The 72,089-nt window shown below is 33.9% G+C and overlaps 6 protein-coding genes across 14 annotated transcripts in view; all 6 read right to left on the bottom strand.

Moving 5' to 3' along the window:
• LOC113777415 (N-acetyltransferase 9-like protein) overlaps nucleotides 1-3,303 on the bottom strand; it is a 7,261-nt gene extending 3,958 nt beyond the window's left edge. For all 6 annotated transcript variants that reach the window (XM_027322475.1, XM_027322478.1, XM_027322479.1 and 3 more), the window contains exons 1-3: nucleotides 3,080-3,303; nucleotides 2,896-2,967; nucleotides 2,166-2,253 (exon numbers count right to left, since the gene is read on the bottom strand). In XM_027322475.1, the coding sequence (XP_027178276.1) occupies nucleotides 2,166-2,253; nucleotides 2,896-2,967; nucleotides 3,080-3,254 (335 nt within the window). In that variant the 5' untranslated portion in view covers nucleotides 3,255-3,303. The remainder of the gene's footprint in view (nucleotides 1-2,165; nucleotides 2,254-2,895; nucleotides 2,968-3,079) is intronic.
• Nucleotides 3,304-7,400: 4,097 nt separating this feature from the next.
• LOC113778773 (protein HESO1-like) lies at nucleotides 7,401-17,018 on the bottom strand. Of its 4 annotated transcripts, none has more exons than XM_027324264.1 (9): nucleotides 16,836-17,018; nucleotides 15,822-16,022; nucleotides 15,531-15,707; nucleotides 12,956-13,140; nucleotides 11,856-11,951; nucleotides 11,231-11,276; nucleotides 9,665-9,771; nucleotides 8,657-8,758; nucleotides 7,401-8,573 (listed from the first exon to the last, which is right to left on the bottom strand). In XM_027324264.1, the coding sequence occupies exons 1-9, from the start codon at nucleotides 16,852-16,854 to the stop codon at nucleotides 7,836-7,838; spliced, it is 1,671 nt and encodes a 556-aa protein (XP_027180065.1). In that variant the 5' UTR covers nucleotides 16,855-17,018; the 3' UTR covers nucleotides 7,401-7,835. The 4 variants fall into 4 exon arrangements, with proteins under 4 accessions (XP_027180065.1, XP_027180067.1, XP_027180068.1 ...); XM_027324266.1 differs by having other exon boundaries at nucleotides 15,822-16,010; XM_027324267.1 differs by lacking the exon at nucleotides 15,822-16,022.
• A 16,387-nt stretch (nucleotides 17,019-33,405) lies between these two features.
• On the bottom strand, nucleotides 33,406-35,466 carry LOC113778033 (tabersonine 16-hydroxylase 2-like). The gene is made up of 2 exons (XM_027323280.1): nucleotides 34,369-35,466; nucleotides 33,406-34,205 (listed from the first exon to the last, which is right to left on the bottom strand). The coding sequence occupies exons 1-2, from the start codon at nucleotides 35,245-35,247 to the stop codon at nucleotides 33,582-33,584; spliced, it is 1,503 nt and encodes a 500-aa protein (XP_027179081.1). The 5' UTR covers nucleotides 35,248-35,466; the 3' UTR covers nucleotides 33,406-33,581.
• A 17,300-nt stretch (nucleotides 35,467-52,766) lies between these two features.
• Nucleotides 52,767-54,438, bottom strand: LOC113778615 (zinc finger MYM-type protein 1-like). The gene is made up of 2 exons (XM_027324074.1): nucleotides 53,946-54,438; nucleotides 52,767-52,945 (listed from the first exon to the last, which is right to left on the bottom strand). The coding sequence occupies exons 1-2, from the start codon at nucleotides 54,240-54,242 to the stop codon at nucleotides 52,916-52,918; spliced, it is 327 nt and encodes a 108-aa protein (XP_027179875.1). The 5' UTR covers nucleotides 54,243-54,438; the 3' UTR covers nucleotides 52,767-52,915.
• Nucleotides 54,337-56,016, bottom strand: LOC113778614 (zinc finger MYM-type protein 1-like). Its single transcript, XM_027324072.1, has 2 exons — nucleotides 55,566-56,016; nucleotides 54,337-55,213 (listed from the first exon to the last, which is right to left on the bottom strand). Exon 2 carries the CDS (start codon nucleotides 55,182-55,184, stop codon nucleotides 54,339-54,341), a length of 846 nt encoding a protein of 281 aa, XP_027179873.1. The 5' UTR covers nucleotides 55,185-55,213; nucleotides 55,566-56,016; the 3' UTR covers nucleotides 54,337-54,338.
• Nucleotides 56,017-61,132: 5,116 nt separating this feature from the next.
• LOC113777467 (cytochrome P450 72A13-like) lies at nucleotides 61,133-63,356 on the bottom strand. Its single transcript, XM_027322558.1, has 5 exons — nucleotides 63,080-63,356; nucleotides 62,736-62,959; nucleotides 62,353-62,597; nucleotides 61,841-62,222; nucleotides 61,133-61,558 (listed from the first exon to the last, which is right to left on the bottom strand). Exons 1-5 carry the CDS (start codon nucleotides 63,354-63,356, stop codon nucleotides 61,133-61,135), a joined length of 1,554 nt encoding a protein of 517 aa, XP_027178359.1.
• Between the last annotated feature and the right edge of the window lie 8,733 nt (nucleotides 63,357-72,089).

Here is a 72,089-nt window from a genome sequence, read left to right as displayed (position 1 = left end):
AACCGTGAGTACAAAAGTTTCCAAAAGCCTTTCTTCTCTTTCAGAAATCAGAAGTTGTCAATCCCTGAGTATTGTCCAGAAAACCATTACCTTGGACTATATTACTTAAACCAACAGCTACATTTCTGGGGTTTTTAAGTTGTTCATCTTAAGCAAATAGATTTTGGATAAAATTTAAAGAAGGATTACTGACTTAAACATAATGACAAGAAGTCATAGACTTACCAACTTATGCAAACTGGAGTTGTTAATTACTTTGCACCAAAATTTGAAGTTTTCCTTACATAAATTTGACATCTGTCTTGACCTACAGCAAGTACAGTGCTAAACTATTGCACCTCTTGATAAGTTAAGTTGATATGGAATGTTAAAAAAAAAAAAAAGGTTAATGTGCAATCTGAAGATTACCGAGCAATGTCAACAACTAATGTAGAGTCATCTGATGGAAAATCCTTTAAGATTCAATTTATGTGCAATAGAAATACAAGTCACTATTTTGGTTTGATTCTTGATTCATAAGTTTCCCCGATTCCTAGTTGGTATATTGGTTTACCTCATATTCAAGTGAGACAGACAACTCCTTTGAGGAAATCAACACGGACAGAAAACTTCAACACTAGTTCTTACTTGTTCAAAGTGTTTCATGAATATGCATATGAGAAGAAAAAAGTGAAAGACAAAGAATCTTGTAAAATTTCAGTTTTAAAAAAGATCGCAGTAGGTTTAAGTAGATGGCAGACAAATCCCTACAAAGTCATTACTGCCTAGACAGTAATGTATAAAAGGTTGATTTGGTAAGTAAAAATCTGCAGTAATAATACATAAAAATAGGGTCAGAAAGTTGGTTCCTAGAGAAGGAGGCCAGTCAGATATTATCAACCAATATGGAGGAGATATCAGTGCCACTGTACAGCCCAACCATCTTGTTTGGACTAAGCCTTGTAATCTTCTTCCACAAGAGTAACAACAAAAGCAGTGCTCCCAGTATGGAAAATAATTTCTAGTTTTAAAAAGATTTCATAGCAGTCATGTCAACGATAGGAGCATGGACCAGACTCAGATTGGCCTTTTAGGACCAAAATTCAACTTGCTCCTGTGGGTTGGTAAAAGTATTTTATATGTTTTCTTGACATTAGCTCTATATCCTTAACATCAAACATCACTTTGGATGGAACAGAATAGAGGAGGAGGATTCATCTGAGGTTGAGATGATTAAGCTCTAGTTTCTAGAGGATATTATGTCCAAATTTGGGGTATGAAAGCATTAAAGCTCTCTTGCCTTAGTTCACTGATGAGTTTGAGGTGTTGGTATTGATTCATCCCCTGTCTAACTACAAAGATGTAAAGACACAGTACAATCTTAATAATTTAATCACATCAAGTTAGACAATGGCTTACTAGACTGATCCATTTAGTTACCATAAATAATCTGCACATCCATTGTGAAAGAATTATTAGTTGAGTAAAATGTATTAAGAAGAGAATATGCATCAAAAGGTAATCAAATTAAAAAACAGGGCATCCCTCCCAAATTTCCAATAGAGACAACTTGGCCACTGTAATTGCCAAAAGATAAGCTCTAGAGTTGGACAACAACTAGCCATTTCTGGCCGTGTAACATACTCCTAAATAAGTCAAATCAGTCAGAGTTTGCCCATGTACATGTAATTTATTAGTTGTAAAAATTGCACTGTAAAGGACATTTTGGAGGACACAAAGATGAGAATTTCGACTTTCCCCCAACCCCCCCCCCCCTCCCAAGTTACTAGCTTATGTTATTACTCAAGGCATGATATTCATCAAAATTAAGACCTCTGTTTATTACAAGATTAAGTTGATGCTACAAAAAACCTCAAAGACTGGAAATTTTCATTATAAACTTTAAGAACAACATTAGAATTTACAGAAATTTTAGTCTCTTATATAAAAATTAAAAAAATGTCCATGTCTTTGGCATTGCATAAAAAGAGTAAAGAGAAATACTGCAAACTTCCCATAATGGTGACAATTGACCCATAGATTAGTGGCCAACACACTGCTTTGTCCAACTTGATAAACACTCTCTCACATGTATGGTAACAAGAAGGGGATTTGGAACATCTAAAGTGCAAAAATGGCAATTTAGCTTGTAAAATAGAATTTGCAGAACATGAAAGATAAGGAACCTTTTTGTCTCGGCTATCATTATCTCAATCTCAGCCATTTCAGCATCATCCAAGTCATTCATGTATATGTTGACATCACCAACCATGGCTGAAGAAAAAAAAGTATTACATCAAAGATTTTAAAAAAAAAAAAAAGGCATTCCCATAAACGAGAAGAACACAGATCTTCAAGGGTTTCTCCCCAACTCTTCAAGAATTTTCCTACAAACAAACTAAAACTAGAACAACTCAAAGCTACTTGCTCATTATGCATACGTCAAACATTTATACTAAATTGTCATCCAGTACCAGAAATTGCTTTTTACTCTCCAAGAAAGAGTTAGCAAGCAAAGACATAAAACTGCAAGTGTCTTTCATATCCAACATCAAAAAGCAATTCAGAAGATTCTCAATGCCATCCAAAGTTTATCCTTCATGCATATTTTCTTGAACAGCAGGAAATGCCAACAGTCTTCCAAACAAGAAAATGGCCAGTGATGGATTCAAAATGGAATCAATTGGGGCCATTGCGACCACAAACCCTCATGGCATTTTCCCCAACTAGTTAAAGAAGTAATTTTTAGACTTTCCTAGCTTCTTTTTTTCTTCCCCCAATCTATCGTAGCTTAGATTTTCTTATACAGAATAGTCATGCTCATATAACAAGTGATTCTTCCCTTTCTAACACAAATAAGCTTATCAGCAAAAAAGCACTTAAACAAATTCAAATACTAACAATCAAATAGCCAACCTTCAACATGGGGATCTCCATGAACAAACTCTCCAACAACCAATTCCTTATCCAGGATTATAAAAGTTTGTTCTGCAAAATTCCAAAGTCCCATTTTTTTCAAAACCAGAATTAACTATACTATTCCAAAAAAAAAAAAAAGAACCCAAAAAAGTTAAAAAGATAGGAAGAAAGAAAGGAGTACTGAAGGGATCCTGGGTCCAAGACAGCTGCATATCATATTCTTCATCAAGAGTGAGGGGCTCAGAAGCTGTGGCCTCAAGAAGGGCTGGGTCTTGCATCCATTCATGGTACTTGTCTACGTGCTCTTTCATGTATGGTACTAAGATTACCTTCTTCCCTTCAAGGCTCACCTTCATTTTCACACAGCAAACACCCTCTGCTGTCTTCTCTGAAACCAAGAGGATCTTGATGAGGAGGAGGAGGAGGAGGAGAAGCAGGCTCTGAAAACGCTGCCGTTTCTATCCTTTTCGTCGCCATAAAATTTTGAGAAAAATGCAGTTTTGGTCCTCAAATTTTGGCACGAAAACTATTATAGTCCCCGCAGTTTGGGCCAAAGCAAATATGGTCCCTAATGTTTCTAGATTAAAGCACATCTAGGACAATTTTTTTTCAATTCTTATTAGGATGGAGTCATATGACCCTTGTCAGCAGAAATTGTGGTCTTGCATTTTCTTTTAGGGGAGAAGGGAGATGGAAAAAAAGTCGGGATCGAGATTAATTTTGGGATGCCTAAATGTATATCTTTGTATTTTTAATAATTTCCCTTTTTTTAGTTACACATGTGTGATTATCCAAGTGATTTTAATCCTTAGTATCCTAATTTATTTTTTTTAATTTTAGGCAAAGGTGACATGACTCCATTCTAATAAAAATTGAAAAAATTGATCACTTGTCCTAAATGTATTTCCAATTTCAAAGATTAAGGACTAGATTTGCTTTAACCCAAATTTTAGGGACTAAAATCACTCCTATACCAAACTTTAGGGACCAAAACTGGGTATTTTCCTTTAATGTTTGGAAAAAGTAGTGCTATAATGGTCCTTATGCTTAATTACACTAAAGTCCTCTTTGATTAGGGTCAATTACACTTTGGCCCACTAACTATTTTATCGATTTTGTCCCCATTTAGCAGTCAGGTCCAGGTACTTTTTTTTTTTTTTTTTTAAATTTCTATACACTGACAGTGTATGCATTTTCACTATTAAATGTATGACACATGATCTAAATTTAAATTTGAAACTCAAATTTTACATGTATGTCGTGAATCCAACCATAATAGTGTATAACACTATCAGTGTATACTCTCTTTTTTTTGGTTAAAAGGTCTAACTTCCATTTATAAGGGTTGTATAAAGAGAAATTTGAATCCAGTGGCGGATTTAAGGTGGGGGCACGGCCCCCACTGCCCCCTTGAATTCCTATAATACCCATAGAATTTTGATATAATTTCAAGTGTACCCCCAGAGTTTTCTTATGAAGGAAATAAAAGAATTACGTGATTCTCTAACTTAGCTCATGAACTAATATTCTAAAAGGATAAGTGGACCACAAAATTCCATTTGAAGTAAGTTAAAAAAAGGCTTTTCATTTCAACTTCTTGGTGAATATTTTTTTGTTTAAAAACTAAAAAAAGAGTAGGTAAAAAATTTTAGTGTTGCTTTTGCCTCCATTGAGAATTTTTTCTGGCTCCGCCACTGTTTGAATCCAAAAGTTTGTTTGAAACTGATCTATATTCAAACCGGTCCATTTGAATGTCCAAATTATCGAAATTTTGGAATGTCAAAAGCCTATAATGGTGGCCTTGGATGGTTCAAGGACATTTTGTGACCAAAAAAAATGTGGAGGTCAAACTTCAGCTTCAAGGGTTGATGAAACATCAACCCTTGTGTAAACTGGGCTGGTGGAATGCTCCTCGAGAAATATATAGTAGTATTCTAGGAAGAGTTTACATTGTATCTTGTTTGAATGCAGTCATAAGTATGCCCATATTGCAAATAATTGTCTTAAAAAATCTGGTTAAGATGCCATACAGGAACCACAAAGCAGATGATCTGGGTTATATAAGGTCAGGATCCTTTCCATTGGATGTCTCTCCATTAATCTCTCTATTTATTCATATCTAAATTACTATAATTTTTTTTAAATCATCCGATTGTGTCATTACTTTTCTTTTGATCTCTAGATTAACATGTTAAAAAATAATATTCAATTGAGAATATTTTGGCATTTAATTTATATGAAACATTTGAACTATGAAAAAATAGACCAAAATTGTAGTAAAATTTGGAACGATTAATCGGACAGCAAACTCAATCAAATTCATACCAAATTTTATGTATAACTAATACTAGTAATGAAATATATTACGAATGATGCTGATTTCTAAAAATAATTTTCAAATTAATTTTATTAGAGCGTAATAGAGAGAAATTCTCTCTAATGCAATGAATACGAGTTTAGTCCCGCTATAATTACAGTAAGGAAGAAGGTTCAATCCTTGGATGCTAGTGAATGAAAGGCATACGCGTGGAGATGGACAGGAGATTATTTAAAATATTATTTGCAATAATTATTGTAGTATTTTTTTGTGATGTGATGTATGTGAGATAAAAAATAATTAAAAAGATACAAAGATGCGTTAGAAATTGTGTTTGTGATGCAAGCAAATAACTTTTGGCCAAATTATTTTTGCCTCGGCAACCCAACAATGGAGCTGCATGGGACTGGAAAATAGGCTCATACTATTTAGAATCCACTTCCTAGACTTGACATTGAAGAGATTAAAGAATCTGAAGAAGCAAGCCATGTCCAGGATATGCAAAGAACCTAGAGAATCTCTAAAACTAGAATTAGAAACAATTCCTGCCCCACTTGAATATGTGGTCTTTAAGGGGTCTAAAAAGAAAAAAAAATCAGAAGAAGACTAAGCATGTTGGGATTAGAAGAACATTGTTGGATTGTAAATTATTTGGGATAATTTTGTGAAAAAAGTATTGTAGCACTTTTTTTATATGATGTAAGTGAGATAAAAAGGTGATTGGAAAATGTGTTGATAATGCAAGCAAATCAGTGTGTGTAAATAAGGTGTAAATAAAGTGTAATAACTTACAATCCAAACACAACCCAAAGTAGAGATCCAGATAGTGGTGATAAGAGGGGTTCAAGGCAAAATTTACCATTGTATGAGGTTACAAATACCAGTATAAAGCCAGAGCACCCTTTTGGTTATGGACAATAGAAGGCAAGAAGAAGTGTAGTTGCAATCTTGGGAATGATTCTTTCAACACTTGGAAGTTTGGTGGTTCCAATGGCTCTCATGGGTTTTCAGACCGCTACAGAGAAATTTTCATCTGATTCCAAAGTCCAAATTTTCATATCTCACATAATTCAGTGTTTATTATGCCCTTTTAATTCACCTGTATTTCATTCTTATTTTTTATTTTTTTTCTTCCCATTAGTTCAATAAACAACTAATAGAAAACAAATATACAATAATAAACTAAAGATATGGTGGAGGTGACTGAATCCTTTGGCAAAGCAAAATGTTTGAGACTAGAAGAAAAACTGATTATACTCATTGAATAATTTGATTTAGAACCAAAAAAACTATTTAAGGGTGATTTAAGATATCACTATGATTTTTTTTTTTCACACGCATCAGGCAAATGAAACCCAAAGCTACTATTCAAGGGAAGTATGGATAATTTTTAAAACATGGAGGGAGTTAGTAATAATTGTCATAAACCTTAAAGGAGGTTTGCAAAATTATCCCATCTTTTTATAAATGATTTTTCGCGAAAATCAACATTGAGTGTGTCTTATCAAAAGAACGAGTAATTTTGGTCTACTATTAATCGTGTATTTCATATATATATATATATATATATATATATATATATATATGTGTGTATTTCATCTTCTAAGAAAGAAAAGAAACAAGAAACAGCATTGCCCAAAAACAAAACAAAAAAAGCAGCTTTGCCAGATCGTAGCATCTTGTTTTCAAATTTGACCATACATAACCCAGATATCGACTTTTGAGGCTGATATAGCAAATTGATAATTTTCAAAATTCGAGCCAACGTCATAGTCAATGATACAAGGAGTGTGTTTGAATAAAGTATTATTTGAAATATTATTTAAAATAATTACTGTAATATGATATGACGTATGTGAAATAAAAAAATGATTGGAAACATAAAAAGATGAGTTAGAAAATGTATTTATAATACAAACGAAATATTCATTGAAAAAGTTTGCAATCCAAAAAGAGCCGTCCACACTTCTACAGTAAATATCTTATATTGAGACAAGAAGCCATTATGGGCTTCTCACAGGATTCTTTTCAAGCTATGTGATGCAATATGTTTCACAATTTCATTTCATACCAATAAGGGGGTGGAAAAGGGATTCAAACTTCAATGATGCTGCTAGACCGGATATCAGCATAGCCACACGTACAACTTACTACAGAATTTGAGGGTTATTCAGGAGTTTTGAGGTCTCAGAAAGTTGAAGATTAGCGCATAAGGGGGAAAAAAAATTCATGAACATGGAGTACTAGGTGATCAACAGAGGTGCATGGTTTCTTCTTAGGAGAAATCCTATGCCTTCTCAGTATCAAGTCTACAACACTAGGACCATATACAAGCTGAAGCACAGACATTCAACCCTTGGCATTTCATTTACACCTACCTGCCCCCACCTAATTGTAAAAAAAACACCCACAAAACAGGAGGGGGCTAAAGAAATTTAAACCCTGAATCACTTGAGGTAGACTGAAGTGCACGGATTCTTGCTCGAATCCTTCAATTTTGCCGTTGCTTTGTAAGAATAGATTATCTGTAACGTCTAACTCTAGATGATATACAAAATCCTGTTGCAGGAGAGAGCTAGGTAGAGATTCATTTCCATGACATCATTTACCAGGAAATGCGTTAATGTGACTGTTGGGTACCCTGAGGAGGTAAGTTTGTTCTGAAAGAGGGCCACGAAGTTCCAAAAGCGGATGGATTGGTCTGAACAGAATGAAGTCTCAATGAAGCAGGGAAAAGCTGGTTACTTGAACTCGAAGAATATGGTCCAGCATGATAAGATGGAGCTTGAGTCTGCCATGTTCCATTCCAACCTCCAGCATTAGGTTGCTGAGTACCTCCCCAGCCAGTGTTTGGCAATATTCTCCAATGTTCCAGATGTTTTTGTGCCTGTTCCATCTCAAAATGTGGAAGTTGCTGTCCTGCCACCCAATTTGCAGATGACGTTCCTCCCCAACTGCCAGGAAGAGTTCCACTCCAACCATCACTATACCGCATCTTTTTGGTCAGGGTGGAATCAGCAGGACTCTCATGCTCTCTCTTTTGGCAACGTATGTTATTTTGGGCCCCTTTTGCCTGGGCCGATTGAGTATTAGAAGGAGGCAGCACTCTGTTTGTGTTAACAGCACCGACTGAGGGTGTGACTACCTTCATCTTAGAATTAGCAACTCCAGCACTCACTAGCAGCTGTTTGGCAACCTGGCCAAATAAAAGTTCCCCCAACTTGAATCTGTCGATTTGGCCATCCATGAATGCAAAAAGATGCCGGATAGACTGATGAATGCATTCGTAAATAACTTTAACTTCTGGAGCCGCCACTGCCCTTGATACATTTTGAGACCGATCAGTAAAATCTTCAACCTGCAAGCTTGACTGTCAGAGTCCAGAACCTCTTAAACATAAAGAAAGAAGCAGCAAAAGTTTTATCATATGTGAGAAATTACACTAATGGCGCCAACTTTAGAAGCCCAAGTTTTTGATGTCCAAGAACCTTCATAGACACTAGCGCAGAGACCTTTGGGCCAAAGTTTTTCAACTGATGATAACTACAAAAGGGGAAAATGAAAACCGAGAACAATTAAAACATAAAAGATGAAGGTGATGCAAATATTTACCCCAATATTGTCCTTCTAATTTGAAATTAAAGAAATGCTGATCTTTTATTTTCCATAATAATAACGTTGAACTTCAGAACCTGACTACATAGTCAATTTTAGACAGATCAACTTTATGCTGTTACGCTGCCTGCTCCAATTACAATGAGGTTGATTCAATCAGAAAGCAATTTGTAGTCAAATTCTTAAAAAAAATAAAAATAAAAAACTACACAGACCTGAGCATTCTCTTCTCAGAGCTTCCCTTCTCAATCCTTACAAATGTTTTCCACTCTTCCCTCCACCATATCCGGTCCTAATCTCATTTGCCACCGTTATTCCAAACCAAAAAAACCCACACAAGTTGGGACTGTTGATCCCACAGTACTGCTGCTACCATCACCAAAGGTGTCACACTGCTGCCTGCCGTCGGAGTGGAGTCTCACAACTGCAGGAGGGTTTCCTTTTGTTTTTTCATTTTTGTCTCTAAGAAACTCACTGGTGGGGTTGTAAACAAGGATGGACCGCTCCTACAACTAAAGAAAAAGAAGGATGCGCCCTTCCATCACACATCCTCCCTCCCCCCCCCAAAAAAAAAAAAACCAAAGAAGTGTTGGGAATTTGACAAGAAGTCAATTTCTGAGAAGTCAGATAATCTGGCACAGTAACTGCTTCAGAGTTGATTGTAAAATTGACTTCAAAGTTAATTTCTGAAGTTCAACTTCATATTTTTAAAAAACAATGAAAAAGATCAGTATCTCTTCAAGTCCAATTACAAAGGACAGTATTCACTGTAAAAAGGACAGATAGCACTTTGTATAATTTAATTTAGCATCGAATGGAGATGAAAAGCATTACCTTCATCAGTAGAGAAACCAGGAGCTCAGCTACACTTTCTTTGTTACTTTTTCCATAGTTCACAAAGTTACTCAGCAGCTTGGCCACTGATGCAGGATCAGTACCATCTGAAAGATGTCATTATTCTTCAGCAATTAACAGTTACCAAGTAACAAAAGGCCTCAAGAGCAAATGAGTTATTCGAGGTTTCCCCTCAATCATCATCTAGTCAACAGGACAGAAATAAAGAGAAAGTACATCAACATACAATTAAAGCAGTGGAAAATAAAGCAGCAGATGTTCTCATCTACAGAGGTAAGATTGCCACTCTGGAACAATTATCAATGGTTTTGATTTTATTAAGTCAAGTAATTAAACCATGAATAATCTCATCTCAATTTTCAAACAAAGTCATTCTCCAAAGTCCTCTTCGCTTTTCAGATTGGAAAGATAGGCCTCTAGATCATAATATTTTCTCTGCTTAGCTTTAATATTTTTTATTTTGGTGGGGCCGGGGGGGATGGGTCGTGGGTATATGAAGAACTACTGACTTTGTTCTAGCCTTTTGGATCGTCTTTTTTCTTAACTGGTTTCCAATACTATATGTTGTTAATGAGACTGTTTTGGTGCATGATCTCTCTCTCTCTCTCTCTCTCTCTCTCTTAATGTCACGTCTTATAACGGCTGGTTGATTTTCAGCATTCTAAGATGGATTAGCTGGTGGGATGAAGAAATCCCATCTTTTGTTTTGGCCTTTTGGATAACCATTGCCGAAGTCGGTTTAGGACTACTGGTGACAAAGCCTCCTCTTACAAACATATCCCTGAGGATAATATCCTAACAAATAAATTTTTGAGCTTCACGACTCTGCAAGTTAACAGGGCCATGAAATGTTGAGCTATATGTATTTTCTAGAATGTTTGTAAAATGAACTACATATCTTTATCAACCTAAACTGCAAAAGAACAGCTCACAATAACAACAAAAACACCCCCCATGACATCCACAAAATATAACCTAGCTCTTAAACATTTATATGTATGACCACATAGTTTAGTATAACCAAGTTATCATGGCCTTCCTACTCTAGTTCAGAAAATTGAGTGAATCATCATCCAGAAAAACACCCTCTCTTACAGCAAAGAATTTTCCCTTTTAAGTTTCCAAAGTTTGACTTTATCATCTTTGAACAAGCCTAATGATGAAAACAGTTAACAAATATGCACACCACAAAAGAAAAAGGAAATCAATAAACATCACAGAAATAGCATAGATGAATGTGAAGGTCCAGTACTACTCCCTCCAATACATCATTGAAAAGGATGCAGCCTCCAAGCCATCAAGAGTCATTAATCTTTTTTATCTCAAGTTCTCTCCCATTTTAGATTTTCCATTCAGTTGCTTACTACTCTCCCATTTCATGTTTCATACATATCATCAAATACCACATCTAATCTTCTAATTCTGATAAACAGATTCATCATATTGCCGACTAAATTACCACATCCATTTTCTGTTCACATGCAATAGATGAACAGAACCATATTGTTAGAACATTATCCCACATTCTTAAAGGAGAACTGTTACCTTTAAATAAGGCAGAAAATGGAGGTAGTATAGGAGGATTCCGTGTCTGCGGAGACAGTAACAAGAGTAAAGCAGAACTTCATCAAAGATGATGCACACAGTATTGAGCAGGACAAAAGTATGTAAAACATGACAAACTCATTTCAAATGTCAACTGTTGAAACCTAGGTACAAAATGAAGGAAAAGAATCTAACAACTATACAGCAAGGAAATGTAATTCCTGTTACAAAATTCACTCTGAAATCAAGGAGCAAGAAGACTATCACAAATCTTTGAAATGAAAGCATTGTGGTTGAGTTGCCACTTGCCAAATGTCTACTATTGGTTAATTCTCTCGGTTCATCACCTAAACTACAGTTGTCATATCTTATCCCTCTGAAGGGTAGTTGATACCATAGCTATGAGATTTCAACTATAGTTTGACTGACATGCTATGGCTAGGAAAGGTGTAATAAATAAGTAAGGAGAATGAAAAATAAAGCATGGAGAATGTAATATTGCAAAGATTACATGATTATTACATGGATAGTGCTTGCCAAAAAAGTTTTTGCAAAGGTACAATTAAAGTGCTACAGATAATCCAATAAAAAGGCAGTAGAGATTAAATTGGAGTCACAATCATACCTGCAAATGAAAAGCAACCAACTGTATTATAGATAAAGAGTTTAATGTTCCATCTTTTGAGCTATTGATCTTTTGTGCCTTTGCCCATGTTTTCATCTGCAATGATATATCAGCTTTTCAGTGAGATCAGAAGCAAAAAAGTTCAAAAAAGTCCAGGTAACATGCAAGCAATGCAGTACAAATTCTAACATTGAGATTCACCAAAATAATTTTGGACCAAGCTGATGATAAGAAACAGCTAAGAGATACTCCAGCATGCTGTTTAAAATGACAAAGGAATTCTCAATGTCATTTGGATGCAGACTATATAGATTCATGCATTCCCTAAGACCAAAGTGAAAGTGGGACTTGTTAGTCAGTTCCAAAACTACTCCACTTTGCATCAAGTAACAGTTTAGTCCTTCCTAGAGATAATAGATAATCTAGTGTCCTCCAAATTTCACTTCCCATGTGTCATCTGTCTAACATCTATCCAAAACTATTTAATTTCCCTAATATCCCCTAATATTCCCTACTTAAAGTTTATATCTTAGCAAAAGGAACTATCAGTTCACCTCTAAAAAGTAGTTTGAAGCTATGTAATTGCTCAGCAGAGAACTACACTTGAGGCACTTAAAAGCCTCCATGTATTAATAACACAATTCTACTGTTTCGTACCGTAGCTTTTCATTATTCTATGTTTGTAGTAGCTGTACCTGTAATCAAGAATTATCATGTTTATGCAGAGAACTCCTAGAACAGACACCGGTACATCTAAAATGTTGGAACGTATCATCACTCTCTCCTCAGAGGCCCACATCCAACCTTCTATTCTCACACCAAACCTTCAAGTACAATATCAAAAATTACTTCCTAAACCTGTTCACTTGGATAAATTCAACTATGAAGTTTCAGTTCCACATAACAATTGAAGCATGATAATTAACTTGTTCCATAGGAAAATACAAATTCTGCTCATCAGTCCAAACAATAACTAGAAAACTATTACAATAGTAGAGAAGTAATATTAAAGGTTTTGTGGAACTGTAAAGCTGAGAATATGTAGCAAAAATTAGTGCCCAAATTGAATATAGTGATGAATTCAAGTATATAACAATTACCAAAAAACTTAGCTTCCGGAACCTTTCATCTATAGAACAAAATATACGAATTAACTGAGATTTCAAAATCCCATCTCTGTTTTCAATTGATATATCACACTCAACACCAGTTCCGCGGTCAACAACTTTAAGAATAGGAACTTTGGCAGTCGTAATTGGATGTACACCATAAACATGCCCGCCACCTAAAGCACAAAGATGCATATATCAGAAATATCCCAACTTGTGAAGCAAACATCCTCAAATAGAAACTCATTCCTATCTTTATCTAAACTTCAAAAACATATTTGGCTTCCAAACAAGAGTGCTTAACTTCATCCTAAACAACGGGGAAAAAAAATGAAAAGCAGCATAAAGTCTTCTTATTTTCTCCTTTGTACATATGTAAGAATAAATCCGGTAAGTCCAGAAGTGACACATTAGCCATCGCAATATCCTGAGTTTTATACGTTGCAAATTGCCACTTAAATGTATCAAGAAGTCCCAATAAGTAAGTTCAGCTAAATCACATTTACGCCTACTGTGGTAAAACTTTATGTTAGATGAACAAACAGCAGAATCAAATGATTCTTACAACAACAGCTTTGCCACTACAAGAGTGGCAGGAATGAGCTACACTTCTACACCCAAGTCATTCTTCCTTTTTTTTAGCAGGGGAGCCATAGGATTTAAGAAGTGGGGAGAGGAAAGGAGGGATTGAACCGAGGACCTCTAATTGTTGGAGCATCAACCTTAGCCACTAGGACAAGGCCTCCTCGGCTACACCTATGTCATTCAAAATAATCACATATGCTAGTAACAAACAAACACTTGCCTGGACAAGCATTCAGTTAGATTTTGGGTATCATGTTCGCAATCCTTTAAATTGTTTCTGTTTATTTTTTCCGAACTGTGGTCTATGCAGAACATTTGAACGCGTCTCCAGGAAATTTTACAGTAATATCCTGCAATTGCCTACTCACTCTTGCACTCATGGAGAGCAAAACAAAAATCAAAAAAGAACTGAAAGAAAAGGAGCAATAAGTTAGAAATCAAAATCTAATCAAGAACAAGCTGAAGCTCTCTTCTAACCCTCATGATCGGCATGCTTACACATTAACTCTTAGGTTATGCAGCTTATATCCTGAGATCCATGTCTTAATTAGGGTCCCATACATTTTTAATGACAAAGAGGGGCTTTCTTGCTTGTTGACTTGAACAGTATAATACGTAAATCTGATAACAAACTACAATTCTCCAAGTAACCCAATTTTTTTCCATAAGAAAATGAAGTGACATTTTTTCACCCCAATTAAATGTATAAGCAACAAAAATAGCTAAAAAAAGTCAGGAAAGTCCCTACGAGGCAAACTGATAAATAAAAATGTGCTTGTTACTGACACTGTCGTGTCCAACTGCATGCTTTGTGTGTGTGTGTGTGTAACAGAGAGAGATAAAGGAAATATTATTTCCATTCATTAACACACTAGACTGTCCACATGTAATCCATTTAAAATTCAAATGGCACGTGATAAAATTGCAAATATTGGCGTCATTTAAAATGGTGACAATGCTCTGTTGTTTCTTGTATTTCTAAAAAATTTTCTAACCACCAGGCCATTGATTGATGGAATAATGAATATTAAGTTACCCCTGTATTAGCAACCAAAACACAACTATGGACACTGAAATGTTGCAATTGATACAATAAATATACTCCCAACATAGGTCAAATTCCTAGGTCTTGGTAATTTCCTTGTCGAAATGGGAAAAAATTTCCGGCACTCATAAAGCACTTAATTGCATTATCTGTTAATAGCACATACAATATAACATATTTTACACAAATTTTCTGAACCTTCTTCTTACTGGTGTTTCTAATTGGCTTCATCATGCTAGAATATTCTGTAGAAAACCATTGACCTCTATAAGAATTTTAGCGGCTGCTGATACTCTGCAAGTGTTTAATGAGGTAAATGGGAAATATCCATGCATGAATTGAAATGACAGGCATTGGCAATAGTGTAGAGATGCCAAGATTAACTGGGATCTTTTCAAGTGAAGTAGTCTTAAGTAGAGAATTTTGATGGAGCAGCAACAGTAGAAGCATGGTCAGGAAAGCAGGGCAGTGATCACATAAAATGTTTGTCAAAATGAGAGAGAGAGAGAGAGGGGGGGGGTGGTCTACTCTCCTCTTTTCCAGAATTCTCATGATTTTTATGCATCCTTTCATCTTCATTAAATGGAAATTCATAACCTTTTTAGTTCTTTAAAATAATACCCTGCTCCTTACATACCGCCTTCAACCAAGTTTTTTCTCTATGAACAACAATCTACTCTTTCTCATGAAAAGAAGATTTTAGTTAAGATTCCTCTTTTTACTAACTACCAAGCTCAGATTGAAAAAATTTGCAGCTTATCCATTTCATCTCTAACAAAAACGGATGTTTTAACCACAACTCAGCAATGGCATTACTCAGAGGGAATTACAAGACAACTAGGTGGTTAAAAACACTTTTCTTTCATTTTTTATGAAGCTGGCAAAGATTAGGTCAGATTCCAGAAAAAATTAAATAGATGAGGTACACACACTTACTTTGCAAGGCATAAAACTTCTTTGCAAGCTTCCGAAGCGTTTGAATCTTCTTCTCCCGTGTAATCTGAACTCCACTTTGGGTAAAGTTGAAAGAAAGATCTAAATCGCTTTTTGCATTGAAAAGATCCATCACAAAAGAGCCAAATTCCTCCACAATAGGAATGTCAGTAGATTTGCCTGAAACAAACAGTAAACTGTGCATGGGTAAGAAATTCGCTGCATGAAACTACTTAAAGGTTCTAAAAACTAAAAACTTGTGCACATTGTAGAAAAACAACAGATAAAAATTACCAAAAATTTCCCTTGCGATTTCATTAAAAATCCGAACCAAGTCTTTCCGGACATCATAATCATGAGGCTTAGGACGAGAGACATCAAAAACATCATTAAGTATGGCGTCTAAAGCGGGCACTCTTTCAGGGTTAAGTTTACAATTCTGCATACCCCTCCGTTCAAACTTCTGCACTTTCTTACTCAAAACTGCAACCATCCCTTCAAGAATTAGTAGTTCTTAGGAGGTGCCAGAGCATCAATACAACAATCAAATACATCAGAAGATAATTAAAGATCCAATATAGTCAAAAACAAACAAGAAACTAACCCTTATTGGCAGTAGGAACTTTTTGCATTGAACGTTTTAAATTCACAAATTAATCATATTTATCGACTTTTATCACTGGAAAGGGAGTAATTCAGAGTCCAAGTCGAATAAGGCCACATTTCATTTCTCATAAAGAATAAGTAGAGCAAAACTGAGAACTGCAATCAACAAGATTCTAGGTATTTTCCTGTATAGTCCATTCCCATCAGCAGCCAAACACAAACTAAAAAAATTCTTCTGATTATAAAATCAAAAACCAAACAGATCCTAAAGTACACCTAGCAGCCATTACATCCCAAGCTGCAAATCCCCAAATTTCAGAACTTTTAATTACAAAGACAATACCCCATTACCCCTCTTCCCCCCTCCCCCCGCAAACACAAAAAGGATTAAAGAAAAAAGAAGAACAACCCAACTTTGAAGACAAATTTTTTTGCAAGATTCAATCTTTTTATCACAGAGCTCGTCATCCTACTGAACCGCAAACAAATGAAAAGGACAATTTCCAATGACATAAATTTTTACTCTTTTCCATATGTACTAATTTGCTGAGGCAATTGGAGTAAACATGAGATAAAAGAAGCACACAAGAGATTCTTAACGCACAAAAAAAAAATCACCAAAAAATTAGGAACTACAAATTGGCAACAACATATATGAAAACAAATCTATTAACACAAAGGTTGGGGTGAAAACAGACGGACCTTTTAAGCGTAGAGCCATGGCGGAGAAATCTGATGTGGAACTCGGTTGCTTTAGCAAACTGGTGGCGTATTTAGTCGCTTACTCGCTTTGGGGCGGGTGATGCTACCGATGGGTTTAGACTTTAGACTTTAAGGCCTGGCCTGGGAGTTGGAGATTTGGGCAGAAAATAAAAAATGAAGATAAAGCTCAGATTTCCATTGTTTGACCGTTTTCAGCGGGAGGGAAAGGAAAGGAAAGGAAACGGAAGGGGTTGGAGGGATGAACACTAACTCTACAGTCTACAGTAGCCAAAAAATTTCCACCCAAATTTCCATCCAAAATTGAGGAAAGATTATTAGTACGTAATTTTTTTGAGAAGCGTTAAATGCACTAAACTCTCTAAATTTTAGTTGCATTATACCTCTCTCAATTGGCGAATTTCTTAATATATTGTTGATATCACGAAACGTCAGAAAAGTAGTACTCTGTAGGAGTTGGTTCTAAATTACGGATCGCCGCAATTGAGAAAATCACCGTACAAAAAATTTAATTTATTTTTGCTTTTTCTTTAATGCTAGACGTAGCTTAGGAAATTTTTAAAAAAAGTGCTTCCGGTCATCGTCGCATGTGTTAGAACGCTGCATTCGAAATGGATGCGACAAAACCTCATTGACCGTTGATCAAATGTGATCAACGATTGTGGTTTTAAAGTAGCTTAATTTTTTTAATTATTTAGCCGCAAATAAAAAATACGGCATACAAAAAATTCTTGAGGTCAGAGATTGCCTCATCCATTTGGATGCGACGATGGATGCGGCAAAACATGATTGACCGTTGATCACATTTGATCAACGGTCGGATTTTAAATTTACAGAATTTTTTTATTTTGAATTATGTCGCCGCAAATAAGAAAATCGGCATACAAAAAATATTTTTTAAAATGAGGTGTCAGAGATTGTTGCATCCAAAAATGGACTTGGCTGAAATTTTTTAAATTTTTGAATAACCAAATTTTAGCCGTTGAATGTAATGAGATCAATAGTTTGGATTTTACGATACACACGATGCAAGCTTAACATCGATACAAACGAGGAAGTTTTCATCAATTTCTCTCGCACTTGCACCAATTTTCTCTGTTTTCCATTCCCAAATCCCCTCTTCTCCTCTAGTGTCTTCCAAAAGGAGTAGTTCCGCTAGTGTCTTCCCGAAAGCAGAGCTAGAAGTAGTGTCTTTTCCAAAGCCCGAAGTGTTTTGTACAAGTTATATGTTTCGTCGTCACTTTGCAAAAATAATATCACTTACTCTAAAAGCATGCTTCTTTTTTTTTTTAACTGACGCACAAAGAAAATATTTTGCTCTCGATGAAATGAACTGTAGTTTTTAGGAAAACTGACAGCGAAGTACAGCATTATAGGCACATAAATTTTTATCAAACAAATAAATTCTAATTGAGCAGGAACCATGTGTCCCGCTTACTTGATATGACAAAGAAAGGAAATCTGCTTACTATTCCCCGGATCTAACAATCTTTGCACGATCAACAAATCACATTCTTATTCAAGAAAATATGCCGGGGGTATAACAATGTGAGTGTAGATGAAAAGGTAGATTTATTGCATCTAAGCTCAATTACGTTTCACTATCACACATAGGAACTACAAGAGATTTTTTCTGTCCAATATATATTCCTTGGAAAGAAAAATATCTAGTTAAGGAATTTTTTAACCATGTCACTAGTTTTTGGTTATGCTAGAAAATTTCTCTCTATGTTTGACAAAAGACAGAAAAATAGCTAATGTTGGAGCATAGTTTTTGAGGAAAAAAAATTCTGTTGCCAATCGTCAAAGTGGTAGCAATTTCCAAATGATGTACATAGATGCTAATCGTTAAAGTATTAGCCATTTTCAAATTATGCAGGCACATTTTTGGCAGATCTTTTAAAAGGGTGTATTTGAAAATTAGAACAGTTTAGAGTATGAATTTAATCGTTGTAGGTTTTTCTTGCGGTGGAAAGGAAAGCAAATGAGTCGTCCGTCACCAATAAAGAAATTCCTATTCATTTTAATTTTGGGAAAAAAATATGTCGAAAGAGTTAAACATAATACTATGAATCAAGAAAAAGAAGTCAAGATAGCAAGTATTGACTTTCCTAAGAAAATGAGAATAAATTATCACCAATAATTTCAAATTCCTCATTGGAAGCTCTCTTGCTTCTAAACAAGACCAATTTACTCCAATGGTTAGAATGTTCTTTGCTTTTTATATTCTAAATTTTTAGCAATCTAAAATCTAAACATGCATGAGCCCTTTTTTCCTAAAAGAAAAAGATATGATATCAAAATTTTGAACTCTTTGATGGTACAATTGCTTTTTTACAATTTCATTTTCATATCTCATATGCCTTCATATAACAATACCAAATTCAGTGATAAATAACATTATTGAGATTTGTTTGGATAGAGTATTATTTGAAATATTATTTGGAATAATTACTGTAGCACTTTTTGTGATGTGATGTATGTGAGATAAAAAGATAATTAGGAATGTAAAAAGATGGATTGAGAAATGTATTTATGATGCAAGCGAAATATTATTTGAGATATTTGTGCTATCCAAACACTTATGGTTTGCACACGAGTCCAATAGCTCGCTAGCTACTCGATTAAAGCTATGCTCAAGCTGAATGGCTACCAAATTCAGCCAAGTTAGAGTAACTTGAAAAGTTTGAAAATTTTGAGCTTGAGCATGAATATGGTCGCTCGAAAGCTTATTAATGTTAATCGAGCATCAATTAAATAACTACTTTACTATCTTTAAAAGTTACTATTTTAGTCTAAAATTACTTACACTAAATTTTACACTAAAAGTCTAGTCTTGAGTTTTAGTCTTACACTATACAAACTGTACATGTCCCCTCTGCTAGCTGTGGCTTGCACTGTTATCATGTCACATAAAAAATAAAAACGTAATTATCTTTGTGGAATTAGACATTTACCACTTGATTAAATAAATTCTTGTATACAGTTCAGCAACCATCCCGCTTTTGGATCCGGGAACTGTCCAATTCAGTTCTTTCCGGTCGTTGTGATTTTTATGGTATTTGGTGTAAACTCGTAAAGCTTTGGTATAGTCATGAAATTTGTCAGTTCAAAAGATTCGAGGTATAAAATTTACTATTCCACCATAACTGCACCAGTTTATACTGAATATTGCAAGAACTGTACCAGGATAGAACTCAACTGGAGAGACCTGTTTCCCCCCTCTTTAACAACAAAACTTGTTATGCATGCTTCATGCTGCTTCAGTAATGAACTCAAGGGACTCCTATGACTCACAAATTTATGGTTCAAATGCACCATCAGGGTGTTGTCAACATTGTCTCCCACCAAACTTGCCACTTAATTGTGGCTGCAACCTTCGGGTGGTTTCCTTGGACGGGGTTTCCAAGGTTACATAAGGTTAGTAAAATTATAAATTACTTGCAAAAATTACAATTTGATTACCAAGGATTACCAGTTTCTGAAAAGTTTGTCATGTTTTCTGCCAAGGTTATTAATACAATAAGAAATTTACTATTTGAGTAGCAAAATTTATCACTTTTATGTTTAAAAAAATTATCACTTAACTAAAGGTTGTGGACCTTTTTTTTTTCCTAGGAAGGGGCTGCTAACCCCTTATTTTATTACTGTAAAAAATAAAATTACATGTTGAGGTTACCCTCAAGTGTTTGAAAAAGATGCTAAGCGCAAATGAGGAGTACTTACACCCTTACAAAAATATGGAACACTAAACTGATATTACCTACCAAACTTTAAGATCGATTTTTTATCCCCACATGAAAGAGCACAAGGCCTACAGTACTCTCATAGCAAATTTTATTTTTTTTTGTGATAAAATTTATACTTTAACTTATTTTGCCAGCTAAGTATAGCACTATAAGCACATAGATTTGTTATCCAAACCAATCAATTCTTGTTGCAGAGCAGGTGGCATCAAATAGAATAAGAAGCTCGTTTCCACTTACTACAAAAGAAATGACAAAGAAAAGAAGACCACTTGCTTTTCCCTGTTGAGACAATCTTTGCACAATCGAGATATCATATTTGTAATCCGAAGATGGTGCCAGAGCACCCTTTAATCTAGTTAGATTTGTATACCTGCTAATTTTTTACACAACTTTTTTAGCACAAAAAAAAGAGAGATATCATATTCGTAATCAAAGGGAATACTCTGGTTATAACAACATGAGTGAAAAAAAAAACTGTATATTTAATGCATTTAAGCTTATCTACAGTCTCAAGCTTAACTACAGTCTAACTATCATCCATAGGAACTGTAAGAGATTTTTTCTATCTAATATACTGTTCGTGCTGATTTTTGGGAGCTGAGGAGTTGATGCCGATATCGTAGATGATATCCATTTTGGTGGGCAGACAACTGTTGAGCGTGCCACTTGACTTATGTCAAGAAAGAGATGAAGGAAAGAAATGACACACATGACTTGGACAGACCCCGTAAGGTAATAAAAGTTTCAACAAAATTGGTAGGCCTAATTAAATTACATTATTATTGCTATTATTAACTTCTTTGTATTTCTACATATAATAGTAAGGAGCAGGCAAATTTTACAAGGCACCTAGCAGAACATAATAATGATCCCAAGACAAGAACTTGTTGCAAATTAGGGACCAAAAAAGGCTGATTGGAAGTGTTTTCGCTGCAAAGAGATATTAAGCCAACTTGCCATGATTATGAGGATGAAAACGCCTCCAAGAAACCCTCTTATCACCCTCTCTTGTATTTGTAGACTTAGCAAGAATTGAAGGACAAGGAGCCAGGAAGGTGATGATGGAAGTGATTCTGCTGGTGAAAGTGATTGTGATAGTTGTTAGTTTCCTTCTCGATTCGCCATCGAAGATGAAGAAAATCATCAACTGAACAAGGAAGTCTCAGAGGGCCAGTTGCATGGTATCCATAAACCTCATGAGCATTGTCAAGAAGGCTGATGAATAGGGGATGTTTAAGGTGCGATATGGGGATGACAAAACGCTGGAATCCACCGTCTTCTCCTTCTTCTAGGCCTACCCAAACCACTAGCCATCCTTTCTTTACTTTCATCTTCTTTTCTTCATTTGGATGGCTCATTCTGGCTTTCTTTCGAGTTCAATGGACGAAGGAAAAGAGGAAAAGTAGAGGAAGTACTTGAATATAGAGAAGAGAAGGTGGTCTTGTAGTGTAGTACTAGAGTGCTATCTTTGTACGAAGTGGCAAGCTATAAAGGAAGAAAAGTCTGTAATGTGGAAATACCCAACCTAAGGAAAAGTTGATCTTCAATGCCCTGCTTGACACTCGTATACATTGGTAAATTTGAGACAGGTTTGACTGCAATGATTGAATTAGCAAACCGGTGAATTGGGGATGAGGGGCAGGAGCGTCATCAGATGGATTGCTAGACCGCTCCTGAGTTGTTCATGGCCAAGTTTTGATCTAAAAAAATTGTACGTCCAAATAACTTCTTGTACCTCATTTTTAACAACATGTGTGGAATCCACAAAAATTTGTTCTAAAGTTATATGTTATGCAAACAAAATTACACCGTGTGCAAACAAAGTTACGTGGTGTGCAAAATATACAAAACCGTCAGGAACGGTTGCACCTGCCCGTGGTCCGTGAATTGGTTACTTCATTGCACGCTTTTCAAAATTTTATTTTTTGTCGTCAAACTTTAAACATATATTATATCTTTTTTTTTTATATTATACATCCAAATTAAGCATATATATGGCGTTGGAAAGCTTATTTAAGGTACTTTCAAATGATACCCATATTGACATATTTTTGGGACTTGGACTCGGTATAGTTGAAGTTATTGTGCAATTATAATATTATTTTCGATTGGGAGCCAAAAACAGCCCAAGATTGGGTCACGATAATTTACTACAATTTAGACATCATAATTCTTTAATAAATTATAATGATGCAAGAAAAATACGTTAATTTAAGCAATTATGAGCTCCGTTTCTACTAAATCAAATCAAAGCTCAAAATTTCAACTAAAGCTTTTCCCTCTTTCTTCTTTGACGAATGATTAAGTAAAAAAATATCTCCTACTTCCCAGAAAAGATGGTAAAATAGAAATGTATATTTTATTTTGATGAATAACAATTTAAAGATATACACATTGGGTTATACGAAGAGCCGAAAGTCCCTAATAAAGCATTAGGTACACGTACGGTACAAGGAAAGCCGAAAGTTTCTAAAAAAGGCGTGAAGTTCTTAATAAAACAAAAGAAAGTCATAATTCTTCTTCCTTTATCTTTTACAGTAACTACAAGCTATTTATAGCTTTTCTTTTAACATTTTAACTATTCATCTGCTTTTCGGCTCCTATTTTCTTTAATGTATATGAAAATAGGGTATTCCTCTTAAACACTCTTACTTTTAGTCTCAATAATATACAACAAACAGGTTATTACTTTTAGTTTTTTCTTATGCATAGCTATATGCATTTAAGAAATTTGATACAATTTGCACATAAAAGGTACCTTTATATAAGAAGAGTGAGATTTTTTTCAAAAAAAAAAAATGAATGTCAAAAAGTTTAATATAGTATATATGTCAAATAGAGTAGGGATTAGTCTCCTAAAATTTCTCTACAAAATAGGAAAGTTCAAATTATACGGTTAGACAATCTCCCTAACTTCAAGAAAGTAATTTCCTAAGATATTTAAAAAAATGTACAAATTTTATAGTTTGACAATTGTCATAATTTAGTTTGGTTCCTTCTTGAGACATGCCATACGTGTTTCGAAAATATGGTGTACATTTTTGCACAGATAGTCTATCCAATACTCAAAATAGAGGAAATCCACAAACAGCTTGTAGTTTTCTCTTCCTTTACTTCATAGAGTAACTACCAACTATTTATAGTTTTTCTCTTGCCACTTTAACCGTTCAATTGCTTTTCGACTCATGTATTCTTAAATGTACACAAAATTAGGGTTTTTTTTAAGTACTCTTACTTTTAGATTCCACAAAATACAACAAATAGGGTATTACTTTTAGTTTTCTCTTAGTTATAGTTATATACATTTGAGAACTTTGGTACAATTCGGCACACATAGGGTAACTTTATATAGGAAGGGTGACGTATTTTTTCAAAAAACTAAATGTTAAGTAATTTTAAAATAGTAGATATGTAGAATATAGTAGGGACTAATCTTCTAAGGTTCCTCTAACAAATAGGAAAGTTCAAATTATACTGTTAGACAATCTTCATAACTTTAAGCGAGTAATTTTCTAAGATATTTTTAAGAAAGACGAATGTCCAAATTTCATAGTTTGACAATTACCATAACTTACTTTGGTTACTTCTTGAGACATGGCATACGAGTTTTGGAAATATGGTGTATATTTTCATATAGATGATATACCTAATATCCAAGACAAAGGATAGTCATAAACAGTTGGTAGTTTCTTCTTGTTTTATCTTATACAGTAACTACTAGTTGTTTATAGCTTTTTTTTTTTTTAATACTTTTAACTATTCATTTACTTTTTGGCTCCTATTTTCTTAAATGCATATAAAAATAGGGTATTTTTTTTAAGCACTCTTACTTTTAGTTTCCATAATGTACACCAAACAAGGTATTACTTTTAGTTTTTACTTAGGCATAGTTGTATACATTTAAGAAATTTGGTACAATTTGGTGCACATACGGTACCTTTGTATAAAAGAGTGATGTATTTTTAAAAAAAAATAATGTCAAATAACTTTAAATTCTTTATACTATATAAGAATAAGTTGTGATCAAAGAGAGGTTTTAAATTTCAACTGCATGGATAGGGGCATTTTTGGGATGTAAAATGATGTGGAGTTTATTTTTAGCTTTAGGTACAAGTGATAGTAGCATGTGTTTTGGTATGTTTACGGAAATCTCCTCATGTTTGTACATTTAAAGCGTTTATTTATGGAGACATTTCGGTATTTTTGGAATGTGGGATTATTTTATAATCGTTTTTGCATTGTGTACAAGTCATACAAGCTTATGTATTGGTGTAATTACTTAAATGGTGTTACAGACACATTTACTTGAAGTATAGTATTTATTGTGCAATTGAAATGAAGACATTTTGCTATGATCTTACCACTTGAGGACATTCAATTGCTTGAAACATATTCAATTCTCATTGCGATTTACATCTCAATTAAACAGAAAAAAACATGGGTATGTTAATGAAATTATGCTTCAATATCGGTTATGGTTGTTCGAATGCCTTGTCCTTCAAATTCTTCAATTTTTTGGTTTCAACTTCCAAGATTGGGCTATTTTTGCTAACTTTATACTCTGTATTCCAAAATGGTTTTCAGGCGAAGCTATTCTTGTTCGGTTCAACTTGAGGTGAGTTTTGTTTCTTAATTTTATTGTTTATGTGGGTGGATTTGGTGGTGCGTAGCGTTGCATGATTGCTTCTATAGCAAATTTTGAAAATATGGTTGCATAATTTAGCTATAATATTATGATTTTCTCACAAATTTGGTTGGTTTGTATAATTTGAATGGTGTGGTTATGATGTAATAGGTTTGGAGCAACTGTAAGAAAAAGTTTTCTGAGGGGTATCTGGAATAAGTTAAGTCAAAAAATAATTTAATTAATTCAGTTACGATGTATTTTCTGTTGCATGTACTAAGTGATTCATATATGGAATTCATTTTGATAGTGAAAAATTGTGAAATGGTGGGTTACATGGTATGCTGTTGATTTGAGTTTGAATTGTTTAGCTACTAATAAATTAATAGAATAAACACCTTCACCATTCATATTGTTTAGCTACATAGAATAAACACCTTCTATTCATATTAACAGTGTTCCGTATATACCTTCTAATTAAGCAGAGGTAATAGAAATGGTTCAATTTCCTCAGGCAATGATGAATTTGTGAAACTCCTTCATGCAAACAACTCCAATGAGTGCTTTCTTATATTATAGAACAATGAATGCTTTCTTATACAGATAAACCAACTAAAATTGCTACGAAAAACTAAAAAGGTGAACAAAAAAGAAACCAAACAGATGCGAAACAAAACCTCACACTATGCAAGAATGAGTGTGGCTTTGAATTTTAACCCCAAGAACAGACATATATCTAATAAAATTACTTGTAATCCATGAAATGTAAATTGAATAATAATTTGAAGAAAGGGAAACTTAAATGATTTTTTACATATGCTATAATCCTTATTGATCAACAGGTTGATTAACATTTTAACGCCAAGAACAGACATATACTAATGAAATTACCTGTAATCTGTGAAATGCAAGTTGAATAATAGTCTAAAGAAAGGGAGATTTAAATGGCCTTTGTAGACAATCAATTATTGAAACCTATGCTATCAAATATTATCATTAATATGATATCTCATTCTTATCTTCATTCATTTACTCTTCTACCAGTTTAAATACTTTCGAAACTCCACAAAATAACAACACAGCCACCAACAAACAATTATCTTAAAATCCTCTTTAATCACAGGCACCAGACACTCATGCATTACTCGGGTACTCCCTCCCTAGTATTAGATATGTAGAGTAGAGTAGGAAACAGTTTGCTAAGATTTCTCTATGAAATTGGAATTCCCTAACTTTAAGAGATTAATTTTCTAAGATATTTTTAAGAAAAACAAATGTCCAAATTTTATAGAAAATTACACCATAATTTAGACGAGATTTTGGTACTCATTTAGTTAGAGAGTTACACTAGCATAAGTAGATAGGAATTCCAATATTCGAAGAGTTTTCATTTGCATTTGTCTACCCGTTTAAGTAATAGTGAAGTTTTAGTAGCGCTGGTAATTGATCAATTTTCTCTATGGGATCGACCTTTAATACCTTATACTCACTTACAACTTGTATATTTACAAAAAATTACGTGTGGGATATTCAGTACTTTATAAATTTAAAACATGAATGTGAATTAAGCTCTCTTGATACCCTATATATAAGAATTTATAAATGCATACCCTATGCACGTCACTTTCTTTATAATCATTTAGTGAACTACACTTTCCACGCAAAATCTATTGAACGTTAATCTTTCAACGATTCAGTTATATGCCGAAAGACAGACTTGTGCGAAAACTCAGGCATTTCCTTTTGAGTTTGACTATGAAACAAAATACCTGTTTTATTGAGATTATTCAAGCAATCGTGTCCAAGCGGGTAACATAATCTCCTGCTCTAAGAAATTCGAAAGAAATTGAGTGGAATGGAAATTTTATCACAGTACGGACTAATAGTCTAATAGTTGGTAAGCCTAATAATTGGCATTCAATTAGTAAAAATTTTCCAAATAAAATTGTTAAACCGACTAATTCTAATACAATTCAAATAAGATTGATGTGAGGTCCTTATTTGTCCAATTAATGCTATTTCATTGATTGAAGACAAACTACTATACATGCCAAATAGTTGTTTCAGACCATAATAAAATTTTTCTTCAACAGACATATTAAAGAAAGTCCTCTGTAATTTCATTTTAGCCAAGAAATAATGAATTAAAAGAAACCATTTTCAACCATCAGAGTTAACATACTTACGGACCCATGAACACTAGTTCCTGGGATTTTTGAAAAACAAAATCTAAGTTGTTAAATAAAAAGAATCAAAATACTGTCTAATTACATTATAGTAACACGATCTTTTTTTGATATTACTATAATGTTATTAGTCATCTAGGTTAGTTGATCCCTATTCATTGAATCAATCTTTAGAAATCTTAGTCCACCAAGTCAATGTGGTACAAGATCCATATAGTGAGACGAGCACCTCTGTTGGTCGGCTTGTGAAATTAACCTGCCTTCATCATGGAAATTAGTTTACACACAAGTGGAAGAATTCCATAATCTTCCACTCTTTATTGCATATCTAGTTGAGCAATCCTTGCACTTTATCTCCCACAAAAATTTCTTTTATATTCTTTATCCTGTCTTTTTCGCTTGAGTGGCTTCAAAAAGAGTTGCTTTCTTCACTGCCCACTTGTTTGAATTAGTATTATTTTATTTATCTTAATTCTATACACTAATCATCTTGGAGAATAAGATATCAGATTAATGAAAATGCCATCATATACAGTTGGTGAAATATTTCCTACCACATTGTACTATATATATCCGTACTGAAAGTGCAGTACATAAAAGCATAAGCAGTCAAAGTTTATTGACTCCAATGTTTTTGTGTGTTCGTGCGTGTGCTTTTGTTTTTTGGTTGGCAAGAAAGAGTATTGAATCTATGGTTTAGGTGGAGAGATTATCATAAATATCCTCTTATAATGATCCCAATTGTTTGATCAATGTCGCGTCACTTTGACAAGGTACTCCACTAATGTTGTGATAATTATTAATCGCATTCTACTTTTTATAACGACAGTCCTAGTTTGCCATTGACATTTTCCATATGATTTCTTGAATATGCCATTGCAGTCGCACTCTTTTTTTGCTTTATTACCTCTCTCGTGCACTTTGTTCCATCCGCCCTTCCATCCATCAAACAGACTTGTGTATACTCTCTCTTTATCTGTCTTAAACCCTTGCAAAAAGATTGATTGGAGAATGATTGTTAGCCAAAACATGGTTGAACTTTAAAGATTGGAGATAACACAAAGCATTTTTTGTGCTAATTGTTGTAAATAAGGTGCAAGGTGTGCTTGTCATTCCGTACCTTCAAATAGTGTCTTAAATTTGTCCAAAGACACACTTACTCTAAGGTGGTCATAGTTCCATACATAATATCCCATCAAAATTTTTTTTTTTTGGTTCATAATTACAAATTGTTTACTCACCAAAGCAGCCTAGGCTACTTAATAGTGTTACCTTACTCAAAACTACTTCCTATGAATGTACCATGTACGGTCTAGATTCCCTTTATACAACTAATACGGGAAAAAGAAATTGATTATATTTGGGAGAAAGTAAATGAGGGAAAGCTCAATCTGAAACTAAAGTTTAGAGTAACATGAAATTCTCTTGTTTGCCAACATGAAATACTTAATTGAAAACATGTACAATCTAATCAAAACAAGTCCAGCTCACTTATTTCATCTTATACTAACCAACATGAAATATTTTTTTAATAACTTTTTTTCTACCCTTCTACCTCTCCCCACTCCTTTTTCGCTTTAGTTATCTTGCACAGGATTAGAATCCTGAATCTAATAGCGATGAGAAATCTAAGAGCCTATCCCTGGCCATTGGACCAACTCGGTAGTTTAACACGAAATACTTAATAAGAAACATGTACAAGTCAAATCAAAATAATTCCAACTCATTTATTTTATCTTATACTAGCTATTAAGGCACATCCATGGTATGCGCAACTAGTAAACTTAAAATATGTATAAAAATTATTTTTCAAAATTGAAATATTAAAAGAGAAAGAATTGTTTGGTGTAAGCTGATTTTGAAAACTGGAAAAGGGAAGAAACGAATAGGAATCGGGGCTAATATTTTTTCTTTTTCACATTTTAACATTTCTATAATAAATTCAGACTAACGTGTTTACGCTTTTGGTTGAGGAGGCTCGGTCTAGTAGATAAGTTTGACGATCTAGAAATTAGAGATTTTACATTCTAACCCGCCGTTTTCCTTTCCGCTCTTTAAATTTAGCTCTTTCCTACGGAAAAAAAAAAAAGCGTTAACACTTCTGATTTAATATGTGATTTTGAGGAGTATCAAAAATATTGGATAAGCATTGAAAGGTTGTGGATAAACATGGAAAAATGCTGAACGTTAAAGATGGGAGAATAGGGAATTACGCAGATTTTTTTGTTAAGAAGATGACCATTTTACCCTTCATGGTAAGGGTAAAAATGTCAAAAAAATAAAATGATATGATACCCTTTATAGTAAGAGACTTGTTTAAGGTGCACTCGATTTAGGGAGAAAATCTTTGTAATAGTAATTATTTGTGTGCAACTAATAAAATATAGTTGTAATAATTATTTCTTCTCTGGTATATTTAGAGACAAACTAATATCATTGTGTAAGAATGTTTAATGGTATGGAGAATTAGAGAATTCTAGATATTTTAGAGTGGTTTATTAATTAGTTGCTGGAGAAGTATGACTAATTTGTAGATGAACCCAAATAATAGGATTTATATTTTCTTATCAATAATTTAGGATCATTTTACCCTTTAATAAGGGTACAATAGGAAATATGTAAAGTAATCACTGTGTGGTTTTAAGACATAGTGGAACTCAAGCTTTATATATTGCATAGATATATAGTATAAGTATATTTTGCAATTTTATAGGCCTTAGCATGCATGTATAGATAGATACACAACATTACACACAGCAGCATGAAGCAATTCTAACCTCATGTTAGCGAGTTGTATAGAACAAAAGATTCTTTGTAATTAAAGTTAGATCATTATTTTGAAACATATTAAATGAGATTGTTTAACAGCAAGCGCTTAAGAACAAGGTACAAATAAATCTTAACTGTTTCTGCTAAATCTAATAACCAATGTATATAATTATAGTTAAGCACAAAGTCAATTGGCATTATAAGCTGCAATTGAATTCCAAGAAACCAAATATATTTCTGTATATCTCTTTTTTCCTCAGTTGTGACTACCTAAATATAATCTTGAAATGCTAAAGGGCACTCTCTGCTTGGAATCTCCGTTATTTGGAAATAGTTTTTTGTATTATAATCTCGTGAAGTAAGTTTTCAACTATTTTTGTATATTTTAACAATTTTTTTATTTTACACATATTATATCATAAAAAATGGTATAGTGAAAAAAAATTTCTCACAAAAATCTTTAAACCAAACATTGGACTAATTTGACATGTGGTTTTGTCTGGTTGATATTCTCCTAGAAGACTTGGGCAGAAATGATTTGTTGTGACTTTTGACCTAGCCGAAAGAGCAAAAGTTGGAGATTTGTGCAGTTTACTCAAGGATTTTTGCCGGTGGACTTTGGTTCTAGATGTTTCTATCCAAATTGTCCTTTCATGATTAAAGAGCACTAAAATGAAGGGACCATGGGATTCCTCGACTTTTGCAGATAACTCCTACACGGCTTTGGTGGGCGCCAAGCACTTTTCTTGGCTCAAACTGCTTTCATTCCGCCCACCCTTTGATCACCACAATAATTGAGTTACAGACACGACCGATGATGGGATCTTAACTGCCTCTTTTTTTTTTTTTTAACACTATAAATTCTATTTTATACATACTCCTACTCTATCCTAAGAGAAAGGGGGTGAACTCAAGAGGGTCAATAGGAAATTTGAAAGGGACTGAACCGTCGTTGAATCAGACGAGTGTCTTTGCACTCGCTGATGAAATTTTCAAAAAATTCTAAACAAGAATACAAGTCAAGGGATTCGATCAATTGACCTACAGTCAAGCCAAGGAGAGCTCTAAAGCTCTCCTGGTGGCCGAGTAGTTGGTTGGATCATAACTGCCTAAGTTCTGAGTTTTTCTTGCTTTGAGTTATAGTACGTACATTGCATACTTTTATTTTTCCACGTATCTTACCACTAGTTAGGCACAAATACCATGTGTTAAAATGTGTATTAGGAGAAGGATTATGATTAGTTCAAAGAGTTTTCCATCATAACTGGATCATAGACGGAACCAACAAATTTATCTTTAAGGTGAATTTGAATATATGTAAACTTATATGTATAACAAAAAATATTTTAAATTTTTGCGGGGACAAAACTTTAAATTTATAAAGAGTATTTCTAATTTTATAAGAGATAAAAACTCAATTTTTTAAAACTTTGTGGGGGTGGGGGCCCCTCCCCCTCCCTCGATTCCATCCCCTTGGATGCTTGCAAGATTAATGGTTAATAACAAAATAACAAAATTTAAGAAAGAAAATGATGTAACAAGAAAATACGACAAATAAGAATACGTGTGACCTAAAGACCATGACCCTATTTATAGGTAACATTCCTGTTACCCTTTGGAACCTATTTCAGCCCATCGTAGAAATAGGAACCCTTAAGTTTCTACACATTAAAGGCCCACACCCTATTAGATATATTAAACCCACACTATATTTGATCATTTAAATTGGGGTTAACCTTAATTGACAGTTTGCAACACATAATTATTCACATATAAGTCAATGTTTTTAAACTCGGACCGGTCAGTGAACCGGAGAGGTGGCCGGTTCGCGGTTCGACCGGTCCGACCGGTCCAACCGGCCGGTTCAAAGGTTCACTGTTTTTTTTATTTTTTATTTTTAGTGTTAAGTACTAAGCAGGTTTCATTCTACACTTGAACTTTACCAACATAACTTAATTTAAGTTATGATAATAATAAATTTTCTAAAAATTATACATAAAACATGGAATGATAAATATAATTAAAATATCATAATTCACCATAAGTTTTCATAAATTCATTATAAACATAAATAGATACAATCCAAATGTTCACCAATTATCACAAATAAAAACACAAAAAATAAATAAATTAAATATTGAAATTCTTTTACAACTCTTAAAAAAATCCATAAAAGAGTTCAAGTTAAGACAAACTATTTGAATAGCAAACTTTTATCAGTGGCATGATAAGCAACCACACCACCTTCACAATTTCATCAACTTAAGCTGAAAAAGTTAAAATTTTATTATAAAAATATAAATCTAATTGCTCAAACTAAAAAAAACTAAAAATTTTTGAAAAACAAATATACAGTTAAACACATAAAAAATTAATTGCTACTAAACATTACTAATTAACATGTTATATTAAATTCAATGATCCTATACCATTAATTATTTTAAATTCAATTATCAATAGCTTCGATTATGTGCCAACTACTATATTTTTGACCAACCCAATGTTATTATTTGTAATTCCTACCCAATTCCTACACGGATGTGCACTACTTTTGCAAAAATTTCATCCTTAATTAATCGAATAAAAATAAAACAAAAACGAGGGAAACATATGAAAATTGAGGGGAAAAAGAAGAAAATGCAAAAAATCAACTAAAGATAATAATATAGAAAAAAAAACCTTGAAAAGAAAAAAATTAAACTTACTAAGATGTTGGAAAACAAGAAAAGTTGAAATTTTCAACTTGTTTACAATTTGCTAAAGATAATAACCTGATAATAATGGTGAAGACTTGAGAAAATCTTGTTGTGGATATTTGGGTTAAAAATGGTTAAGAAGAAAAAATTGAAAAAAAAATAAGAGAAGAACTTGATGTTTTAATATATTTTTTAGTCAAGTAGAATTCTCAACAAACTTAACTACAGTCTAACGGTGAGATTGTCATATCCAAACTTAGAGACCCAGGTTCGAATCTTAGCTACACCATTCTTGATATTTTGTTGAAGAATTTAAAAAACTGCCGGTTCACGGTTCTTAACGGTTCGCACGGTTCGTCCGAGTTTCAACGGTTCTCCATGAACTTCCGGCTTTAGCATTAGACCGGACCGGTGACATGGCCGGTTCGCGGTCCAACCGGTCGAATCAGTCCGGTCCGGTCCGGTTCTGAAAACATTGATATAAGTTCAATGTTGGATTAAGGATCCAACATATTATGGCCCTTGGCATATAAAACTAGACAAATTCCATTGAATGGCATCAACAGAAGCCAACAAATGTTGTACATGCATAGAGAGAAGTTACAGAAACTAATGCTAACAAAAGCATGCCAAAACCAATGAAGGACAATAAAAGCACAGTGAAGTTCCATGCGAACTTACAAAGCACATGCATTGCATTATTGCTAGTATTTAGAAGAAGAGTGGTAAGAAGTTGGAACCAAGATAAGATCATGTTTTCGTCCGACTGTCAAGCCAAAGATATCAGTCATGTCTAGTTCTTCATTTTCCAATCTACCAGGCAGTTTCCAATCAAAGTGGAACAACGATTGTGCGAGTGGTAGCTCCATCATAGGCAAAGCAAATGACATTCCAGGACATATCCTTCTTCCAGCACCAAATGGGATGTAATTAAAGTTTGACCCCTTAAAATCAATTTTAGAATCAAGAAACCTCTCTGGAATGAACTTCTCAGGTTCAGTCCAGTAACCGGGATCTCGACCAATTGCCCAAAGATTAACATAGACTCTAGATTTAGCGGGTATTTCATATCCAAAAATTTCACATTGTTCACCGGATTCCCTTGGAGGAATTAGTGAAGCAGGAGGGTGCAGTCTCAGAGTTTCTTTGATTACCGCATGCAAGTATTTCAGTTCATGAAGTTGCGATTCATCAACATTTCCTCTTTTGCCGTAAATTGCACGTGCTTCAGCTTGTGCTTTTTTCATGACTTCTGGATTCTTGATCATTTCAGCCATTGCCCATACAGTTGTGGTTGACGATGTCTCTCCCCCTCCACCGAACACATCCTGAAGAAAAACAGGATGATTCATTACATTTTTTGGCTCTGGAAATCTCTTGATGTATTGATTAAAAACTTGGAAAGCACAATAATGCATATGTTAATTACTCAAGATAAAATGTTTCCCTTGTGAGAATTACTGAAAGAAAAAAGATGATGGGTTTACTCACGAAAATGACTGCTTTGAGATTGTCGTCAGTGAGTGGAATTCCAAATTCTCCGGATTTCTGAACTTTCAGCAGAACATCCACGAGATCCTCCTTTTCTTCTCCACTTCCATATTCTGATTCCGCTTTTCTAACTCTATGCCTAATGAGGATGTTTTCCAGTAGTTGATCAACCCTTTTGTGTAACCTCTCCAGCTTTTGCCTCTTTCCAGTGATTGTTTCAAGAATTTTGACAGAAGGGTACATGTCTGGTAAGCAGAAACCTGCCATAAGCTTTAGAACAGCCTCCATTGCCGACATGAAATCGTCATGGTATTTGCTTCTTTTACCAAAAGCAGCCAAGGCAATGACGCTGTGTGTCATTGTTGAAATCTTTTTACCAAAATCAACAGCCAATCCCTCTTCTTTTGAGATTGCTTTGATCATGTTTAAGGCCTCTGCTTCCCTAATTGATCGAAATGTCCGGGTACGTTGAGAGCTTAGAAGCTCTATTGCACAAATCTTTCTCAGTTGTCTCGAGTATTCTCCATAGGGACAAAAGCCAACATCAGTACAATCATAAAAGAGTATTCTTGGTGAAAGAAGAAAGGCTCTAGAAGCAAAAATGATGTCATGTTTCTTTAAAACCCCTTCTGCAACCTCGGCAGAAGATATAACTATGGTTGAAACTTCGCCAACCTGTAGGTGCATCAGAGGTCCATATTTTTTGGCCAAGTCTGCTAGGATTCGATGAGATTGGGAGCCAAGAAGCTGGTGAATGTTTCCTATGATAGGCAATTTTCTTGGTCCTGGAGGCAGTTTTGCAGGCTTGGATTTCATCAGAGATTTGGCTACCATGATGATGAAGAGGAGGAAGCCACAAAAGAAGAAGAAATGCTCCATTGAAACTGGGGAAAGAACGAATGCTCGAATTTGGCTTAAGATACTATGTTATTAGTATAGGGATCTTTTGCTATATTTAGACCAAATAGTCATCAATTGGTAGACACCAATCCTTCTAATAATTGCTCCTAGTGGGTAGCTCGGCTGGTTCCGTCTGTCTTTACAACAAGATTTCAGGTTCGACACCCACTTGCTACCGTTACTAGGCATTTTTGGGGTGAGCTCTGCTCAGCCTAAAAGGATTAGTCCCGATGATTCCGGAATACCCCTCCAGACTCTAATAATTGCTGGCTCATTTATTAAGGACGCTCTCCGGACTCTTTTATTAATGCATGGTGTTGTTATTTGAAAATGCACGTGGTGTTCCGACAGAAATTACAGAAATTATGGGGTATATATATATATATATATATTTATTTATTTATTTTTTGAAAAATGGGGTTCTTATAGTTGGTAGGCAAAAATCAACTAGAGTTGCCTATTCTGATATTTCCGTGAAGCTTCGGGTGCAAAACTGGGCAGATTATATGCTGGCTGACAAGTGATAAAGAAATTGATGGTAGTCTAAATGTAGAATGGAACTTATCAGTACAAGTTGAAGTACATTTAGTGTGTAATTCACACAAATTTCTGCAGGACCATTCTACTTGTAGAGCAACAAGAATACCATGCAACCGGCTTTTCTATTGTTCTTCGCAAATCCATAGAAGCATTTGAGAATCAATAAAAATATAATCCATCGAAGCATTAGGTTTTAATCCATAGTAGTATTTCAGAATCACTTTTTTAACTCATATACATCACATCCTAAAAAAAGTGCTACAATAATATTTTTTTTTTCCAAAAACTCCCTAAAAAATGCAATCCAAACGAACTGAAAATTTCTCACAAAAATCTTTAAACCAAACATTGGACTAATTTGACATGTGGCTTTGTCTGGTTGATATTCTCCTAGAAGACTTGGGCAGAAATGATTTGTTCTGACTTTTGACCTAGCCGAAAGAGCAAAAGTTGGAGATTTGTGCAGTTTACTCAAGGATTTTTGCCGGTGGATTTTGGTTCTAGATGTCTGTATCCAAATTGTCCTTTCATGATTAAAGAGCACTAAAATGAAGGGACCATGGGATTCCTCGACTTTTGCAGATAACTCCTACACGGCTTTGGCGGGCGCCGAGCACTTTTCTTGGCTCAAACTACTTTCATGCCGCCCACCTTTTGATCACCACAATAATTGAATTACAGACGCGACCGATAATGGGATCTTAACTGCCTTTTTTTTTAATACGATAAATTCTATTTTACACCTACTCCTATTCAATATTAAGAGAAAGAGGTGAACTCAAGGGGATCAATGGAAAATTCGAAAGGAACTGAACCGTCACTGAACTAGAAGAGTGTTTTTGCATCCGCTGATGAAATTTTCAAAAAATCCTAAACAAGAATACAGGTGAAGGAATTCGATCAATTGACCTACAGCCAAGGAGAGCTTTAAAGCTCCCCCTAGTGACCGAGTAGTTGGTTGGATCACAACTGCCTAAGTTCTGAGTTTTTCTTGCTTTGAGTTATAGTACATACATTGCATACTTTTATTTTTCCACGTATCTTACTACTGGTTAGGCACAAATACCATGTGTTAAAATGTGTATTAGGAGAAGGATTATGATTAGTTCAAAGAGTTTTCCATCATAACTGGTTCATAGACGGAACCAAAAAAATTTATCTTTAAGGTAAATTTGAATATATGTAAACTTATATGTATAACAAAAAATATTTTAAATTTTTGCGGGGACAAAACTTTAAATTTATAAAGAGTATTTCTAATGTTATAAGAGATAAAAACTCAATTTTTTAAAACTTTGTGGGGGTGGGGCCCCCTCCCCCTCCCTCGATTCCATCCCCTTGGATACTTGCAAGATTAATGGTTAATAACAAAAATAATAAAATTTAAGAAAGAAAATGATGTACTATTTCCAATTTTCGAGTTAGAAAGTTAAAAATAACCCGATATCACTTTGGTCTATTATAATCACCTATAATAAATTTTTTTTATAGCTTTTTGAGGTTGGCTTTGATTGAAATAAAGGTACTCTTGCGGTTCAAAGGATTGGAAAGCGAATGGACAACTCAAAAATGGGATACCCCATTGTTTGAAAGCAATTTCATCCGTATGAAAAGGTGTTCATTGTCAATAGTCTTCTCAGTAACATTTCAAGATATAACGGTTACACGGTCACTTGCTAGTCCAGATTTAAGCTTCCTACATAATATATTCAGGAAACATAATAGGAAGAAAAGGAGGAAAAAAATCAGGAAGAAGAAGAACAAGAAGAAGAATAAGACCATTCTTAAACCAAACCCTACATCTCATTGCATAGGCTTATAAACCGGCTTAAGTTGTGAAAATAGTAATTAAGGGCTTGTTTTTTATTGATTATAGATTCTAAGTTTAAACAATTAATTTTTTTTGATATTCTCGTTTGTTTTTGTATTTAGATTATAGATTTTTTTTAATAGGAAAAAAAAGCTAAAATTTGTAATTTTACAAAAAAGTATCTTTTGCTGATGCTTATTATTTCCTATGATCACTTTCCTTAGCTAGAGTTTGTATAATCTAAAGCAAACGCGAACAAGCTTACCTAAGGCAGATGCACAACTCGTTTATAAACAAGATAAAGCTTTAGCATTTTTTGTGCTCAAGAAATATGTGCATCCAATAAATACCTGAATTTGTGTGGATTCAAGAAGCTGGTACCAAGACTAGGGTGCATAGTTGCATTCCATCCAGTGTACTACTAAGTTGAGAGGACTTAAGAAAGTGCCTCCAGAATTAGAAATTTTGGATTCAAATCCTTCTATCTCTCCCTGTTTCTTAAATCTTACTCCATGCTTGCAAATTTTTTTTTTTTTTTTTTTTAAAGAAAGAAGTCCTGATACTTCCATTGGCTAATAATAGGTGATTAAGAGACCACTTACTAGAAATAGTTACACATCAAAAACTTCCACTTTAACTTTGAGGCAATAGTGTATCAACCTTATCTCACTTTATGTCTCAAAAAACCTTCTTATCTCGTTTAAAAGTTAACAAGATTGACATGAGTAAGAGTCCTTGGAATACTAATACGAATTAGAATTGGAAAGCATTCATTGAAAATTATTTTGTGGAGTCAGATTTGAAAGCAACAAGATGTATATCACTTTTTGTGCTTCTTTTGTACGATGCAGAATTGGCATTCTAATTTAGAACACTAAAGGTTCCGTAGATTATACCCAACATGGTAGTGATGGAGAAAATGCCCACATGAAAAAAATGTATTTAGTAAATGCGTTTTTTAAGTATTGCATTTAATTTGCTGAATGTGTTTTTTTAAGAAATAAATGCTTAAATCAAATATTATATTCAGTGAATATGTTTTTTGAGTACATGTTACATTTGCCAAATACATTTTTTACTCTTTTGGAAGAGGTTTGAAAAATATCACTCTTTGAAAGCTATTTTTAAAATGTCTCATCCTGTGAGAACTCGCTCGGCCGCGATTGTAAACACTAAGGCACTGTTTGGATTGAAGGAAAAGAAAAGAAAAGAAAAGAAAGGATAGGACTCTAGTGAAAACGAAAGGAAAGGAGAGGAGAAGCAAGTAGATTCCATTCATCTTATTTGGATTAAATAGGAAAAAAAGAAAGAAAACATTAACAATATTGTTTGGATTAGAGAAGAAGAAGGGAAAGGAAATTATCATGTGTTAGTTACATTTTTATTCACAATAATTTAAAAGCTTAATTTAAAACACATTAATTTTTTTAATCTTATTTGGATTAAATAGGAAAAAAAAGAAAGAAAACATTAACAATATTGTTTGGATTAGAGAAGAAGAAGGGAAAGGAAATTATCATGTGTTAGTTACATTTTTATTCACAATAATTTAAAAGCTTAATTTAAAACACATTAATTTTTTTAAAAAAATTTAAAAATTTTATTTATTTTGGTGTCTTATCCCTCCATTTCCACCCACTATTGGATGGAAAGTAGATTAACAAAAAATAACTAAATTTTATCCTTTCCTTTCCCTCATCACAAACCAATTCATACATCAAAATTCTTATCCCTCCATTTCTTTTTCTTTCCTTTCCTTCCTATTCCCTCAAAGCAAATAGTGCCTTCGTGCTGTGGAACCCAAAACTAAATTTAAGATGAAGAGTGCTATGGAAACCAAAACTAAATTTATTTAAGATAGTACTTCAGAGGACATGTGATTTAAATTTCGGCAAATGATAAGCATTTATTTTCCTATCACAATAAGTTTCTTCTAAGCAAAAAGGAAGGGTTCATGTAAACCTTTTTGTGTCATTTTTATAATTTCTATTTTACCCTCCAAATAAAGGGCAAAATGATACCGTCATCTTCCTAAAATAAATACACACAAATACATACATACATCCCCATTTTTCTAACCTAACAAAACTCTCAATAAGACAATAACTACCAACAACTTCCCATCCAAACAAAAAAGGAAAAAGAAAAACACAATTCTTCCATCTATATTTCTAAAAAAAAAAAATAACCTCCAACAACTACTAAAAATTTTAATAATTTTTCCTTTTAAAATATTTTTTTCTTTTAGATTTGTACACACATAGGGTGTGCCATTTCCACTAGTAACAATTATGCCCTCTGCTGGTGAATGACTGGTCCTATAAACGACATATTTATCATTTTAAAAGAAATTCGATCTGTTATTAGAATAATTGTTGTGGCATTGTCATTTGTCACTAAACTAAAAATTTACCCCATCCAAATTAATGGCTGAGGTGGAAAGAGGCATATAATATGTGCTGTACTGTTAAATATAGCCTGAGAATATATTACGATTAGTGGCGATCATTATGGGCTAATTATTCCCTTATTTGAGTTATTCTATATCTTATAATGGAAAACGGGGCAGAGCTGTTAATGGCCATGATTTGGGCTCAACAAATTGTGCGGTTCAGATCACAAGTTGTGCATCGATTTTCACACCGTATGTGGGACCCACAAAATTTTGTACTAAAGTTACACGTTGTGCAAACAAAGTTATGCCGTGTGCAACCAAAGTTATGCGTTGTTGAAAATGGCCAAAACCGTTGGGGACGGTTGCAGCCCCTTGTCCCTTAATGTAATCAAAAATAAATATACATGCATTAATTGATTTCTTATAGCTCAGTGAAAAAATTATGCCATAGACAACTTGAAATACTCCAAAGTCAGCTCTTAAGTTATCCAATTAACTTTGGCAAAATTTAATTGTTTTGTTATGGGCTTTTTATTTGGGTTCTAAATTGTTTTGTTTTCATCTCAAAGTATAAAGGCTACAAAATGAAGATACTGGGAGATGAGCAGGCTAGCATAAAATTCACTTAGAAAGTAATTAGCACTATTTGATTAGATGTGCAACTGCAATTAAGATATGGCACTTATCTCTTTGCTTGTTAATTATGTTATCTCTAACATTATTCCATTTTTGTTAAGCACATTTAAAGCACCTTGCCCTCCTATAATTTTGCCTAATTTGCTACTGTGTTTTGTACTTACAAGCACTTGAGAGAGAGAGAGGTTTGACTAGTAAATAAAAGAACAAAATGAAGAAGGGAATATGCTTGGTTGTCTTGAATTTTATTATTTTTTAGCACAAAAAATCTAATCTAAAGTGAGACACATTTAATATGGACCCTACAAATTTGATTGATTCACAATGAAGTGCAGAGACTTAAAAGAATCAATAAACAGTACCAATTGGAGAAGGGAATTATGCATGGTTTGTATTCTATATATAATTTTCTATGCAAAAAACTACAACATACTTTACATTGACCCCTCAAATTTGATGAATTTACAATTAAATACAAAGACTAGGAATCAACAACCTTAGATCCCATTTATATAGACCGAGGATGATGTACTGTAAATTATTTCAACTTAACTACTGTAATAAACATATTACATGGTTAGAAGCGTTAAGATATTATCCCTAATTACCATGTATTTGAACTTGTTTGACTTCCAAATTTTTGTAAAAGATTAACAATACTAAGATACAAATAATTAATGCATTTTTTTTAATGAAATTCTATTTTAACCCTCAAACTTCTGTTTCTGATATCGCACCCCTTACCATATTCAACTACACCAAGCTTCTCCAATCACTAACCAAAAAAAAAAAAAAAAGATATTTGAACCAAATAAGTGGGGAGATCGTCTTAATCTCGTCAATACTACAGGGATATATATCTTTGTAATTTTGGACTAATTCAAAACGTTACTATTCAAACTGCGTATTTTATGTGTACGTAAAAAATTGATAGCTATTTTAGGGGTACAATTGACATAGAATTTCCTAACAAGTGATATACCTGAAAAAAAGTGTTTTTGTTTGGCTAACTTGAGAAACAATGTGCTAATTAAGGGACTATACGCTAAATACACCATAATCACTTTTGGCAAATGGCCACCAGTAACAAAATTTTCTTTGATATTAGTGTCAGTTGCAGAGAAATAAGAATAAATTAAAATAACAAGACAATTATCCTGCCCTCTTCTCTGAAAAAATTATTTTTTCTTACAAAAAAAAAAAAATTAAACCAAAACACACTGCTGCTAGCTAAAATATTTAATTAGAAAGCCCCCAAAATAGACTTTATTTGAATTAGACAGCCTCCAAAATAGACATTATTTCAATATTTCTTTCTCTATAGATAGCTCAATAGTACATAATATCTCCTTTCTTGAAGATACAAGGGCACCAGCATAAAAGTATGTCCCTTCTCCTATACCATCCTATCTCCACAGAAAAAAAAAAAGGCCAGACAAATTTTTTTACATGGATAATTCAACAAGAGATCTAGTGAAAAGGAAGAGAAGAAAGGAGGTGGTGATAGTGGTGGTGGTGGCTTTGCTGATGGTGATGATGCTTATTTGTTTCTCTCTCAACCTGCCTTTGAAGATAAAGAAAGTCATCCACTGAACATGGAAGCCTAAGAGGACCATTTACTTGGTAGCCATACACTTCATGAGCTTTATCAAGAAGCCTCTGAAAAAGAGGATGGTAGAGATATGATATTGGAATTACAAAACGTTGAAATCCCTTGTTGCCTTCATCTTCCAATCCCACTTCAACCGCAAGAAATCCTTTCTTCACCTTCATCTTCTTTACCTCTTGCATTCAATTTGATGCTTTTTTGGCCCCTAAGATGTGAAATTGATGTGGGAGATTCTTGAAGCTTGGCTTCTATGGGGGAAATTGTGGTGCTTATATAAACAAAACTACTTGAGCATACATATATATATATAAAGATGAAGAGGGGAATTAGGTTTGTTATTGCTTTGGTCTTTAGTAAAAGTTGTGGACGTGTGTCTGCCGTATCAATACGGAATCATTGTGGTCTACTTGACTTGGATTCTTATCTTTTTCTTTTAGAGGTCTTCGCATTATTGAGCTTTAGTGGGCAAAACTATTAAAACAGTTTCCAAAGCTTCACTATCAAAAAGTCATGATTTTGTTGTTTAAAGTTAAAATTGAACTAATTTTCAAAGCTATGACTCATAGTAGTCACTAAAAATAAATAAATAAATAAATAGTAGTCTCTAAACGTTGGTTTAATTTCACTTTGCAACCTTAAACAAAGTTCTTATTCCCATTTTAATCCCTAAATTTCAAATTTGACACATTAGTTTGTAAGATATGAAATTTGTCCCACTTAAGTAAAGTCGTTGATGGAAGTGAGACATATTTTATACTTAAGTGGAACAAATTTTATACCTTAGCGATTGTGGAGGGATGGGTTTTATACTTTAGAAATTAAAATGAGACAAATCCTATACTTTGAGGAGCAAAGTGCAATAAATTTTAAAATTTAGAGATTAAAATGTTCTATTTTAAAGTTTAGAAACATTGTGCAGACTCTAATATGCTTGTGAACTAATATAACTTTGTATCCCTAACTTCCTAAACTACAATTGTAGATAAAAATGCACCCTATGCTCTCAAATTCCTCCCATCTCAGTCCAATGGTTGGCCACGTAAGTGATACTAGCGTGGACAAAAAAAAGCCTGTGTATACCACACGTTGCAAATGAATATTTGTACCTTCTAACTTATGTCTGATTCTCACTTTACACCTAACCTTCAATTTTGTGATACATTACACCTCAAACTTTGAAATCCATTACAATCAAATCATGAGCAAAACTAATAGAAGTAAAAAGATCTCCATATTCTTCATCAATAGCAGCACAAGTTTTTTAATCGGAGGTTCTTGTTTTTCAATTATAACTTGGCTATTTCATCATCTTTTTGCACATCAAGTTCAGCAATCCGTTCACTGATTTGCTATATATACAGCCATGTTCTAGGTCAACCCAATTGGAATCTCCAAATTGCCTGAAACAACGTAAATGCGCCACTACAAGAAAATGGGCTTTTTGCAACGCTTTTGCTGCGGCACAAGGAGAAAGTGCGGCAAACAAGCAGTAAATTTCAATTTGTGCTGCAAATTTCCCAGCGGTTCATAATTTTTGCATAAAAATGACATAGTTTTGATAAAAACCCATAAAAGAAAAGAAAATAAAGCCCAAAAAAGGGGGGAAAAACGATGTTTTAAAGATAACTAAACACCTAAATACCTAAATACGCAAAAATCTGATCCTTTCCAAAGTCTGAAAGCAAACAACCTAATTCCACCTCTCTCTCTCTCTCTCTCTCTCTCTCTCTCTCATCTCTCAATTCCCTTTGATTTCTAATGATGCAGTAGAAATACCTTCGGTTCCTAATTCCTGGTCAATTAATTTTTGTGTTTGTTTCTTAGTTTTATATCTGCAATAGAAATATCAAACCGAATTTTCTTTCAGTTTTAGGTCATTTTTTGAAAGGTGAATAAATTGGATATCCTCGGTTGGATTTGGTTCTCTATCGATAAACCAATTGTAGCTTTGAGACAACTCAATCAACAATTCTATGAGCTCTTCTGGTTCAAAGGCAAGGTAATTAAGCTCAATTTCTTTGTGATATTTTCACTTTACTCATTTTAACTTGTGGTATTTGCTATCGATATTGCTGATTAAATTGCTCTTTGACATTCCTTTGTTTGTCTCCTTCTAAATTTCTGGGGCTATCTGGTCTCATACTTAATTTGCTTGCTTTTTTATCCTCTTCTCTTACCTGCTTTGGATATGCCGCATCGTATATATGCATATGCCGTTTCGCTTCAGTGACTACTTTTTATTTTTTGTTAGAAGCTAAGATGTTGTTCTAATAACACCACATCTTTATTGTCCTTCCTTATGCGTCATTCTGGTTATGATTTGATCTTTAGTGGCTGTTTGACCAATATGTTGCTAGTTGCTTGTGAGTTATATTACTGCACATGCTAGTGCTTGATTATCGTTTGGAAACTTTGAAAGCTTTCTTATCATGATAATTTTGCTATAATACCTATATCCATCTCCAGTCGTTTGCCTTAGCCATACCAATATTCAGTCATCAGTAAATTTTGAAGTCTCGATTGATTATCCATCCAGTTGAGTTAATATAGAATTCTAAGTTGGAACCTGAAAGCATCAAGGATGGAAAATTGAGGCATCTGGCAGACTCTTTAGCTTGGAAGCATTTTAATGACCGGCACCCAAGTTTTGCTAGTGATCCTCGCAATGTTCGTCTTGGAATTGCAGCAGATGGATTTAACCCATTCAAAGCAATGAACAATAAAAACAGCACCTGGCTAGTGATTTTAGTGCCATATAATTTACCCTCATGGATGTGCATGAAGCAAACATCATTTATGTTGTGTTTGCTAATTGATGGGCCTAAAGCTCCAGGTAATGATATTCACATATATCTTCAACCAGTAATTGATGAATGGAATAAGTTTTGGGATCCAGGGGTGCCTACTTATGATGCAGCTAGTAAGCAAATGTTTTACTTACGTGCTGCACTACTTTGGACTATCAATGATTTTCCAGCTTATGGAAATCTATCTGGTTGGAGTACCAAAGGGAAGTATGCATGCCCTTGTTGTAATAAAGATGTTCGAAGTCAATGGTTGATGCATAGCAAAAAATATTGCTATTTGGGTCATCGTCGATTTCTAGCTATTGATCATCCTTATCGTTTAAATCGAGCACAGTTTGATGGGACAATTGAGAAACATTCTAGACCTGTTCAATTATATGGGTTTGAGATTTTAGAACAACTAAGAGATTTTAGAAATGAATTTGGAAAGGATCAACCAGTTTCTTCAGCTAAGAAAAGGAAAAGGAGGACTAAAGATAATAATGACTCTGAACAAAGTCCCATATGTAGGTATAATTGGAAAAGATTGAATATATTCTTTCAGTTACCGTATTGGGTGGATAATTTGCTTCCACATAATCTGGATATAATGCATATTGAGAAGAATTTCTTGGAGAATCTCTTGTGGACACTGTTGGGGATGGGCAAGACAAATGATGACATTAATGCTTGATATGATCTAAAAGAAATGGGGATAAGAAAGGCACTTCACCCACAATCTAAGGGTGACAAAGTGTTTCTTCCACCTGCATGCTTCACAATGAGCAAAGATGAAAAAGAAATTTTTTGTAATGTGCTAAAAACTGTCAAGGTCCCTGATGGTTATGCATCAAACATTTCGAGGTGTGTGAATATTAAAGAACGACAAATCTCTGGGTTAAAGAGTCATGATTGTCACATATTAATGCAACAATTGTTATCCATTGCTGTGAGAAGAATATTACCTAAACATGTTTGCAGAATTATCATTGAGTTACAAGATATATTTAGGCAATTATACTCGAAAGTGCTTACTGTAGTTGATTGTGAAACTTTGGAGGACCGTACTCCACTGGCCCTTTGTGAACTTGAGAAGATGTTTCCACCTCCATTTTTCAATATCATGAAGCATTTGCTTGTTCACTTGCCTGAAGAGGCGAAACTTGGTGGACCATTTCAATTTCGGTCTATGTATCCCATTGAGAGGTAAAAGATTATCAATTTAATCTATGTACATTGAAAAATCACCACCGATATTAATATAAATTCTATGCATAGATATCTATGTACTTTGAAAAATTATGTACGGAGTCGAAGTCACCCTGAAGGTTCAATAGCAGAGGGCTACTTGGCGGAAGAATGTATGACATTCTGTTCCATGTACTTGGACAATATTGAATCAAAGTTGAATCGCCCACCTAGGAACTATAAAGGTGAATATTTAAATAGACAGATTGGCCGTCCCTTAGGAAAATAAGAGGTCATCTATTTAGATGATGTTTCTTGGGTTCAAGCTCATCGTTATGTTCTTGGAAATCTTGAAACTGTTGATCCTTTTCGCAGGTAAGTTCACAGTTTATCAAACTTAATAAAAAACTCATGAATTATTGCTTTCATTAAAGTATTTAATGACTAATGTAGGGAGCATAAGCATTTGCTAAAACTGGAAAAACCACGCATGTCAAACTATGAAAGGGAGAAAATTCATAGTGAAACATTTTACAAGTGGTTTAAGAAGCATGTAAGTTTTAAATTCAGTAATGAATTTAATTGAGCTTCATTTTCATATATTTAATATTCTCTAGAGTTAACATACAATAACAGTTTTTGTTCAAAACTTGTAGGTTGAAGATTTGGAAAAATCTAATAGTTGCCATGATTATTATAAAGAAATTGCTTATTTGGCTGCTGGTCCTGATAAATGGGCAAAAAGCTATTCTGGTTATATTGTTAATGGTTTTCGTTTCCATACTAAGAAGAGTGAGATGAGAAGGCAAACTCAAAATAGTGGTGTATTTGTGAATGCTAGTGCCAATAGTTTCGCTAGTACAAAGGATAAGAACCCTATATCTGGAATTTTAGAATACTATGGGGTCTTAGTGGATATTGTTGAGTTGAGATACTCAAATGACATTAAATATGTGATGTTCAAGTGTGATTGGGTTGATAATGTCACTGGAATGAAACAAGATGAACACAACTTCACACTTGTTAACTTTGATCATATATTGTACAAGCAAAACACGAAGAATGATGAGCCTTTCATCCTTGCCTCTCAAGCACAGCAAACTTGGTATGTTTGGGATGCATTGGAACCTGAATGGAATATAGTTGTCAAGATGACCCCTCGAGATCTTTTCATTATTGATCCAGAAATTAACATATGTGAAGATATCCAGGATGAGCATTCTGCTTGGCAATATGTTAATAACAATAATTCTGAGGATAGTAATGTTTCATGGGTTAAGGAAGGTGTTGATGGAGTTATACTTGATGCACAAACTACAAAATCCAAGGCACACGTTGCTAAAGTTGATGATGGATTCTTCTCTGATGAGGATAATCTTGGGATTGGCAATACGATTGATGATACAAGTGATGATGATGATTTTTTTGATAAAGCCCAACAAGGAGACAAGGCTGATGATTGACTCTAATTTTGGAATATAATCCTAACATTTTGTTATATGAAGTTTAGAATGCCAATATTAGATGAAGTTATTGATTAGTATGAAAAATATTAATTGTGGGATCATTTTCACTGCCTTGGATGTCAATTTATAATTCCTTATGTTCATATTAGTCTCCTTGATAACCTGTATTCTACTTCTTTTTTTAGCAAGTTGGTAAGCAGAAAAAATTGATTTCTGGCCTTTATATTGGTGACTTTTTTGCGACGCAAGTTTTTGTCGCATGACATTGTGGACATTTTGTAGCGCATTTTTTGTGCCACAAGTAGAGCGGTGACACTCAAATTGGCGTCGCAAAGAGTGATGCAAATGCATGCGACATATTGAAAAATTGTGTCGTTTTCTTTTGTAACGGCTACTTTTGTGACACAATTTAATTCCATCGCATTTGTGCTGCAAAAACGTTTTCGCGGCAGTTTTTTGACTTTTTGCAGCACAATTCTGGCGTCGTGAAAAATCAGTTTTCTTGTAGTGTGATACAACATTAAGCATCAGGCGAAGGGGAATTAGTGGTGCTATTCTCCAAATACAGAGGACTAATTCACTTCACAAACTTGATGCTGGGAACATCTCAAGAATCTTCTGCCATGGTTAGGATTGGATTCATTCTTGCACAAAGGATTCTAATTTATACCCAAGATTTTCCCTTTTTTTAAGTTGTGAGCTTTATTTTTCTTTGTCGGGCATCTAAGTTTCTTTTGAACCCAAAGAATAGATATACAAATCTAGTGTATTGGCAAAGAAGGTAAAGTTTCCTTCCTCTTGTTTTATTTTTTACCCTCTCTTCTACTGATATGCAAATGCTATACTAGTGCATCGTGTGCACACTCCATATTTCCATTAGTTTTTTTTCTTACCAAGTTAACTATTACACTTGGGATAGATCAGGGGCGGAGCCAGAAAGAAATCTTAGTGGAGGCAAAAATAATACTAAATTTTTTTATTTACTCTTTTTCTAGTTTTTTCAGCAAAAAAATAAATAAATTCACCAACAAATACAAATGATACGTTTAATCCATGAAAAACGTAAAAAAATAAACTCAAAATTATTAATGTATTAATAATTTTATTTCAAAAGCAAACTAAACTATTTACAATTGCTCATGACGAGTTTTCAAATTTTGATAACGGTTTACAATTTTCTCATTTTGAACTTCACGAAGTATATTTTTCTCAATATAAGTAACTAAACAATCATTCATCCAAGTGTCTCCCCAAACAATCATTTAGCAGGTAATTCATCGAAGTTAATCCCCAAGCAATTTCTTTTATTGTCATTTTTTGCACTTTCATTATCCTTGGCTTCTTCTTTATTAGATGACTCTTTTTCCATTGATTTCCTCTTGAAATATCTCTCCATAGCTAAAGAAATTAAAATCAATATATAAGATACTGATCCAATTAAAATATTAAATGTACAATAAAATCTATCCAAAAACTATTTCACAATTTAAAGTTATTTGTTGATTACTAATTTAATATATCAAATCAATAATCACAACATATGAACCTAATCAAGTCAATTAGATAAAATCTCAAAAGAATCCATACAAGAATAATTTAAAAGTTAAAATATATGTCAAATGGCCCTCTATTCATCATTTCATTAACTCCAATATAAGAAACTAATCAAGGAAAATAAAAATAAATTATATATCCATAATCCATAAATGCACCATTTCACAAGTTAAAATATTTATCAAATAACCCATTTATTAGTTGTTACATTAACTAATCAGTTTTCAAATTTATTTAAAACAGTAATAGTCTCATGCTCTAGAAATATATTTGCAAACAAATTTAAAATAATAATAATAAGAAGTAATTGTTTAGAAGTTAGAACCTGATTTTGATGGTCAGATGGTCTTTTAAAATTGGTGGAAAGAATTGCAAATCAGTGGCAGAGTTGTAGATGGTCTCCCGATTGTGGCTCTGTTGGGGTATTGAGGGGAAAATAGGAAACCAGAAATTAGAGGACTCAATTGGGAATAAGAAACCAGAGGACTAAATGACGGGGAAAGGAAAACGGACTAAATGACGGAGGAAGAAAATTGGGAATAAGAAACCAGAGGACGAAATGACGGAGGAAGGAAAATAGGAACCAAGAAAGAGACGTCGGGTATGGAATAAGAATTAAGAAAGGTGGGAAGTGGCCAAGTGGGGTCAAAAAAAGTGGGACCAATAAATTGTGTATTAAGAAAGAGAACTGTCGGTGATTGTGGCCTGGGGTGAAAAATTGGAACATAGTAAATAAAATTTGGGAAGTGGCTAAGTGGAGGTATAGTCAAAACTAAGTTAAATATGTATATATATTATAAGGATTTAAGGGGGGCAGTGGGGGCCCGTTCCCCTAGTGCCCCCACCTTAAATCCGCCCCTGGGATAGATCAGAGAACTTAAGATCGATGAAATATATCTAAATCTAAAGTTTAGTAGTACAAAATACAATTTGAACACAGGTCAGCGAGTGCAAAATGAAATTAATCCTTTTTAATAATGTACGATTGCTACACTAGTATGTTGTCTGCATGGTCCTTACATCCCTTAGTTTTACGTATTGTGTGAACCGTTTGACTCAAATGAGACAGATCAGAGAGTTTAGAGTAAAAAGTAAAAATCGAATACAAGATAAGGGGTTCAATTAAAGTGGAATTAATCCAATATTTTTTGAATTTGTTCCGGTGGAGAAGGGAAAATTTTGAGGTGTTTAAATTTGTTTGGGTAGTGTTTGTGATAAATTTGTTTTGATCCATTTGATGGTTGAGAAGTCTTAAAAAGAAAAATCATAGATTGTATATGGCAGGCTATTCAAACCTTAATCACGCTAGGGAATTGAACTCCAACCTGATAGATTAGGATTCGATCTTGACTGTCAGATTTGAAGTAGAGAGAAGAAACACGATATAGTACTCATACAAACTTCCAGCATTTATTACAGAAGGAACGAACTGCTGTGATTTTTCTCCTTAAAGCTCCCATCAAAACAATAAAAGTCCTCTAATCGCCTCACATACCTGAGCAATAAGGCTTGAATTAGGTCTGGCTTAATGTAGCCAGTCCAAAGAAGCTAGAGATAATTTTAGTTACTAGATCGACATATTCTGATTCTAGACTTTTTGCACGATTAAATGAGCACCATGTTGAGGATTTATAGAGACTTTAACGATCGGGGCTTGGACATAGGATGGGGAGAGCTCAAAGGCTTAACTTCGTGGAATTAGTTTTTTTTTTTTTTTTTTTTACAACGATAATATTTATATGACCTAATCTATTTTATTCTTATAGGGAGAAGGAGCCCAAAAAGACTATGTAAGGAGCTAACAACGATAACATTTGTCGAATTAGTTGCCATCGCCATTATTTACTCCAAAAAATAGAACAATTCGGATGGATTTACAATATTTCATCAAATTCCTCAATCCAAATGAAGCCAATCAGAAATCTAAAGCTGATTTCTAAATGAATTGAATGCATCGAGAATTTAATCAACCTAGAGGCAGTGCAAATAATTATTGTACAAAAAAAATATACTTTCTCATTTCAGAAATCTTATCGTTTTTTGCTACCATAAATTTCTATATAATAAGCAACTTGTAGGCCTTCTACGATTACTTTTATTTAGACTCGTAACAACTCCACTGTTCTTAGCTAGCTCTGAAGTTACCATTGCCCTTGCTGCTACTCGTTGCCGCAGCAGCCATCCATTGTTGCCGCTGCTAAACTGCTGCCACTGCCATCAAGTATTCATCTATATCTTCATGACATACCAGAGCCATTGAACTTCAAGGTACTCTTTCTCCATTACTCAATGCGTCATTGATAAAACATACTATCTTGTGACTCACAATTCCATGATATTAAAATAATCATAGACAAATCTTCTTCTTCAAATTTGAATTTTGTGAAACCTTGTCTTGCATGCCCACCAATATTACGTGCCTGATGTGAAAAAAAAAGTATCACTCTTTTTTTTTTTTTGTGCTTTTTTAATGCTTCTTTTTATGAGGCAAATACCTAGGCCAATTTGTTGCTGCTATATTTTTTTTAATATTGCAACTAGTATTGACACCCTCTGTTTTGTAGGCACATTCATATAATTCACATAAGCCTTAAAATTTTGTCCCGATTTTGTGTTCAAATTATTTAGGGAAGCCAACTATTCCTTGGCTATTAGTCCTGTTGCAAATCCTTTCTCCACCGTCATTATTGCTTTCTTATTTTTATTTTTTTTATTTACTCCCACATTCAAAAGGAGGACCCTTAGCCAAAACCCAATGTTGTATGTTTGAAATTGGAAAAGATGCAACCGCAAACTTTTATAAAAGTCTCATCTTGGCCTCAAAAGTCGAATCACTCTCAAGGTTCAATGAAAAAAATCTTACTGAGGCTCGAGTAGTCCGTTTGTTTAAGATCAATGAGAGTGTCTCATCAAGAGTTGAAAACTCCATCGGTTCAAGCTTCAATAGAAGACCCACTATAGCTTTAGAAGCCCATTCACAAAACTTCAGTGAAGGTTTTGCCAAGACTTTGAGAAACCCATTCATTCAAGTTTAACAAGAGTCTCACGAAGGATTGAGAAGCATTCCATTTACATACAGCTTCAATGAAAACCTTATCACTGTTTAAGAAGTTTGTTCACTCCACCTAGATGATTTTGGGCCGGGTCACAGTTTTCAATCAATCTGTTTTAACCAGTTTTTCTCTTTTCTTGTATTTTTTGCGCATTGAAGCTAATAAAAGCAATGGTGATCTTCAACGAACACACCTCTCCAAGCAAAAAGTTTTGCTAATTGCCAATAGCCATAATAATTATGCTGATAAGGGGACACGATCAGTGGCGGAGCTAGGAATTAACTTTGGGGGGCGAGTCTATAGCAATGAAAGTAAAATATATTTACAAAAAAAATAATGTGAACATATATACCACAAGATTAGAAACAACCATATATAGAATGAAAATTACTTATACGCTTCACATATACAAAAATATTATCATATTTACAAATCTATTTGACTGTGTGGGACATATGAAATTGTGCACGACGACTTTTAATTTTATCAAAGTCATCAATGATTGAATTTATATCAAAAGTTCTAGCAATTTCTTTCTCAATATACATTATCATAGAGTTAGCAAGAAAGTCTTCATCCATCCTAGAACGCAAACAAGTCTTGATGATTTTCATAACAGAAAATGCATGCTCTGTTGTACCTGTTGAAACAGGAAGAGTCAAAATAAGACGAATCAATCTATCAATAAGAGTATAACACATTGACTTTCTTGTCTTTGCTAACACTTACCACAACTTCTGAAGTGATGACAAATTTTGAAATTGAGAATTACAGGAAAACTCAATCTGGAAAAGCTCTAATTCAGTTCTTAAGTGTAACTTCTCTTGATCTGTGAAGTCAGCTGAATAAAACTTGTTTGCAAGTTGACAAATTTGTTCAATATTGAAAGCCTGAAAATTATCTTTGGGGTGCAATGCTGAACTAAGAATAAGCAACTCTATTACATCTTCCTTAAACCTATTCTTCATTTCAAGTATTTGAGAATCAACCGTTGCCAAAAACACATCAATCCTGTAGTGATGTTCCATGGTAATTGGATTATTTTGTTTTCGAATTCTTCCTCGACCTGCTTTATAAATGACATTCATATCAGGCATCTCTATATTTCGTGCATCACAAAATGTCTTTACATTGGTGAACAATTCATTCCATCCATTATCTCTGTAACTTTGAAGTCGATCCTTTGTTACTGAAACCAATTTAAGGGCATTCAAAATATCTTGAGATTTGCATTATAAAGCTTGAGAAAGTACTTGTGCAAATCCTAAAATGTCCCTCATCATATGCATAACAAGAACAAAATCAAAGGATGTCATGAAATCGTAAACTCTGTCAGCTTCACTTCTTTGAGTTGATGTATTTCCATAATTGATAACATCAATTAGGACAGAGCAAATGTCTTCATATTCTGTGAATAAGCTACAGATAGAACTAAAATGAGACCCCCATCTTGTAGTCCCTGGCCGTTTTAAGGTACCAATCTGATTCTGACCCCTACCAGTCTCAAGTTCATCAATAGCAATCAATTCAGCAATTCTAGCAGCTCTAGCAACTCTAAGTTGGTCCACACGTTTGCAAGAAGATGAAATTAAATTTATAAGAAGAGATAAGTATGTAAATAATTGTTCCACAGGAATTACCTCTTGAGATGTTGGTACCAATGTTAATTCCAGTCGATGAGCAAAACAGTGAATATAATATGCATAGAGGCACTCCTGAATAAATAATGCTTGCAGTCCATTCCATTCTTCATGCATGTTACTAGCTCCATCATATCCTTGGCCACGAATGTTTTGCACACTAAGATTATGGCGAGAAAGGACATCACATATCTCCTTCTTCAAAGTCAAGGAATTGGTTTCGTGCACATGAACAATGTCAAAAAATCTCTCTCGAATATAGCCTTGCTTGTCCACAAATCTAATAACAATAGCCATTTGCTCTCTTTTTGATCTATCTTGAGCCTCATCAACAAGTATAAAAAATTTTGAATCACTAATCTCCTCTCAAATATACTTTTGTATCTTGCTCGACTAAATGGACAATATCTCCTTTTGGATCGCAGGAGAAGTATAAGATGCATTTCGAGGAGCATTATCGAGGACCACAACAGCCACTTTTTCATTATAAGAAGACACGTGCTTGATCAACTCAATAAAATTAGCTCGATTGTTAGAATCTAAACTTTCATCATGACCCCTAAAAGCCACCGCTTGAAATGCACACCATTTTGCAGCATCTATGGAAACTTGAAGTTGCAACCGATTTTTTGCAACCTGCTCAGAATTTTGCTTCTCAATAATTTTATCAAGATGTTGCAATGAGTTTCCCAAATCATGATAGCATTGCATTGCCACTTTGTGTGATGAGTTAGGATATTTTCCAATGTGATTTAAAAAAGCACAATTTTTTCCATCATTTACCTTCTTCCATGATCTAAATCCATTAGTTGTGAAGGCCATTGATCCAAAACGGTCCGTTGGCTTGGAAAAAAGTGAGCAAGGAAGACAAAAGGCAGCATTTTTTGTTGGAAAAAATTCCAACCAATCTGGAAACAATTTATACCAAGAGAAAAGGAAACGTCGGCCCTTCTTGTCAACAACCATTGATTCAATCGGAAGCTCAAGTTGGTATGGCCCAAACTTAATACATGCTCTCCGTACCTCATCCCTTTGATGCTCTAGATATTCCCAAATGGATTTTCGCTTTCCAGGATCACGTTCTATGGATGAAATATCAAACTCTAAAGATTCAGCTCTACAAAATTTCTTTGTTTGATGCTTAGGAGAAGAATCACGAAGAGGACAAGGAGTTTCACCACTTCCACTTGGTTCTAGACGTCTTTTCTTGAAAAAATAATCAATTGTACTATTAGCCATTACCACTATATTTGCAACAAAACAACAACCTGTAATCGAAATAAAATTGATTCAGAAATACTGGTTATGGCCTATAGAGATGGGAATTTGAGCAATGCAAAAGACTAGTTTCCCTAATTCCGTTACAAATTTGGTCATTCAGCCTGACTGAAAAGCCCGGCCATCACCCAAGGAAGCCAACAGGATCCTCAAAATAAAATTAGTATGAAAATTGGAAAAGGAAACCAGTCTCAGAATCAACTAAAATAAATGTTTATCACCCGAATTCAGAAGGCCAAGTACGAAAAACAATACAAGTCCCTCTCGAGCAATTCATCAAACAACTGGCGGGCAAACTTTTTACACCCACATTTCACTAAATAAATGCAATGTCAAACTAACCTGGTAAATGGTAATAGCTTGAAATTCCTGCGACATTGTATCCCCAGAAACGGCTTCACCAGCGGGAGAGAATTAAAGGAGTCTGTCCGTAGGTTATTCTTCTGTGTAATCTTTTCTTTGCGCGGTAGGGAGGAAGTAGTATAATATGCTGCTAGTAGATAGCAGTGAAAGATACCAAGTGTACAGCAGCAAACTAGACAGAGTTGCTCTGCGTTTTTTAAGCACTTCAAAACTTGACGAGGAATTTGATGACTTGCAGATTCAAATTGCCATGTTATTATTAGCAGAGCAATGAGGCCTTCATAAAATGCATGTACATCTCTACCACAACAGAAAAATCCGAGGAGGTGGGCACTGGCCAGTGGGTGTTTCCTTTGCCTTTGGGTTTTGATTTCTTGTCTGTAGCCAGTTGTTGATGTGACTCCTTACCATTTTTCACTCGAAAGCCTCCCTTTTAGCTTAGCTTAGCTTCTAACTATGGACAGACACGAAGCAAACAAGTAATCCCACCAAACATATTATTGTTTGGGCCTTGGTGGGCAAAGTGAATTTTTTAATCAATTTTTGGAGGGGCAAAACATAATAATAAACTTTTTTTACTTAGAAATTTTTTTTTTAACAATTGGAGGGGGGCGGTTGCCCCCGGCCCCCCTTCCGTCCGCCCCTGGACACGATTGTAGGTCCATACCCACGCATGGCATCTATACTAGGAAATACCTAGTCACAATTATCTTGAATTAGAGGACTAGTCAGCAGAAGTTTCTCAATGTGACAATACAAAAGTCCATTCCTAGAAGTCTCACCAAAGTGACCATCTTGGCTAACTTCCTTTCAAACTCTTGACAACTAAATTATTGTCGGCACATTGGAGCATTCTTTTTAAAACTCAATTATGAATTAGCTACACCAAAAAATGTTAGGAGTGGTTAGTAGATGTCCTTCGAAGAAACAAGGTAATTCGTGAAATTGTGTTATAATATGTTTCACTTTTCACGTATGATCAGTGTTTTTAAAATCAAAATGGATTGATTGGTTTAATTAATTGAACTGAAAATTGGCCGTGATATCATTCCAATTGTATACTAAAGCCAGAAATAATGATTCACCCGATCTTTCTCTTTTTAGTTATGATTAGCACTTTTAAAATTAAACTAAATTTGCTAGTTCAACCGATTGAATCAAGAACCGGATACCGGTCCAATTGTATATTAAAGCCATATGGCATCATTAAGTCTTTCACATTTCACATATGATCAGATCAGTGTTTTTAAAATCGAACCAGTAATTCATTAAGTCTTTCACATTTCACATATGATCAATGTTTTTAAAACCGAATTGGATTAGCTAGTTCAACTGGAACTAGCATGACACTGATAACCCCTTAAAAATAAAAAGGTGAAAGCTTATACTGGCATCCAACTTCGAATTTAGGATCTTTTGCATAGAGTTCACACAAATAGCCATTGCACTATTACAATTTCCATAAAACTAAACGATATATCACTTTCTGACATCTACGAAAGTAATGAAAATTCAAAATAAGAAACTTTCAATGACCAAAAGCAAACTCAATTCCTCAAAGCCCCCAAGTCAGCATCTTCTCTTTTTCTCTTCACTCTGCAATCCCCATTTTCCCTCTAAAGCAATCCCACTCCTTCGATTTCAGATTTCCATGGCTAATATATTCAGTCTCCTCTATAAACTATTCTTCAATCTCCATTCTCTTATTTATGATCATTCTCCACTCTCGTCTTTTTTACAGACACACTTTTTTCAATCTCCACATTTTCTCGTCAATCATTTGAAGTTTTCTTTCTTTCTTGGGTGCATATTGAGTGTTTTTTTTCTTGGTTTGAAATTCTTAATTGTTTTTTTTTATGAGGCACTGTTTTTTTTTTCCGGGTGGTTTGAACTTTTTTTGGAAAAAAATCATTCAAAACAACCCTCACATTTCGTCAAATGAATTTTTTCATCTTTCAGTTTTAAAATAATAAATTTATGTTCCTTACAAAATCAAGTTGATAAAATTTGGTACCGACCTAATTTTTTGATTATTTTTTACCGTGAATCCATTACATGACCCACACAAAATCATTTTTCTTTAGCGATAAAAGGCTAGATCTTATTTGTAATCAAACAAATGACTTGATCTATATTTATTTTTGCCCCTAAAAAAAGTAAGATTTGACTCAAATCATATTCATTTTACTTTCAAAAAATGGATCTGGCCCAATGTACATTCATTTTTGCCGTGAAAAAAAAGTAGGATTTGACTTTTTTGCACATAAAAAATAACTACATGTAGGTCATGCAATGATTTTAGGCTAAGAAATGGGAAAAATTTTAGATTGGGTCCAAATTTTACTAAAATTAACATTTTAAAAGTGATTGATGAAAAAAATCATTTGATGAAATGTGATGGAAGCTTTGAGTGATTTTTCCTCTTTTTCTTGAATTGTGATTTTTTTCTTGTTTGAAGTCTTTTGTTTGTGGTAGTTAGAAGAAATTATAGTGGTCAATATTTACTCTTTTTTCATTTTTCATGGCATGGAGAATGTTTTTAGGATATGTAAAATTTTTTTAGAAGATATTATTTTTTTGGGTTAATACCACTTTGTCCCCCCAAACCTTGGACGATTACCTACTTCAGTCCCTAAACTTCAAAATGGGACACTTAAGTCCCTAAACTTATAAATACCTCTCACTTAAGGAAAATTGTTAACAAATCCTGAATGCCGTTGGTGGTCGAAGTGTCCCATTTTTTGAGGGTTTAGTGATTTAAGTATCCCATTTTATAAGTTTAGGGATTTAAGTGGGAGGTATTTATAAGTTTAGGGACTTAAGTGTCCCATTTTGAAATTTAGGGACTAAAGTGGGTAATCGTCCAAAGTTTGGGGGGACAAAGTGGAATTAACCCTTTTTTTTTTTCAATTTATACGCTCAAAATTGTTAAGTTTAAGTTTTATATGCTGATGATGAGGATAAAATGAAAAAAATTGGGGGCTGGGAAAAAGTTTTATACGCATCGGTCATTGCTGGTCATCACTAATGATGATTTTCAGAATTTCTTTTGTATTTTTGCTAGGAATAAGAAAAGTGAACTGATAATCCGTTCAATTGAACCGATTGAACTGAGAAAATCGAAAACCAGTAATAACTCAATCATAGATAGGAATTCTATCATCATCCAAGTGTCTGGGAGATATAACGCCCAAAGACAATTACACAGCATACCTTGGCAAGAGAATTGTACATTTCTCTCTTTTGGGATCCTAAGAGGTTGGGAAGACTTTCAATCAACGAAAATATTTTTATAACTTACTTTATCCTGTTTAGAGGAGGGGGAACTAACTTATGAAAGGAAGCCACAGAAGCGGCAAGCCACGAATAGTGAATTCTTGACCTCCCCCACAATTAAAACTTAAGATGTTGGTGATGACCAACAGATTAAATGGATGTTAGCTGAGAGGACTTTCAATCGATAGACCGCATTCATGAGAAAGTTATTCCATGTGTCATTGAACTAACAGGTGTTAAATTTCAAAAGTCAAGTCACATCCCTAAGGTTGTAATTATCCGTTTGTATCCTTCCACTATCTTGAATGTGGAGAAACGAACAAATCCAGAGTTCCCTTAATCAATGGACTAACTTTTGATTTAATGGAAAGTGAAAGTTTTCAAAACCACAACAAAAAAAGGGTAAAAAAAAGCATCACATTCTCAAGAAAGATTGGACGTCTACTCAAATTTTCAGACCAAGATGATAGCAACTTTAATGCCGTTGAAGTCAAGACTCATTTGTAAGTAGAACTATCAATGGGTGAGTCAGCGGGAACTTGTGAGGAGAACTATCTATGAGCGTATTAGGTTTGAAGTAAATGTGTTTCGAGTTTGAATTTTATTAGATTCAAACTTGATATAGGTTCACCCATTTAATCTACATTTATATATATAATTACATATTATATTCATATTTTAATATATATATATCTAAATATATAATACTAATATTTTATACTTATGAGTTATGTGTCAAAATATATTAATACATATAAAAATATTAAATATACAAAATTATGCCAAAAGATTCAGAAGGACGAATCTTAATACGAGCAAATTGAGAACTTTTGAAATATGTAGTGACTATTTATCATATTTTATTACTATTTTTCATGTATTTTGAACTAATTGGATATATTATTATTAGAAAATTCTTGATTTATAAACTTTTTAATGAATTGTTACTGGTTTGTGTATAGTTTTAATGTTATGGTCTTGTGGATATTAAATTAGCTTTAGAACGTAATAGTTATAATAATTTTATTAAAAAATTAAAAAATAATAAATGAATTTGAATTAAATCCGAATTAGACTCATAATCCAAATATTTTATGAGTCAAGTATGAGATTCATATTTATCATTTCAAAACTCATAACCCCAAACTCATATGAATCGAATCTAGACTTATTAAAGCCAGACTCAATTGGTGATTGACAAGCCTACTTGTGAGAAGAAACCTACCTAGCAGCATTAATATCATGTTGGGTATGCATCTTTTGTTGTAGACATGATATAAATGCCGCTTGGTTAGCCTGCAATTTGCAAGACAATTTTTTCAAACAAGTCATGTAAATAATAGGGAAAATGACATGTTTCATCCCTCACATTTCACAAAAATATTCTTTTCGTCCCTCACTTTTAAAATGAAGCAATTTCATCCCTGACATTTAAAAATTAAAGCTATTACATCCCTGAACCTAATTTTCAATCTGAATCAAACCATCCAATAATCCAATAATAAATTTCGGAGATAGAATTGATAGGTCACTCGGTCAATTTCATCATATTCACATGACATTTATCAAACCAAAAAAATAAATATTATAACATAAAGGCCATTATTTGTTTTGGAATAGTCGGGTTTTTCTTTTGGGTAAATCTTTTCATGCATCGTTAGTATATTCGTTTGCGAGTCGAAATGTGTATCATAAATACAAAATTTGGTGTTTAAATTTAAATTGAAACGATATGGTAGGTACATAAAACTATCAGTGTATACAATGACAATGTAGGAATTCAAGTTGAGTAATATTCAAGTTGAGTTAACCAAGTGATCTACCAATTATACCTCCAAAATTTGTAATCAGGTTGATAGGTGGTTTGATTCAGATTGAAAATTGGGTTCAAGGATGTAATAGCTTTAATTTTTAAATGTCAGGGACGAAATTGCTTCATTTTAAAAGTGAGGGACGAAAAGAATATTTTTGTAAAATGTAAGGGATGAAACAGGTCATTTTCCCTAAATAATAACACTCTTTCAAAATCGTACAAGAGGCATTCAAATAAAGACACAGGATATAGCACTCACACAAACTTCAATGTTTATTAAAGAACGAACTGTTGTAATCTTTCTCCTTAATGCCGTCATCAAGACAATGAAAGTCCATTAATCTCCTTACATACTTGGACAATAATGCTTGAACCCAGGCATTTATTAGGTCTAGCTTAATGTAGCCTGTTCAAAGAAGCTAGAGATAATTTTAGTCACTAGATGGACATCCTTTTTCTAGAGTTTGCGCAAGATTAAATGAACACCATATTGAGGATTTGTAGTGATACGATTAATCGGTGCATGGACATAGGATGGAGAGAGCTCAAGGGCAAAACTTCGTAGAATTAGCGACATCGCCATTTTTGCCTCCAAGAGTACAAAGTTATCCCCAATGCAGACTCGTACCCCCAAGGTGAAGGGGAAGTAGGCGCCTTGGGCTTTTGTTGCCCTTGATATCCCCTCGGCGAATCTCTCTGGCTTGAATTCCAGAACATCATCACCCCAGTATTCAGGGTCATAGTGGACCAATACTTGTGGCATTTGAAATTCCACTCCTTCTGGAATGAAATCCTCCCCAAGTGTTGTGTCTTCAGCACTAACTCTTGAGACCTCGGGTACTAGGCAATATAATCGTAGAACCTCGTTCAAGATCATTGTTACCTGCAAACGAGTGGAGTATGATGAATGGCTAGAAAAAATGACTACACATAACGAATTAATCATTGCAAAGTTTCATGAGAGTATTTCTCACAAGTGTCCAAAATCTTGTTAAAACTCTGGGATTCTAGGATTCAGCTAATTCTTAGGATCGAATACTCATTGTATTCAAGTGATCAGGACAGTTTGTTGACGTCTTCAAGAATATAAAGCATGCAGTATTATGAGTTGTGTTTTGTATGATGAAGATTGAAGAACCTGAGTGGAATAGATTTACAGTCTTACAGTTTTTAGGCCGTTTAGACCATCATAGGTCGGCATTTTGTCCCCAAAAACTTGAAAAATTTCTTCCCTAGCACGTTGCTGCCAATCAGGGAATCTACTCAGGAGGAACATCGTCCACACAATCAGGTTTGTGCCGGTTTCCTGCCCGCCAAAAAAGAACAGTCTGCTCTCAGTTATGACATCTTGATCAGTCAGTACCTCGCCTTTGTTGTTGCCCTTTAGCGCATTCAAGTTGGATTCCACCAATATACCCAAGAAGTCATCACCAGATGCTTCTCCTGCTATTATTGCCTTTCTCTTTTGGTCAATGATTACTTGTACTCTACCTCTTAGTTCTCTGTCCAATGCTCTTAACCTACTGTTTCTCTTGGTTGGCAGAAACCTTGAACCAGCAAATTGAACAACACAATTATATTTACCCAACAGAAAAAAAAAAGAAAAGATAATGATCGAGTGCAAATTATAATGGATCTGCTTTTAACAAATTGGTCAGCAGCGATGTTGAATTTTACCTCAATCCTGGAATGTAAGTTGAACTAATGGCGTCCATAGTAAGGGCGGCAATTTCGTTGATTATCTCCAGGATTCTTTGTGCTTCTGCAAACCTAGTCCCAAAGAGTGTTCTTGAGAGCATCTCTCCTGTTAAATCCTTAATTTCTCGCCACACTTCCACCTCCATTGAACCCTTCCCGGATACCATACTCTCCCATCTGCTCAACATCTCCACGCAGCTGATATGAAATGCAGGCAGCATAAGCTAAAAAGCAGGACAAAAAACGATAATCGTTAGAGCTCTTTGAACATAATTCGGCTAATAACAAGCAATTAATCACACTTGAAATTGTTGGTTATGATCAAGCATGCATCAAGCATAAATGTTCAATAGTATGAAAACCTTTAATTTCTCAACGTGGAAAGCACGGCCGAGGATCCTTCTGCGCTTGACCCATGGCTCCCCTTCTAAGGCGCCGAGTCCAGAGAAAAGGATTCTGGCAATTGGATCATAATTTTGGAAATTTTTGTGAAACACGCTGTACCTATTCATGACTTCTTTGATTAGTTCTGGATCTGTCACAATCACTCTTGGAAATCTTCCATTCCAATAGAAACATTTTTTTCCTGCAAATGCATGAGTTCAAGACTATTTTTTTCCCATTCATGAAGTAAAAATAAATAAATAAGTAAAATTAAAACTAAAAAATAATAAGTTCATGGTGTTTCATATCTCAGATTACAAACCGTGAGTTTGGACAGTGTTGATAAGATGGGGCATGGTGCGTTTTACTATATTTTCATTAAGTCCAATAGGCTTGGATACAGCTTCCCCGATCAACTTTTTCTCATACGGGTCTCCTCGGAGCCTATAGGGACTGCCTTTGTAGCCTTGTTTCCTGAGACATTTCTCAAGCCTCTTTGGCTTCAACCAATACATCTCCAACAAATTATAAAAGCAGTAAATGACATAGCCTAACAATCCCAGGACGGGAACAAGCATGTAGCTCGTGGAAACTTCCATTCTCCTTGTTTCAGCAAGGACGGGGGACTATTTTAGCTTGCTTTCGTGGGTGAGAAAGCAAAAAAGATGTATTGAAAAGGTGACGAAGAGGGAAAGTGGAAGCAAAGATGGATGAATTTGCTTATGGCTATGGGACTACTTATAGATGTGTCTCAGTGAACCAAGAATCCTGAGTTTTACAAATCTACAAGCCTAATATTTTGTGCAAAGAAATTAAAGAAATAAATTAACAAATAAAATAAGAAGTGTTGTTCGTAATTTTCTAATGAAAAGATAAAATAGCACTACTTCACTTTGTTGGTCAAATATTATAGTTGGCACATCTTGATTTTCAAGTCTGCTATTGGCATTTTGGAGACTAATTCTCGATGAAGTAAGAAATATTATTTATTTTCAAGTCTGCTATTCGCCGTTTAGACCAAAAATTTATTTTTAAAAAAGTCTGCTATTGGCATTATGGAGACTAATTCTTGATGGAGGAAGACATGCTGTCCTAGCTTGGGGTAAGATGGATTTGGTTCATCTCCGGTGAATTCCCTCTCTATTTTTCGTAGTGCACACATAGATGCATGACACGTATCTTCATTTATTAACAAAGATTACTGAATTTTTCTTTAAAACCTCTCGCGCCCACCCCTAACTGTCAGACATGATATTTAAATCCTGAATTTCGTAGCAGAAAAGAACTTAAAAGTCATTTCCCGACCATTGACCATATGATTGGAGAATTTGCTTGTAAATATGTAAATAATATATCTTCTTGTAGCTGATCTGTTCACCTCTTTGTACAAACATTTTTGTTCAATCTTTTGCTTAAAAAAGGTGGCAAGAATGCGTACAAAATTCACAAGACAATTAACTCATAGTCATTGAAACAAATTAAAAGAAAATTTTAACACGTGCATGCACGTGATAACCCTCACCCTACAATGGAAGACCCTAATTTAAAGAGGGAATGCAGTTATTCCCTAAATACACGAGATAACCATGTGAGGCATTCCAATTCATTGACGCAGCCAGTGGTCATATTTTAAAACAAGGGATAATATCAGAAACCTCCCTTGAGGTTTCTCTTAATATCACTTGGCACTCTTGAAATTTTAGAAACATCACTTACCTCCCCTAATAATTGTACAAAGACTATATTAACCCTCACTTGACACATAATTCACAACATATCAAATAAATGGAGCTCAAAAATTAAAAATAAGAAACGAAAGTCACTTTCTTCTTTTTTTTCCTTTTCTCTATCCTACTCTCTTACTCATATTTTATGGATGACCATGCAATATTTTATTTGTAAATTATAATAAATTAAATTTTGTTTATCTTTTACTTTTTATGACTGTGATAAAGTAGGGTGTGATTTATTTGCTTATTTTGAGTTGATTTTAATAAATTGGTACAATTTAATGGTTTGAGCAAGGTTTGAGAAGATGTTTGACAGGTCGTCAGCCTGTGCAATAATAAAACCTGCTCAAACTAAAAGTAATTTCTGTAGACAGCGGTAAGCAGGGTCGAATCCACAGGGACTGGGAGTAATTGTTTCTTTTCAAACTCACAGTGATAAAGGCGGGTGTTTTTGTGGATAGGTGGTTAAAAATAATTAAACAATCCAACTAAAAATAAATAATTAACTAGCACAAGTTTAGCAAGAATTAAATCAAGAATAAATAAATTCTAGCCAAGGACGCAACTACTCTGGCACAGTCCAATCATCCGATCATTGATGCAAGAGATGTTCATTTAATGCATTAATAGGCTAGTTATAGTCTTGCGACCAATTCTTCCTTAAATTATTGATAACCAAGGTACGACCGTTGATTACCCCTAATCAGCTAATACTCCTAGGTACGACCATAGGAAGTAATTTTCCAATTGCATTAATAACTAGAAAAACCTAGCCCTAATCAATAACACGCTACGAGGGTTATTTAAATTAGATTGCACGCTCCCCTAATGTGTAAACACACCAGTTGCCACTAATATTAATCAATCAAACAATTACGGATTTAATTGACTAAATTGGCACGAGATTAATATATCACATTGAACATCGGGCCCTTGACATCCAATTAATAAAATAATCCCATGAAAATTCAAGCAGACAACGTGCAAATATTAATAAATTAAGGAACACGTGAAAACTAATTAGATCTCACAGATTTTCGGGACTGTGCCGTCGAGTTGCCCCTTGACTAGATGGAAGGCTTAGCCACGCCGCATAATGAAATCACCACACGAATTAATAAATTGCAAAGGCATTGCGTTTTCTATTGGGAAGTAAGGAATAAAAGGTGTTTTTCCCGTTGGGGAATATTGTCGAACACCTGGCGTGTGTCAGAGGCCAGTCAGGAGAAGAAAAGAAAAACTGAAGACTAGGCTAAAAACTAAACTAAAAGAAAAACTAAAAACTAGAGATGTCTTCTTTTTCTACGTTATCCCTATTTAAGGAACAAAGGAAAGATAGACTAAAGCTATCTAGGTGGTCCCCACACATGTGGGCAAAGCCTCCAAAGTACTTTTTCTTCCAAGTCCCTCTACGTTGCTTTCTTTGAAGAGCCCAAATGACTTCTAGCTTTGTGGTCCCCACCAATCCAAGACCTCAGGATTGAAGCCCTTAGAAGTCTCCATATTCTCCATAAAGTCCCTCCTTTTTGGTAGTTTTCTGCTTCATTCCTGAAATTAAGTCCAGATACCAAATATGAGTAAATATCAGCAATTAACACAATATTTGTCAGGGATAGAAGGGGAAATCAATAATAAAATTACTAACAAATTACCCCCTATCAATGTTGGAAAAAATATAAATTTATAAGAAATTGATTTTGAGCATATAGAATTAAATTGATGCAAGTGTATTTCGATTAAATATATTTTTTATTTTTTAAATTTATATTTTTATGGGGTATGGTATTGTGATGTGATAGTACTACAAGAGATTCTTTTTGAGGTGATGGTTTTTTTTAAATAAACAAAGTGGTTTAGAAATATTTTTATTTAGCAAGCGTAAGTCCAGTTTAGGATTTTTAAAAATTATGTTACACACATAACAAAAGTAAGGGAGGTAAGTGATATTTTTCAAACTTTAGGGGTGCCAAGTGATATTAAAAGAAACCTTAGAGGAGGTTTCTGATATTATCCCTTCCATAGGTCGGATGAAATTGCTTGTCCCTAGGAGAGAGAGTGAGAGACTCCTCAGCCTGTCTCAAAAAATGCTCGGGACTGTAACCCCACAATTCCTTAATTCCATTAAAGGGTTTAGTTGTGCTATTAACATCTAACAAATATAAAAGAGCCAGATATTTATCTATTTAAAGAAAGCATCTTTTGGTTGGTGTAGTCCACGTTCTAAATTTCTAATAAGAAGATGGAATACATATGGCTGCTGATTATGTGTAACTATCGGAAACAAACATGCTAGCACACATTGAATTTTTTTTTTTTTTTTTACCTATGTTGATCGATTTATTATTCTGCTACTCAAAATACTTTTCAAAATCTTTTGAACTAACTCCAGTTTTGCACCCTTAAACTTGTACCACTTCTTCACTTTACACGTTAAGCTTCAATTTTGGACACTTTGCACCCTAAACTCTCAATTTTGGACACTTTGCAAACTCTCAAATTTGTCCCATTTAATTCCAATCAGTGACAATGTTAGCAAAATTAAGAAAATAAAGGATGGTGTAGATTAATGACAATATTTTTTTTTGTTCTAGTTATGACCCCTTGACTCTATTTTATTACTTTGAGGATGTTGTCATTGATTTCTATGATCTCAATTATGAATATTATTAACAAAATTAACGACATAAAAAGCAATGTAAATTAATGACACTGTATAGTTTTATTCTAGTTGTGATATCTTGACTTCTTTTGATCACTTTCAATACATCATCGTTGATTTGTAGGGGATGCTTAACGCCAATAATTTTGCTAATGTTAACATTGATTGGAGTTAAATACGACAAACTTGCAAACTTAGGGTGCAAAATTGTCCAATTGAGAGTTAAAAATACAAAATATTCAAAATTGAAGTTTAGAGTGTAAAGTGAAAACGTGATATAAGTTTAGAGGTGCGAAGTGGAGTTAGTCCAAATCTTTTATGGGTCTTTGCTCATTTTAACCATCCAACATCTGCAACGATCAGCCTGTAAAGCTACCTGATTTTGCTGATCGCTACATTTTCCGACACCTTTCAATGGATTTGCCATCTTTTTTCCTTTCCAAGGTTACGTATAGGAATAAGTATTCCAAAAATAGTAATACAAACAAGCACTAGCTTTTTTATCTTCCCACCTGACTTCTGGGCAAATGATTTTCATCCAGAGGAGTACTATCTCAACGTTTTCTCAATCAACCTTTGTCAACATTCTTTTTTTCAGCAATCCTTATTTAGGTCTAGTCCTCAGTTTCTCTGTTGTCCGTTAATACTCCAAGTCCTTATAGCTGCATTGATTGTTCATTTTTGGATGTTGCAATTCAATTCCCCTCACATGTTTGTCTGTTGAAATCAATTTTCATTCCTAGTTTTTTTTTTTGGTAGACTAGGAATGAAAATTAACCTAGCGTCTACCACATGATCACTCATTTTTTTTTTACATTTCAGGACATTTTTTTGTCCCGACTTATTTTAAAGTTTACCCTTTAAATGACCTCTCAATCTGCCACCGGCCTATCCCTTTAATAGAATATATCCTTATCTCGATTTCGTGAGACATATGCTATCTTCCTATTGCATGTACCTTTCTATGCCATCTTCAGTCTTTTTCTATGTAAATTTCAGTCTTTCGATCTGTGCGCTAAAGTCCACCATTTTTTATTTAATAACAAAAAGTATGGACATGGATAGTTCAGGATTAAAGAAAGGATATATGCTACATCTAAAATTTAAAATAAGCCAAATTGTGGAAAGGCCACACAGCATTTAAGATACATAAAATTATACTTGGTGAGGTACCATGAATCAAGTCCAATGGAAGGATATGCAATGTCTGAGTTAATTTCACTTTGCATCTTTTAACTATATCCGAATTACTACTTTGGTCCCTAAATTTTAAAGTGAGGAACTTTAGTTTCTAAAGTATAAATTTGTTCCTAGGGATGGCAACGGGTCCCCCGCCCCCCGCCCTGTTGCCTATTAATTCCCCCCGACCCCCGCCCTGCTTCCCCCGCGGGATTAATAAAATTTTCCTCGCGGGGTTAATAAAATTTTATTATAGTTAAATTTTAATAAATAATCAAGTACTAAAATATCAACACATCATCAAGTTATTATTTATTGTAATTTTACAATTAAAACTTCAATCAAACAAAAGTTATTTGAATACAATCCAACATGATGAAATATATACAACTAAAATAGTCAAGTTTTCACTTTTGATACAAATACAATCACTAATTCATTATTGTGTTTGTGCTTTTTTTTTGAGAAAAAAGTGTTATTCTATTAAGTGTAATTAGAAATTTAGTATAAATGTATTAGTAAATTTAGTATAACTAATTAATAAATTCTATTAGTAGACATGTCTAATTATTCATATAATTGATAGTATCAATTATATTACATACACTAATATACATTATATAATACATCTAACTAATAATATCATTATCATAAGTTTATAACTAATTAAATTACATATTATATATAAATATATATATTTATTTATATATATATACTTTTTTTTTGCTGGTGGTGGGGCGGGGGATGGGGCGGGGGTATACTTCCCCGCCCCCTGCCCCGTTTCTAAACGGGGGGAAAAAATTCACCCCGCCCCCGCCCCGAGAGCCCCCCACGGAGCGGTTGCCCGCAAGCACTCACCTCCATTGCCATCCCTATTTGTTCCTCTTAAGTAAAATCATTGATGGAAATGGGAAAGATTTTATACTTTAGTGGGGTCCTATTTTATACTCTAGGACTAATGTGAAATAGATTTTTATACTTTAGCGACTAACATGTGACATATTATATACTTTAAGAATTAAAGCGACATAGATTTTATTCTTTAAGGATAAAAGTGCCCCATCTGGTAAGTTTAGCAACCATAAAAATTTGGGTATAGTTGAAGAGTGCAGAGTAAAATAAACACTGCAATATCTAGTTGGTTGTAACCATGCATTTGTTAGTTCTAACTTTTCTACCCAAGCATTGAGACAAAAGAACTAAAAGACTAAATTTTATAAAATTTAATATACTTATTATAAGACAAGCATAGCTGGCTTTTGCTAAAAAAAAATGCATGCAAAATCAATTTATTTGAAGAATAAAAGATTTAGAAATTTTTTTTTAGTTTACAGAATAAGAAATTTGAAAAGAAACTAATTTGAGGGTCAGTCTATTAAGTTGTTTAATGAATGAAAAAGTTTTAAGTACATTATTTGAGAACTTGTTAAAATCATAACTTACATGGGCATGATTTTGATTCATAATAAGTTGCAAAGGAAATAGATTCGAATAGAAAAAAAACATAATAATTACTAGAGAAATTTTAAAAAAAAAGAATGATTAAGTAGACAACATAAATATATTAGTATAAATAATATTCTAAAGTTATGGCATGAAATGATGAAAAAGTAAAAGTTTTCAAATATAGAAGTGAAAATAAACAACTAAATCAAGTAATAGGAGTTAAAAAAATGGAAAGATGTGAGTAATTGTAGAATTTCTAAGCCATGTAGATAAAAAGAAATTATGTTATATTAGAAACAGTTAGAAATGGAAACCTGGAGATTGATTGGTAAATGATAAAGAAAGACATTAAAGCAAAACCTATATAAAGTAAGGAATTATTTAATTGATTGAGATTTACTGAAATTGATTGTTACCAAAAAAAGGAAAACATCAGATAACATAAATCCTAATTATGTCTACATCATAGCAAGGATGTTTGCTTGGCATCACCTAGAGCTATTTAATTCAACAACCTATATACATGTAACTATTGAGTAGAGGTGGCAATTTGTCCCAAGTCCCAATGGGTTACCCATGCCCATGGAGACTTTGGGCGGGATGGGTATTGAATTTTGATATTGGGTTTAAAATGGGACAAATCCCAATTGTACCCATTAATTGATGGGAATACTTGGAAAATACTTGGGTACCCATTGGGCTCAAATAATAAGGGCTCTGTTTGGTTTAGCTATTTTTGGGGGGTATTTTTGAAATATTTTATTATAGCAGTGTATATGAAAAATTTTTACTATAATTTTTTTTTTGAAATATTTGATATACTAATATGGATGGGATGTTTTTTGAGTTATTGCATATTACTGTAAAATTGTATTTGAAAAACTTATTTTTTGAAAAAATAGCCAATCCAAACGGAGTCTTAGATTCAAAAATTATCTTTAACAATTTTTATAGCCATACTAGAGAATATAATCTAGTAGTTTTCCTAGTCATTATCCACAAAAATTTTCAACATTTCAGTCAATTTAGACCTGTCATTTTTGGACAATGATGATGATAAATATTCAACACCTTAAGTACCTTGGTCATCTTGATATATGTTGGAATATGACTGTATATCTATTTTTTCCTTTATTTGTTAATCCAATTTTTTATGGGAATCTTGAGTATAAAGCACTTGCATGTTTATTTAATAAAACTAAAAAAAAATTAATAAATCAAAAATATTAAAATTATATAAAAAATAAAAATGAATTAAAGGAAAAAAAATATGTAGAAAATAGATTTGGGTATTGGGCGGGATCAATCTAAACCCATCCCAAAGTGATCCCGCCCAAGTTAGTCCCAAAATACATATGGGTAAGGTTGGGCCCAAACCCATATGACTCGGTTCCATCACAAACCCAAGCAAATCCCGCCCATCCCGCCCATCCCGCCCATTTTGCCACCTCTACTATTGAGTAGCAAATTATAACACACACACACACATATATATATATATGTTTGGCTAATAGGTGCCTATTAAGAGGGGCCTCAATTGTTACTTTTTTATATTTTAAGTGTAGTTAATTTTTTTTTAAAAAAGTTTAAATGCAAGGAAATATAACAATTTTGAGGATATGTATTTTATTTTTTTTATCAGTCGATACTTATCTATTTTATTCCTGTTCTTACATTAATCTATTATACTAAAGGGAGAGTCCAACTGGACCATACTCATATGCAAAGTTAAATCTGATAACAATTTTTTTTTTTAAGTTGGATCGATGCACATCTATCCACTTTCTCCTTTTCTCCATGTTAGGTTAGCATCGAAGCAATGACAAAGTAGACGCACGTGTGAAAGGACAGGGCCTGACAATAGTGACATGGACTGTCCCTTGATTACATTCAGGTAGATGTACTATGCTTACACGTGATCAAACCTTGACAGCCGCCTCCGTCAATGGCTGTATTCTCAATCTGGGACGATGTACGGTTGTACGAGCTTGGTATTTCAGGCAGCGAGTACAAAGACCTAATTTAGTTAGGTCAGCTCTCCTCGTACACCACGATAGGGCATCTAGTGCATTACAAAAAAATAAAAAATAAAAAAGCATTGTATTTCTTTCATTCAAAAAATTTAGAAAGTGCAGTAATACACTTATTTAGTCTAACACTTCATCCTCAACCCCTATACAAGTTCAATTAATCTCCCTCTCCTCTATATAGGGTTGTAAATAAATCGAATCAAATCGAACTTTTCATAATTCAAGTTTGATTCGAAATTTTGGATTCGAACTTGAATTCTATACGAGTTCAAAATCTAAATTCGAGCT

This window comes from Coffea eugenioides, chromosome 7 (assembly GCF_003713205.1).
Source record: "Coffea eugenioides isolate CCC68of chromosome 7, Ceug_1.0, whole genome shotgun sequence".
NCBI classification, from domain to species: Eukaryota; Viridiplantae; Streptophyta; class Magnoliopsida; order Gentianales; family Rubiaceae; genus Coffea; species Coffea eugenioides.
This window is presented reverse-complemented; position numbering and strand designations above follow the sequence as displayed.

Bases quoted from the DNA above. Each gene is read 5' to 3' on its own strand.
- LOC113778773 (XM_027324264.1), bottom strand. The intron at 11,277-11,855 runs GTATGATTGTGA...CTGTCTCCGCAG, and splicing joins TGGTTGCTTTTCATTTGCAG to ACACGGAATCCTCCTATACT. The intron at 9,772-11,230 runs GTAACAGTTCTC...GACATCTTTCAG, and splicing joins ATTTTCTGCCTTATTTAAAG to ATGGTACTGATCCTGCATCA.
- LOC113778033 (XM_027323280.1), bottom strand. From the start codon at position 35,247: ATGGAGCATTTCTTCTTCTTTTGTGGCTTCCTCCTCTTCATCATCATG. The intron at 34,206-34,368 runs GTGAGTAAACCC...GTTTTTCTTCAG, and splicing joins ATCTCAAAGCAGTCATTTTC to GATGTGTTCGGTGGAGGGGG.
- LOC113778615 (XM_027324074.1), bottom strand. From the start codon at position 54,242: ATGGCTATTGTTATTAGATTTGTGGACAAGCAAGGCTATATTCGAGAG. The intron at 52,946-53,945 runs GTAATTCCTGTG...CTGTTTCAACAG, and splicing joins TGGTACCAACATCTCAAGAG to GTACAACAGAGCATGCATTT.
- LOC113778614 (XM_027324072.1), bottom strand. From the start codon at position 55,184: ATGGCTAATAGTACAATTGATTATTTTTTCAAGAAAAGACGTCTAGAA.
- LOC113777467 (XM_027322558.1), bottom strand. From the start codon at position 63,356: ATGGAAGTTTCCACGAGCTACATGCTTGTTCCCGTCCTGGGATTGTTA. The intron at 62,960-63,079 runs GTTTGTAATCTG...ATGCATTTGCAG, and splicing joins CAACACTGTCCAAACTCACG to GAAAAAAATGTTTCTATTGG. The intron at 62,223-62,352 runs GTAAAATTCAAC...TGCTGGTTCAAG, and splicing joins ACTTACATTCCAGGATTGAG to GTTTCTGCCAACCAAGAGAA.